Below are 72,089 nucleotides of genomic sequence, written 5' to 3'. Positions count from 1 at the left end.
TGGGTCTTTCATTTCTCCCCTCTGGCAGCTTCCCTGAAACAAGCAACCTCAGAGCAGTGGGCAGCTCAATGTGAGACACGGTTCTCTAACACACGGCTTCCAGTGAACAAAATGGGTGCCCGATCTCCCCTGATCTAGCCTCAGCAGCCACACAGCATTTCTGGAGCCACATACTATTAGTAAGCACAGCCTGAAGCCTCTCCCTACATCCAAGGAGAAGGGCATGAAGCCCCCCAGCCGGTGAGAGGCACATCAAATCATCTTGGCTCTGTGCTTTAAAATCAAGCTCAGTTCCTTATCTAAACAGACATAATAATGTCCACCTTACAAGACTGTGGTGAAGCCTAAATCAGATCATGTATTTAACGTGCTCCAAGCAGTGTCTGGACCACTCGGTAAGTGTCAGCTTGTATTATTAGGAGTGACATTAGCTAAGTGAGTAGTCACCATGCCTTGTCTGCAGCCTTTGCGCTCTAGGAGTGTGTGCCCAGACTCAGGGCGGGTCCTAGGAGCAGCATCTGGAACCCATCCCTTCGCTCAGGTTGGGGAGAGAGATGCGGACATGACAAACAGTAATGGACGTGAAATCTGTCTCGCCACCAACTTCCCCTTCTTTCTACACACCGACATATGGTACTTTGCTGTCAGGAGGAGAGTCTCAAAATGTCGGTGAGTTTCAGTTGACATTTTCAATAGCAAAGTGTGTTTTTATGAAACACTGCTCTATCCACCGCAATCCATGGCTTCTGCTTGTAAGGTCTATTGACCTGGGATTGTGGTCCCATGGGGGCATCTTAAGCTATGCACAAGTGAGGCAGAGAGCCTCTGGGAATAAACCTCTGGCTTCATTTACTTAGCTGGTGTTCCCAGATTCCACCTGTGGGCCACGGTCAGGAAGAATTTGCTCCTTTGCTAGAAGCCTGGCACAGTGGGCCCCGTGTCCAGCAATGCTTGTTTGAAGGCAGGAAGCTCCTCAGTGGGTTGTCTCCCTGGGAAGACACCAAATATGAGTCCTAGGTTTGAAAGGACACAGATGGCTGCCTTGGGGGATGTACATTATTACCAGTGTTGTTTAGCATTCTGATATAGCCACCACATTCAATTATTGGTTGTATTTTTCTAACTGTAGTCACACATCCTCAGCAGAGGTATTAATCTCATGGGGCTTAAAGAGATTCAGAATGAGTTTGAGGTCAGCAGAGGGGTCAGCTGAGGGGGGTGTCTACCTATTAACCTTCCATTTTGGTAACCAAACAGCCATATCCAGCACATAAAGTAGGACCAGGAACCTGCCACTATTAATAATGTCACCCACACAAGGTGACTGAGGTTCATCTGAGCTATTTCAATAACAATATCACTGCTGCTCAAGCTGTAGAAGCAGACAGATAAGGCATGGGAAATAGGGGCCTGTTAGGGTTCAGAAGTGGAAAGGAGATGTGAGAAAGGTTGAGGTCACTACAGGTGATGGCAAGAGTTGTGGGGAAAGAGGCTCTTAGCAAAGCCTCTTGCATTTACACTACTCATTCATTCATTCATTCAGGCATGCATAGTCCATTCATTCAGCCTCCTGTATTTGGCTCTTAGGATGTTTCATCCCATTTCTAGGGATTATGTGTAGATAGAAAATAAATAGCACAGCAATATCTGCAAGGCTAGTCAGTCAACACCACAAATGGTAAGGACATAATGGAAACCAGCCAGGTGTCCACTGTGGCACTGGAAATAAGCCCGGGAGTGTCCAGAGGAATGAACCGGGAGCTTCCAGGAGGGTGCTTACGGAGAAATGTTTGTGAGGACAACCAAAGGTGCTCTGCGGATCAAATATTAAAGTTTCTGTCCGTGTCTAAACACACGTCTGCAAGTTCTTCCTCAGTTGAAGTAAACCCTGCCTTTTGGATTCCTTTGAAAATATGGAGGGGAGAGAGAGAGTAAGATAAAGAACAGGAGAAAGGGAGGGGGAGAAAGAGAGAGAAAGGAAGGGGCAGATGGGCAAGGGAAGAAACAGAGGAGGAAGGGAGAAAGAAACATAAGGAGGGAGGGCCTGGATTGACGGCAGAGGGCCGAAGCCAGTCTAGATGTTGAAACTGGTGACCAAATCTCAACTAGGAAACCTGGAGAGTAGCTACCCTAGGCCAGAACAACTCCATTTGACGCAATCCTAAATCTCCGTAGAAGACCTCTGTGAGTGACTTAGTCACACACTTCTACGAAGACTTGCTTTTCTGCACCTAGGATTTATTATAAGCAGGACTCATTGTAATAACAGAAAGGACTTTTCCTTGACTCCTAGTATGCTCCAGGTCTCAGCTCTCCATCACCACCTCTAATCTTTGCTTTTCACATGATGACATGGAAACTCAGAAGCACTGAGTAGCTTCCTAAGGGACCAGAAATCAATGTTCTGTCAGATGCCAAGGCCTACCAAAGGGCCCAGCACAGAGTGGGATGAAGATATGGCACCCAACCGTGCTTACCAACAACACGTACTTTCAAAGAAGTACCCGGAATTCCTCCTGAGCAGTGAACTACATCTGAAGAAAAGTTCAGAGACTCTTACAGAGCAGGGTCACTCATACTAGGTTCCCCATGTCACCAAGGTTAGGGGCACCAAGACCCCACAGGGAACTGCTTCACCTCTTCCCAGCTCTGTTCTGTCAGCCTCACCAAGCATCCTTTGTTTATCACTTCCAGAGGGTGGCTTTGGCTCCTGTTTCCCCACATAATAAGGTGAGATGGAGTGAGGAAAAAAATCTTGCCCAAATAAAGAGTCAGCTTGGCTTCTTAGGCTAAAGTTACTACTTGTAGGACAATGTTTGGAAGGAAGGTCCTTGCTCACGGAAGCCAGGGTGCTATGACAGTACCTCAGCCCCTGGCCTGCAGTGAGGGGACTCTCACTCCATCTTACAGATGCCAAACCACCCCAACTTCATGTAATTGAGGAACTCCGCAGCATCGAGGACCACTACAGCAAGATCCCTGGAGAGCCCTCCAGAACACATCCTTTTATTACCTGTGTTTGTGTCCCCACAGGACTTGGAGGCACACACACTGTAAAAGATGACCGTCTCTGATGCATTGTTCTCACCCTTTCTGTAAATAAAAAACACATGCCGGGCCAGCTGTTTGATGGCTTCTGTCCTGGCTCTTCATTTTCTTCCACGACACAGAAGAAAGGAGGAGGGTAGGGGAAAGGAAGTCAACTTTTGTCCAAGTACAGTCTCATCGGTTAACACCTGAGGGGAAAATGACTGGGAAGAACTTAATTCAAAAAATCCTTTAGGCACACAGGAGCTTCTATCCAGTAAGAGCCAGACAGCTGTGTGTGTGTGACAGAGAGAGAGAGAGAGAAAAAGACATCAATAAATAATCAGCCGGCTTAGACTTTTAAACGGGAATCCAAGCTTCACCATCCAAAGGTAAATTGCATCTTTCCCACTAGCCTGCAAGCAGGGTTTCATGCTTGCATAGGCTGAGATACTCTGCTGATTGCTAATATAGCCTGACTTCTTCCCCCTCCCCCTCTCTCTCTGTACTTATATGCATCTCATGTATGTCCTATTTCATGCTGTGTATATGGACCGTCTTTATACTATGAAATGCCAGGAAACATCTTTGTTCCCGGCTTAGCACACATGGTCCTTGCACACACATCATTCTACAGCTAGAGCAAAGTGTGCTCTAGAGCAGGGAGAAGGCGCTGCTCCGGTCCTGTGCTCTGCACCAGGATCCTGCATGTCTTCCCCCGCGTTCAGGGTGTATCGTTCCTCCTCCAGGAGTGATGTCATACTTCACATCTGATTGGGGCCTTTTTCTGACAGTGCCACAGTAACCTAGGAGACTTGATTTCCCTGCCAGGGGTGTGGATTTGTCTTCGTGACAGGGGAGCAAGTGGCTTCCTGCATGGGATTTAAGTCCTGCCTCGGTTCCCAGGCTAGGGTACCACACTGCCCTGGGTTGCCATGGGCCAGGAGACCCCAGGGCATCCATCACCTGTCTTCAAGTGTTTTATGGGGCTGTCTGTGAACCAAAGAGCCAGCAAGGGGGGTTTATGGAGCTGGTCTCTTTACACCTTGAGCACTGTATCTTATTGCTTGTCATTTTCTCCCAGACTGTTGACACCTCATCCCTTTGAAAGCAAGCTGACTTATGTGTTTTCTTTGGTGGGCTGGGCAAAGGATTCTTAAGCAAAAGGCTCTTTCTCTGCCTCAGAGCAAAGACAGCCATGTTGGACCTCTTTCCTGGGTCTCCTGGTGGTGAGGCGAGTAACCGGTCCCTTGAATGCCAGTCCCAACCCCAGACCCCAGAGCAGGAAGAAGACACCAAATGGGTGAGATGGTACTCTGAGGTCAACATGCATGCCTATGCTGCAGGGTAGCTCAGCGATCTCAGCCCTGGGAGCTTGCTAAGAAGAGCTCTGCCAGGCTCAGCTCAGTGGCTAGTCAATTGAGCTGTATAGCAGATTAATGTATGTTCTATTACCAGGAGTCAGTGCCCCCCCAAAAGGTAAAGCATTAATGTCTATTAATATTAATTATATGCTGAAATAACAATAAATTGGATGTGTTAGGTTAAACAAAACATAGGACTTGAGTAAATGTTAACCTGTTTCACTTCATCCTTTAAAACACATCTACTAGAAATGTTAAAATCATGTACATGGTCTGATTAGATTTCTGTTGCATACTTCAGTATCATTCCAGCCCTCTCATTTGTGAGGGAGGGCATACTCCACCAAGTATGTCGTGTCAAAGTAGTATTTACAATGGAATATAAACATACAAAGCATATGTATACAATATAGCACAGTTTGAACAGATAGGGAAACAGTTATTTTCTACTAATCAGTTTAACAATAAAATCGCCCAATACACCAGAAAGAACTGTGTTCCCCCCTCTGACCACATGACCTATCCCTGATCAGATACCATGTGGATTTCCACTGCCTCTATGGAACTTTCATTTTTTATTTTGATAGATTATGGAAAGCTCAGAAAACAACCACCCAGCAGACACTGCGCTCACTTCACTGACGTTGCTTGTTGTTATCAAATCTGTTTACTTCTCCTAAGGAGAATTAGGAAGCCTTGCTGAGGAAGCTGGAGCTGCCTTTTAGTGGTGGGCAAGCTCGTCCCCAATTCCAGTGCCTGGCTATATTTCTGCTTCAAGGCAACAGTGTAATCTCAAGACACAGCAGTAACATCAGCCGCTTAGCTGGCTCCAGGCCTCAGTGGGTGCTGCAGAGGTACTTAAAGGGAACACACAGGCAGGGAAGAATTGACAGATTGCAAAAGAAGCTGTGGTCTAACCTGACCTAATTGTTGTATAAAGTCTGACACCCACCCCTCCCCATTCATGGAAAGGCTGTGGGAAATCAGTCACAAGGGAGTCCAGAGAGACTGACAGATCCAAATGAGCTTACCACCCCAATAGTATCAGAGCCTGGATGGGCACCTGGGTCTCCCAGTTAGTGCGGAATTCAAGGCAGGCTTGCCTGTGTCCTGGAGAGTCATCTGAGCTATAACCCCGTCTGCACTAGTCGATGCAGGATGGCCAGTAGAGGTGGGAGGGGGCAAGCTAGGCAAGGGCTCTAGCACTGAGCTCCGGCCCAGCCCATTTTTTACTCTTTCCAAAGTTTCCGTTAAGTTGCCCAGGCTGGCCTTGAACTCACTCTGTAGCCTAGACAGTTCTTCAAATTGCAGACCCCCCCTCCTCGGCCTCCTAAAGAGTCCTAAAGAGCTAGGACTACAGCCCAGCACCCGCAGACCTAGCTGGGGAACAGACCTGGACCCACTTCCCCAGACTGAAGCCAGACTCTTCCTTTCGTATTGCACACCTTTCTTGGCTGCTGAAGGGCTTTCAGCGGCTTTTTTCTTGAGAGAGAGTCATGCTCAGTGTCCATACTCAGCAGGTGGTAAAGGAGATGAGACCCCAGCTAGATCTGAACCCAACTTTGCCTTTCAAACCCTCTCTACTAAGAATTAATCTTTATTCTTTGGAAGATTCTTATTAAGTACTTAATGACAGGATTTTCTCATGTGTTTCTGACCTTACTTGGAATGACAATAATCCCCCCGCCACCACCGGGCAATTTGTTGAGTTTCAGCTAATAATGGGTCCACACTGATGACCGTCCTCAGTGGCCAGGTTAGCAGTGCTGGGAGAGGACCTGGGACAGGTGACATGGGAGGGTAGAAGGAAATCTATCACATTTCTCTTGAAGAAATGGCAGCTTGAGAAACTTGGTCCAAATATGGGTTGAACTAGCCAAGAACTCAAGCTGAGGCATCCTATTTGGTTAAGAGGCTGGCAGACAGTTCCCTGCCTTGCCCATGTCCCATGGTCCTCATGCAGGTGAAACCCTAATGTGGAATGTTGGGCCTCCACCTCTTCCCTAAGTCCGTAAACTCTTGGACAAGGCTGGGCTTCCCCAGTAGTTCACCTGCCTAATTCAGCATTCTGCACAGGAAGTGTTTGAAGTTTTTTTCTGTGGAGTAAATAATAATGACAACAACGTAATGAAGACATACTCTCCTTGCTAGGAAAAAGTCTCCATGCCAAGCAGAGCAGGTGGGTGGTGGTATAGATCTTCCCTGCCCCCAACCCACTGATGTACAGTAATGTTAAAAGGACCACAGTCACCAGTGGTGGGGGGGCACTGCTTGCACAGAGCATGGGCAGTGTGTGTGTGTGTGTGTGTGTGTGTGTGTGTGTGTGTGTGTGTGTGTGGCCGAGGGGAGGGGTGGACAAGGCTGAGGGAAGGAGCACATGAGTTCTGCACAAACCTCTAAACAATCAATGGCACAAATGCCTCTTCTTATAAACACACAGCGAGGCAGATGTTTGCCCAGGACAATCCGGGGCTGTGCAAAAGCTTCGGAGATTCTCATTCCACAAACAAGGGATTTCCTGGGGGAAAGAGTGGCAGGTAATGGGTTCTGCGAATTTCTCCTCCTGATAACTACATCACAGACCCAGTCCAAAGAGACTCTGCCTTCCCACTGAAGCCTTATTTAAATACTGCTGCTGGTTTGGGGCGGCTGTGGCAGCGATATCGGCTGGCCGGCTTCATTTGTTCTCTCAATCCCTTATGAAACATTCGGGGGAAGAACAGACAGCCCACGTCTCCACGGGAGCAGGGACGCCTCACAGGGATTTTTCTTCCCCAAATGTACCTTTCTCAGTTCTGCTTAATGGCCTTCAACTGAGTCAGAGCAATAGAGAAAACAAGAGACCCACCTCCCCACATCTTTAAAACAGAAAAACAAACAACAACAACAATAAAAAAAAATAAACCATTTGAACCATGCAGATGCTCTCTCTGTCTCCATGTTCCACCAGATTCCTCTAAGAACAATCATCGAATGGAAGAGACAGTCACTGGGGCTGCCTCTGGGATGAAGGTCAGGCTACATCCCTCCTTATTACTAGGCTCTCTCCCAGAATCATTTCCAGGTTCTCAGGTTTGGGGAGGTTCAAATGCTGGTCCACATGTGACCCTCAGTGCAAGCATCCAGGCAGTCATTTATACCACCCCCACCCCCGCCCTGGCCTGTCTATCTCTTGGAGTCAACATGTACTTTTTGAGCAGCTGTTATTTACCAGTGCTCAGCTCTGGAAATATAAATAGAGCATCAGGGCTGGGCTGAGGCTCCACTGGGCTCACAGCCTCAGGGGGAAATCACACCGCAAATCGGGGAATCACCCCAATACACGGTTACGCAATGCGATCGAGCCCTGCGGGTTGAAACCAAGAAAATGTTTGTGAAGAACTAAGAGTATTTGTCTCCTCCCTTCTCTTGCTGAAAGAGGGCTGATGTGGAGAGAAATGGCTTCAGCTCAGTGAGAAGCAGAGACCAGGCCTTCCCTCGGAGTTTGCCCAACTTTCTCTGCTCCATGGGGGTCTTTCGTTTTTACATAATACCTGGAAGACTCAGATACCCCTTTTGGATAGTTCTGGTATTTTCTATGAAGCTTGTGTCCAAGTATGGCTGGGGTGGGGAACTAGGGACAGAGAGGCAGCTTCTGGGCATGCGAGCAGCATTTGGTCAGGACTGGGTGAGTATCTGGGAGGCCGGGTGGGGCTGGCCCTGGGTGGGACTGGCCCTGGGAGGGGCTGGCCCTGGGTGGGGCTGGCCCTGGGTGGGACTGGCCCTGGGAGGGGCTGGCCCTGGGTGGGGCTGGCCCTGGGTGGGGCTGGCCCTGGGTGGGGCTGGTGGTTTGGAAGGGAGCGGAGCTAATCCGTTCATGCAGCTTAAGCCAGCCCAGCCTTTGCTCAGCCTTGGTAGTCCTCTGAATCTGGGGTCATTTTTATGAGCAACTGTCTTCTTTTTCCCCCTTTGAAAATATTGTTAGATGAAAATGAAATTTCAGCTGTGTGTGCCTTGGCATTGATTTTTCTATTTGTGATAACACACCCAGGCATACCTCCTTTGATATCAAGAGGATAAAATGTCCCTAACACAGAGCTCTCCATTCTGGGTAATGGATGAAGCCTCTTTATGAGATGTCATTTATTCCACAATAGACAGTAAATAAAAGCCGTTTCAAGCTTGGGTTAAATCAAAGCTCGTTCAGGATTTCAGCAGATTTGCAAGTCACCTCGGGGACCTTCATCAGCGGCACTTGCTCTTCCTTCCTTGCGCTGACTCTCCGAGGCCTCTGCCCCTCTGCCCCGCCTCCTCATCTCCCCAGGCCCTGGCCCCTGGGTGGTTTGCAAAGAAAACTAGCCTGGCCAAGGCCCCAGCTGTGCCTTGAAAACTTTCTTCCTTCTGTTTGGGGAATAAAGACTTTGAAAGGCAGCAAGAAATTGACGGTCTACTAACAAAAGCCAGAACAGGAAGAAAAAAAATAGATCCCAGGAATATGAGCTGCAAACTGAGAATCGGGTGGGGTGGTAGGGGAGCTTCTGCGTGTCAGCAGCTACTTCAAGTCGTAGGAAGACAGCTTCTTTCCACCTACCAGGGACCCTGCATGCATAAGGGAGAGAGGGGAGAGGGACTTGGATCATCTCGAGCTTCCTTGGGCTAACCCAGACCCTTGCCTGGTGAGTCCACCTTAAATAAAAGGATTTTTAAAATCCTCTCATGCTGACCCTGTGACCTGTTCTGGCCAATGGAATATGAGCAGAAAGGGCATAGACCAGGCCGGTAGCTGACCTTCTGTGGACATCTAATAAGCCTCTCAGCAAGAACCCTTAATGTTAACCTTGCATGGTGGCACATGCCTGTAATCTCTACCCTGGGGAGGCTACAGGAGGAGATCAGAAGTTAGAGGTCAGCCTGGGCACATAGTTGAAGGCTAGCCTGGACTACGTGGTGAGACACTATCTCAAAACTAAAACAAAAACAAACAAACAAAACCAAGCCTTTGTTGGTAGAAAGACACAAGGTAACAGAACTGGGTGAGGCTGGTGGAACGAGGTCTTTCAGAGAATCTGGTGTGGCCTCTCCCTTGGGAGGCTTGCTGCTAGCTGGGAAGAATGGTGTCTCTGTTCTGGGCCAAATAAGTGATAGAACAGCAAAAATACAGGAGCTCAAAGGAAAAGATCAGACTGAGCTGGAGGTCCTGGGGAAAAGCTTTGGGGTAAGTGGAGTATTCCCCAGTCAATGGCCTGGAGATGCACTCACTGAGTCTCAGGGTCTGTGTGCCCACTAGGAACTCAGCCTCGGGTACTGAGGAGTTAGAAGGGGTGCCTTCCTCTCCCATGAGGTGAGCTAGGGAAGAGTGCCATCCACACACATAGTGTCGTGCCAGATGGGGCGAACTTCGGCCCAGGTGACTTGCTAAGGCTGACTTAGTGACAGGCGTGGTGAAGAGCTCATCGAGATCAGACCGGAAGTACCTGTGGCTCGGATTGAAACAAGACTGGATAAAGAGGCCATTCCCGAGGCAAAGAGAAAGGTCCTTAGCAGCTCAGGCTGCCCGGTCCTCGGTCCCTTCACCTCCCTGGACTCTCACAGCTACTTGGTGATCTCCGTCTCCCACACCCTTTCAGCAGCCTTGCGTGGGAGGTATGACTGCTGTCCTCACTTATGCAGATCGGGGCCCAAGGTAGCCAGCGACAGGCCAGGACTTGAAAGGTCCGCTCTGAACCCAGGGCTTTGCCTTTATCAGTCTCTGTGCGCGCCCCGCGCCTGTCTATGTCATCCATCACCACCGGACTCCTAGGTGGAGAGCTAGGGAGGACAGAGTCTGGCTTTGGAACCACCAGGGTCTGCAGCTTAGCAGCCACTAGGCTGATTCCTAGGGCAGCTAAAGAGGACTACAGCAGTCAGGGGTTCTGTTGGAATGATAAAGGAAGGGGTGGGGGTGGGGGGCAGACAGGAAGAAACAAAGGCAAGAAGGGGGCTGAGACTGGGCCCCCTCGCTGCGCCGGACACCTCGAACCCTGCTCCTGCCTCTCATTTCCCGAAAGTGGCGCCTGGGTGCTTTCTGTTACAGTTAGCGTCCTGTCAGAGGTTTCATTAGGACCCAGGTTTTGATTTATAACCCTCTCTGCAAAACTGTGCTCCTGGCTGAAAACTGGCATCCGAGGTCTTGGGCCACAAGAACCATTTCTACAGAAGACGTGCAAGGCCTGGTTTGGGGGTGGGGAAGCCTGAAATAAAAGGAGAGCCCGAAGATTTGTAGAAGCCAGCTTCGACAGGGGCGGGGGCGGAGGCGGGAGAGTGTCCAGGGGCTTGGGTTCTTCATCTGAGGCGTTTTTTGTAAAACTTTTCAAGGCCGTTTGTGAAGCGGGCCTTTGGAGAAGCTCCATCTCGCAAGCATTATTATGAATAATAATGAATAGCAATGATGACGCTAATGATCATGGTGCTGCCTCCCTTGTTGGGTGATGTTTCGATTACCACACGACTTCCAGGTGCCTGGGCTCCCTGACACAGCAGTCCCGAGGAGGTCAGGAGGAAATCATTATGTCGGTTTAGTAAACGACAGAACTGAGAGCCCCGTGCTCTGCATTAGGCACCAGCCTCACCTGGGGCCCCGGTTACCTTCTGAACTGGGACTCCAATCAGCTACAAAGCGAAGTCTGTCTGTGCGTGCGTGCAGCTCGGCTTTCCTACTTTTATTTTCGAGGAACACGCATCACTGCAAACAGGTCCCATTTTAAGCCACATGAGGCTCGGAGAAAACAAATGTGGAAATAAAAGTGCTATTTAATATAGGCATCATTATTACGATTGTTATTGCAAAAAGCCTATTTGGAGCTGCCTAAAAACTTTAAAACTGATTAATATTTTTAGAGCATTATAAGGTACATTTTTTTCAAATATAAATTATTTTCTCCCGAATGATTGAATAATCATAATCATTATCATCCCTTCCATTAATTTGTTGCTTTGTACATAATTTTCCACAAATGAGCGTATCTGCTGCTCTGATGCCCCCATTTAGCAGATGAGGAGATGGAGGTTCAATAGCCCTATAGCAAAGTGAACTGCTTGAGACTCATGCTGGAGACCAGCAAGCTTCCTGCCCCATCGCTTTGCTAGCTCATGGTAAATAGTGACTGAGTAGGTAGTTTGGAGGCTCAGCTGTCCTGGGTCAGAAACCTAAAAGGGGCACCATCAAGGAGAGAGCCAAGTAGCAAAGGCACTGTCAGGATAGCGCTCTAAGGACCAGCCCCTTGGGTCTGGACGAGGTGCTCAGCCTTGCCTCTGTTCCTGCCTGCCCTTCTGCTGGAGTCTGTCCCATGAAGTCCTGCCCCAGGAGCCAGGGCGAGTGGAGCTTCATGTCTCCCACTGAGCAAGAGTCCGGCTGTCACTAGGCTGTTATTTATGAGTCTCCCCTGCCCAATGAGTGGCCTCCAAGGGGCCCAGCCTGGGCCTGCTGTCTGGCCACACTTGTCACACGTCATTAGATGTTTGGTTGCTGCTGACCCCTCTGCCATCTGGCTGAATGGCCTCAGGGTGAGGGGAGGCAGGCACGCTCCCTGTGCAGCCTGAGTCTGCCCTGTTGGAAAAATGAAAGGTTTTCAGGGCTGTTTGCTGAGCACAGAGGGGGGACAGAGGGAAAGGATCTCTTAAAAGAAGGCCCTTGTCTTGGCCATCACTGCCATTTGGGGTCATGTGACTCAGTCATAGAGCTGTCCTATGCGTGTCCTTAGCAGCATCTTTGGCTTCTACCTTCCGTATGGCAGCTTCACTCTTGTCCCAGATGTAACAATCAAAAACCATTCCAGACACCACTGAATTGTTCCCAGGGGAAAGGGACAAAATCACTGTTTTTGAGAAACGCTGGCTATCCCTCACTGTGATATGAATCTGATAATGGGGTAGTGGGTAGTGTAAGGTGTGATCATGATCCACCTGCATGTTCCCAAGCATCGGACATTTATTGAGCTGTATAAAGAGATGACAGGGAATTCCTGACCCCTCTGTAATGGAGACGCTGCAGTTCAGAAAGGGATGTGATTGGCTTGAGACTGCTCAGCAGGAAAGTGTCAGAGCTGGGTTGGAAAGCTGAGTGCTGTGTTTGTCACGGCTGTGTCTGGTTCACCTTGTGAGGACTTGGCCAGGCCAGCTGCTTAGCCTCTCTGTTTTCTGACTGCATACTTGGCCTGGAACCAAAGCTCTTTGAATCACATCTCCCCATTGTTTCCACTGTCCCACACCTGCTTCTCTATCCCTGCCTTCCCTGGGGCTCCCTCTCCACACCCTGGAGCAAACCCTTCCCTTCACTCTCATACTTGACCCACAGGACCCAAGAAAGTGGGAGGAGCTTGGTGCCTCTGCTTTGGCTGCCTAAGAAGATCCCTGGGCAGAGAAATGCACAACAATGCCATTCTCTAAGATGTCTGTCACTTACCAGGTTGATAGAGAACTTTGAGGGCACAGTATTTCCCAGCTTACACAAACCAGGAGATCTATTCTCTATAAGAAATGAAATGTTCAAATTTAAAAAAAGTAGAAACATGTCTGCTATTGCTATTTTAACAACTGCCCATGTATCTTTAACTCTAAGCAACCCCAGGTCCTCTTTGGAAATGAATGGCTAATTTCTGAACATCTTTCATGTTCTATAAAACAAACTGGTCCCAAGAGAACCTGTCTCTAGATGTGTCTGTCGTGTGGACTCCAGAGGGAGCATTAAACAGTTTTATGTATCAGCCAGTAAAACCTTCCAACCACACACCGGAATTGTGTGATGCTGGCCTCTTCTAGACCCCCTTCCCAAAACTGTGTGGTCCACTTGCTGTCCACTGTGTCTAGATGTCATGACCTTGCTGGTCTCACTCCAGTGCAAGTTGTAGCCAAGGGTCTGGGTCGGGGTACCCAGACATGTTGCATGGACAGCTTCTCCAACCTTCATCACCCACTAGCAACTCTTGCTTCTCTGATTTTATCAAACATTCTAGTTTCTGCTTGTCCTTGCTTCAGGATACACACACCTCAGCTAACAACTCTGTCCTGGAGAGATACATAAGGCAACAAGAAGTATATGCTGAGACAAGAGGGGGCAACCCTTACTACCAGACAATGCTTGAAGACTGGGGGCTGACAGCCTTCCTACTTTCCCGAAGCCAGATTCTTCTAAACAAGGTTTGGTTGTTGCTACTGTAAATTCCTATTTGAATGGCAATTATTCATCCACAGTCAGATGTAAGGTCGGATGTACTTTGTAATACCCAGGGGAAGGGAGTGCTCAGTGGCTCCCTGGATTGTGTGCAGCAGGATCTGGCAGAAGAGGTTGACTTGCCTAAGGTGAGGCCAGAGGTGGCATTTACCCAGGTGGAGGGGATGGAAAGAAATGCATTCTGGGAAGGAAGCAGGTGCTAATTGGGACTGAAGCATCTCTGGATGTGTTTTGCTGTTAGGTTTCTGGGGTTTTTTTGGGGGGGTTGTTTTATTTTGTTTTGTTTTTTGGTTTTGTTTTCATTGGTGTGTGTGTGTGTGTGTGTGTGTGTGTGTGTGTGTGTGGGTGGGTGTGGGTGGGTGTGAACTCATCTCACTATGTAGCCCCAGTTGGATTGTAACTTGAGTTTCTCTTGACCTGGCCTCCTGAATGAGGGAACTAACGGCCTGTCCAACCATGCTAAGCTTTGTTTGTTAGGTTTGATTGTTGTCTGAGTAGAAGCTCAGTATTTGCTGTCATAAGCCTTGAAAAGTAGGCAAGGCAAGCGAGGCAAAAGTAACGATTTGAAATGTAAAACATTCCTTTAGCCTCTGCCCCACCCTGCCTATGCTTGCCCAGTGACCCCTGAATGGTGCCACAACCCCAGGGACTTCAAATTAGCACAGGGTTTAATTAAGTGGTGCCTTGTGGTTGGCAATGCTAATGCTAAAACAGATACCCTACCTTCTCCTGCAAACGGTACACAGCTCAGCACACGTCCGGTGCTGTCAGCTCCTTAGGTGGAGCCACACCCCTGTGAAATGTGAAGAGACACTGACAGCAGACGGGGTATGGACAGGGGAAAATAATTGAGGCCAGAAAATTGACACCACCTGCCCAAGACTGCAAATCGAGTCACTCGTGGAACTTGGGACTCACACTGTTGTTTGTCACAGATCGCAAGGCTTTGCGAGAGTATCAGGCCCGGGCAGCTGCTACACACCTACCCCCAACAGCCTTCAAGCAAGATCCGCTGCAACATGGCACCTCTGGGCACACATGGCACCTGGATGTAGGGACAGAAGGGCCACACAGGACTGAAATCCCATCAGTAGGAGCCCACCCCATAAAAAACAAGGCAGGGCTGCCAATTTCCATTTTCATTGGCGTAGCTGGTGCTTAGTAATCCAGAAACTTTATTTAAGGGCTGACCTCCGACCCAGCCTGTCACTCCAGTGGCAGGCGCCTGAGAGCCACTGGAGATCAATAGCCAGCATGAAGGTCACTTCCTAGAAAAACTGGGGCTATCAATGTGTCAGTTCCAATGAAAGATTATAACCAACCAGCAGAGAAGTTTATCTGTGGCCAGGAGCTCATCTGAGCAGGGAGTGCTGTGGATTGTATACAGCCCATACACACACACACACAGACACACACACACACACACACACACACACACAGACACACACACACACACACACACACATGTAGACACACACACCAAGTCATATGTCACTAGGCAGGTGTGCACACATGTATGTGTGTGTTTATGAAACATGGCACATTTGTAGAGAATGTGTGTCTGCGTTGTTGTGCATCGTGAATAGACATGTAAGTACACAGGCATTTCTGTGTGTACAGATGTGCAGGGGTTTTCCAGTGTAGATAACATGTTGGAGGAGAACTGCACATGTGCTTTTATGTATATATATATATATGTTCGCATGAATTTACATATATATGTAAGCACACATGTAATTGTTAAGCATGTGCGTACAAGTAAATGCATTAATGTACATGGCTGTTTTACAAATGTCAGTGTAAGTAAGTGTGCATTTGTGTGTGCAAGTTACGCTTAGATTGCAGTGTGTTGTGACAGAATTTTGTATGTGTGCTTTGTGTATATATTCATGTCCATGTCTGTTTGTAGCTGTGTGTTACTCCATGTGTGTGCACATACATGGCTGGTTATGTTAATGGTCAGACGTGGGCACAAAGGAATCAGGTGCATTCTACAGGTGATGGAGGGATGACATCATCTGGCTTTGGTTATTTTTGTTGTTGTTTGTTTGTTTTGTGTTTTTTTGTTTTTGTTTTTGTTTTTGCCTCTCCAGCTCTCCTTCCTCTTGTCTCCCCTTCCTTCTCTGTCCCACGCTGAACGTGCCCTGTCTCTGAACACTCCTTTGGCCTTGTAAACCTCTCTCCCCTTCAGGGTGCCACCATACACTGTTCCCTCCAAGCGGTTTTCTTGGTCTTCCTGTCCTGGCTCATCCCTACCATTTGGTTCTCAAGTTAAACATGACATCCTTAGAAATGCATCCTTAGCCACCCACAGGTATCCTTCCTTGGGCTTTCTCCATGACGACTGTCACAGCCCATGGCACTTTCACTTGAGTTCTTAGCTCCTCACCGGCTATGTTTAGGCCCGACGGCTGAGCCTGCACCGTTTCCAAGATGTCTACCAAGCATCTGCCTCCTACCAGTGTTCACCTTGATCTCTCCTCAGACACAGAGAATTTTACCACTTAGGAGTTTCACACTGGCCTTGTGACTCCCACTTCTCTAGGACTCAGTTTCCCTACTTGTAAAATGGGAATACTTGCCTTAGTAGAGGACCAAACGACATCAGCATGGCCAAAGCCTTCCGGAAGCACAGCGGCCGACATTTCACGTAGCGCCCCTTGTTACTCGGAATGAGATGTGCATCGAAGATAAGCCCAGGGGTCTCAGGCAGAGACTCCAGAATGCTTGTCCCTTTATCACAAGTTCCTAGACAGACGCACAAACACCTTCCCGGGACTTCAGCAGCCCACATATTCTTTCCTTGCTTGAACATCCACGTTTTGGAAGGTATCCTGATCTCTTCCTTTTATGAGCTCATTTGAGGAAGGTGGAGAGTGTGTTTCCTGGGATAGCAAAGACTAGGGAGACAGCTTAGAGGGTGAGCATGTCTGCTACACAAGCATGGGGAGCTGAGTTTGAATCTCCAGCACTTACACAAAGAGCCAGGAATGATGGAATGTGCCTGTAGCCCCAAGTTTGGGAGGTAGTGACGTATCTCAGGAGCTCCCATGGCCAGCCAGCCTAGCCAAACCAGTCAGCTTTGGAATCAGGGACAAACCCAGTTAAAGGGAATAAGAAAAAGAGTGGCAGAGAAAGACACCATACACCCCTCTCTGGTTTCCAACACACGTGCATGGGTGTGCATTACACACATGCATACATACGCTTTGAGTATACACATACATATGTCATACAAGCATAACACACACCACATACATTTTTTAAAAGGAAGAGGTAAAGAATTATACTATGATGAATGTGTCAGGGCTACCAAAACAGGATAGTTGATTCCACACAGTCGCCATAGGAACCTGGAGCCAGGAACCAATTGTTAAACTGCCCCAGACTATGATTGGGAGCTGGATTCTTATCCCCCCACCACTACTACTGAGTGAAGAGGCCTCATGGCATCTCCCTGATCCCTGGGCTCTGTTATGGTTTGAAATGGAAATGCCCTGCACAGGTTCACATGAGACTGCTTTATCCTCATCTGGTAGAACTATGGAGGATGTTTTGGAGGCTTTGAGGAAGTGGGTTACTGGGAGTGTGTCTTTGAGGACAGTTATCCCTAATTATTTCTTGTATCTTACCCTCAGCTTCCTTGTCCGCCATGGCCTGAACCCTGTTGCTCAACCGTGCCCTCACAAGTCGTGAGAGACTGAACCTTCTGAAACCCAAGCTACCAATACCATCTTTCTTACTTTAACTTGTCTGCATGGAGAAACTGGGTCACAATAACAGAAAGGCTAACCAAAACTGGCCTCAACTTCCTTGAGCACAACATTAAGGAATTTCAAAGATGACAGATGCCTCTGGCCCCTTCCTGCTTGGCATATATAAAGTTCTGAATCACAGCTCTTCTCTGAACCTCAGTTTTGCCGACTGTTAAGTGGGTCTTGATGCTTGGAAATAAGAGAAAGGACAAAGGAAAATGCTAGTTTCATGTTTTCCCATTCTTTAGTCTTACGACTAAACTTTCTGTGGTTCCAGTCATTGGCTTGTTTATTCAACAAACCTGCAGTGAGTAGCTACAATATCACAGTGTGAGACTCCCTGGACTGAGCTGAGGGCTTCCAGGAACAAAACACAGCCCTCGCTTAAGGTCTCATGCACGAGACAGGTAGGGAGAGAGTTGATGCTTCAACAGAGGGATGGGCTCTAGTCACGCTCAGTATGGGCAACAGCATCTGAAGGGTCACCCTTAAATGTAGGGTTAAGAGTTGGCCTGCATGTCCCCAAGTACCATCATGATTGTGTGACACTCTTGTTAAGGGCCTGTGGAATCCTGGCCTTTGAGAAGAACCCATCACTACCACTGAAACAGAGATTCAGCGTGGGCGTGGTGGGGAAACCCGGGACTCTAAGAAGGGAGGAAGGCCTGCCCCAGGTCCACAGCCCAGGGTTCCTGGCTGGTGAGCTACAGCTGCTCTCTGTATTACACATTGGGTTCCAAAGCTAATTCCAAGGAAATTCCCGTTTCTAGTCTGCCTTGGTAAGATGCCAGGACTCCCGAGTCTCCCAGTGATCTGAACTTGTCTGTCACAGTTGGTGGAAGTGGACTTTGTCCCGTCCTAATATGCTCTACCCACCAGTCCAAGCCTCTGTCAACAGCATCTTAATTCCTCACTTGATTATCCCCCAACTCCGATTATTCCCCTCATACAATGCTATAAATGAATGCAACTGCCCCCTCCGTTCCTACTTGGATGGTAGATCCTAGGAGCAGTCAGGAGAGAAATGTTCTAATTCCTTGTACAATATGAATGACTGACAGCCAGCTTGTAAACTTCCACAATCCCTTTCCTTAACTGTTATAGTTTCAGTTGTTTTTTGTTTGTTTGTTTGTTTGTTTGTTTTCTGGGTTCGGTGGCGTAGGAGCCTTTGACCTTAACAAAGTTATTTAGCCTTCTTGAGCATCAGATAGGCAAAATAAAGGCCACCATTTAACCCCAGAGTATCAGGTGAGAATTAGCTGGCCGAACAACACAGCACTGGCTGATTCCAGATGCTTCAGAAATGTTACTTTCTCTGAAAGATGAAAGGCCAAGTGTGAAGTGTGAAAGTCGCCCTGCTGGAAGATGCCTCTGGGACTTGTGACTATCAGAAAACATATTTCCCATTGTCTTAGGAAGTGAGACTCTGCTCAGTAGCAAAATTACTGTTATGAAGTAGCAATGAAAATAAATTTATGGTTAGGGGTTCCTAAGACCATTAGAGATATGTGTTTTCCAATAGTCATGACCCATAGGTTGAGAACCACTGGTCCATCGAGTTGGGTCATGCCAGAAGCTCAGCAGCTCCTGGTGGGGCTGCAAAGTCCCTGTAGGTCAGTACCACCTCACTTAGCACCAAATGCCCCCAAGCAGACAACCAGGCCCTGGGGAGAGGCAGTGAGAAGAACCTAATAGGCAGGTTCATATGGACTGGTGGCCACATGGGATGCATCACAGGACGTCACTGTCCTGAGCAATACATCAGTAAATGTGGCCCCCTCACTATGGCTTTCTAGATCCCAGTGGCTAGAGGGGAACTTTAGGCATGGGGTTCCGAAGAGGTGTGGAGTGCTTGATGTCCCTAGCCATCTTGGGCTCTCTAGACATGGCCTCCAAGAGCCAGGCTTTGGCTTTGTGGGCCATGAGTTGGACCACCCATCACAGCTGGCTCAGGTCATTTGGCCAGGCTCTAAACCTGAGAAGAGGAATGATGGGGGGTGAGGGGGGCTCACTCTAGGAAGGCTCTTCTTAGCCAAGACCAGGACTGTGACTCTCTGACAATTAGCCAGGGAGTTCCTTCTCCCTGTCCCCTCTGAAGGGGGCTGACTTTTGAAAGCCGCCCTGCTGGAAGATGCCATAAAACAATGACTCCTTTGCTCAGTCCAAGTTCTCTTTTGTGGTTTGGCACTGGCTTTTGCAGAGAGGGGACCATTGTGCTTCTTGTCGAAACCTAGGCAGCCTGGGTATGGGAGTGCAGGCCTGTAAACCCATCCTGTAAGGGACAGAGGCAAGAGTACCATTAGTTTTGAGCTAGCCTGGACTATATAGCAAGATCTCAACCACAAAGCTTTTCTTCCTGCGGGTGGTTATCAAGGGCCAGCATATGTTATTCTCCTAAGTGCAGAGGACCAGGGATGGGCAAACCAGAAGCCTTGCCCTCAGACATCAGTGTCCAGAGGGGGCACACAGGCATACAGCCCCAGGTACCCCTTGCTGTAGAGACACTGTAAGAGCGGAGGGTTGTAGACAAAGCTCCATCTCAGGCTGACCGCTATTCAGGAAGACATTTCCTTCTATTACAATGACACTGTGAAGAGTTCATAATACATGATCTGGATTCAGAATTGTTTCTTTAAGCTAGCGTCCAAAAATAGTGTCAGAGGGAATGGGCTGTTTAAAAACCATGATACATGCTTCTTACTCGGGTCTCTCTGGAAGGACTGGCCACAAGTGCTACATTCTGCCTGGAAGATGAATGAAGGAGATCAGGCCTCCCCCTCTGGGCTCTGAGCTGGAGTGAGAGAACATTGGCCTTAAGAGCACCGCAGCTGCTCCAAACTTAGTTCCTGTAACTTAGCTCTGAGCTCCTCCCCTACCCCTTTCCTTTCTCTCGGAGGAACTGAGTGGTGTAACAGGATGTGTTACAGACGGTGTGAGCTGCAGCATTGGGAGGGAAGTTCAAAAGGGCTCGCATAACCCAGGGAAAGGTGTTTCGAGAAAGCACCGGCTCTGCTCAGCTCGGCGTTCCTAGCGTTTCTAGACCTCTGTACAACCAGAACAGGACTGTTGAGAAGTTTCACTTAGAACAGTGCCCGGTGAGTGGACAGTGCCGTTGGCCTGGTATTGTTGGAACTGTCTACGAGGGCTGCACACAGGTAGGTCAGAGTGAGTGGGGGAAGAGCACTGAGGACACAATTGCCCACACACTTAAATTACGACAGTGGTGAGTGATGAAGAGGAAGAAAACCAGGTGTCGTGAGCTAGATCAATGGGGGATCTGATGTTAGTTATCCCTGAGATCAGGGAAGACTTCTTGGAGGAAGCAACTTAAGCTGATGTCCCAAGGAAGAGTAGATATAAGCCAAACCCAAGGTGGAGCAGGAGCTTTCCAAGCAGAGGTGTCTGGGAAATCAGATAGTCAGTGGAGCCTGTACCCTCCTCTGCTACAGTATCCAGGTGGAAAGATCAGCAAATCCCGTCTTTCATCCTTATGTCTCTATTAGAAGCCCTGGTCCATTCAGCAGTGTGGAGGCCATCCCTTTCCAGACATGGCTGAGGTTCCTGTAGCTGTCTGGGTTCCCCTGCACTCTGGGGCAGACAATACTCGCAAGCATGGAACTCTGCTGTCAATGCCCTTTTCCCAGTACTGCTGTAGGTGGGTAAGCAGTGGCCACAGCTTTGACATCTCCTTCACGGCCTGGGTAGGTGAGCCCCTGACCAGCTTTGCTCAGGACAGTCTAAGTTCACTCACATGACTTGAACATGGTGCTCCTCTTTCAAATGTGTCCCCATTGGGGCGAGAAAGTGAATGTGTGCTACGATTCAGGGTTGCAAAGGAATGTTCAGGCGGATGTATGGAGCGGTGCCTCTAGGTAGACTGGTGTTCTATTTCATAAGCCCTAGTTCCTTGCAATTTTTCAGACTCCCAAAAAGCTGCCAGCAGATCCATTTCTTTTCCAGAGTTATTCCAGTCCTCTGAGAACACCCTTCTCTTATTTTCATGGTGCAACACTTCCATCTAGTACAGGGACAGTATTCAGACGTACCCCTTGGCAGTAGGCTGGGTTGCAGAAAGACCAGGATCTTGGGTACCCTAGGAAGTCAATAAACCTTGTTCTTCCAACCTGCTTCATTGAACCCAGGCAAGTCCCTCACTGCCAAGACTTGACGTCCCCTTGGCCCAGTGAAGCTAATAAACATGTGCCCTCTTCCCTGTGTCATAAGGGTGAGATGCTCTGTGCACAGAGAAAGAGGCAGTCCTGAGTGCACGGGACAGGACTGCTGGCCACATGGAGCTGGAAACAGCCACAGTGGTGTACAGGGCAAAATAATCAGGCTAATATAAAGAATTTTCTAACTACCAGGACAGTTCCCTGGAAGGCTGTTCTCTGAGCAGAAGCTCACACCTTCCTGCTGCCCTGACAGGAACAGTGACTACCAGGGCCAGAATTAAGCCACTGTGTCAGCAAGGATGGAGAAAAACCATGTGTGCGGATGGGCCTGAGCTGGCTGAGACCAGGGCTGCAGCAGGCGTCTAGGACGCAGAATCCTGGTTGTCTCTAACAATTTTTCCTTTTTTTTTTTTTCTTTCTCCTTTTGGAGGCTGGAGATCCCGTGCCAAGCTCTCCAAGCAGCCCCGGCTTTCCATGCAATAAAGCAGCAGTAAGAACGGCTTAGAGTAATTAAGTGGCTGACGCACAGAAGAAGCCGTTACAAAGAATTGACTAAATTGCCCATTCATTAGCAGCTCGGCATGGAAGGAGAATTACAAATAGACGGCGGAGCCCGCAGTAATTCAATCTAACCTTGTACTTACAGAAAACAATGAGATAATGAACAGAAAAATTACCAGGCACATATTGTATTTTGTTAAAGGGGCGGGTGGGGGCGGGGGAGGTGGGGGAGCGCAGGGACGGCCTGGCGCATGCCATGCTAATGGCCTCGCTCAAGCTGAGCAAACGCTCTTCCAACACAATCATAGTTCTCAGTCTAAGGGCCTCTGGGGAGCTGAGATGAGGCAAGATCGCGAACAAAAAAATGTAATTTATAAGGCGTCTGCGGACTGGAATTTATCATCGGATCCGCTCGCCGCCGCTCAATTGATATGTAGTTGGTTTCAAACAACACCCCCCGGGCGCCCAGAGGGAACATTTTTTAGATTTTACGCTTGGATATATCTGTTTAACTCGCCATTTACCAAAACAACGGCTGATGACAGCACAAACCAGTCACTCTGGAGAAAACGGCGCACACACACTCTCTCTCACACACACACACAAACACACGCGCACACCCGGTACCCAGGCATCAGAGAACCGCCGCCATCATCTCTGCAGCGCACAGGCCTGTTCAGCCCAGGAGGCTCTGGGAAGGAAGAATGGAGGGGCAAATGGCCAGAGGGGCGAGCCTATGTGGCCTCACAGAGAGAACGATGTGCTTAAAGCTGGGTTTACAGCTCCTCCTTAGGTTATCACACCCCCTCAGAGCAGCTCGGCATGGCCTGGTGCCGTGCCCACTCTTCCTTCTCTGGAACCAGATCCCCCCTCACGTGGCAACTCTAAGAGGCTGGACTTCACTAGGTGGGGAAGAGTTGGGGGCTTCTATGCAGTGAAGGAAGGGGCTAAGTGAGCCGACAGTGAAATTCATGTTGTCCCTTCCCGGGGTTGAAGGGCCTGCCTGCAGACTTGGAACCTGACAACAGACTGCTTTTTGGGGGTTGTGGGATGAGTGGATTCCTTGTCACCTCGAGCACTCTGAACTCACAGGATAGGTGCACAAGTCATTCCATTTTAAGAACGTTTTCAAGGCCTGTCGTCAAATGCATCTCTGCTTTTTAAATAAAAAATAATTCACTGGACGCTTGTAAGTGATAAGACAGGTTTTTTTTTCAAGATGCCTGCAGCAGGAGGAGACTGGATCCAGGCCTACGGTTCGGTGGAAGCCTGCAGCCAGGAGCAAGGAGGTTATGAAGAGAGCTTGACTGGACAGCAAAGGCAGGGGGAGTAACCACAAACTGCCTGAGCCTGATTCTGTGTTACGAATGGGCTCGCAGACCAAGGTCAACAGTTAGGAGAAAGGGTTCAGAGGAGCTAATGAAAGTGTGGTTCAGAGGAACCATGGGTCTATGTGGGGTATGCCTGTACCTTTGAGAAAGTCCCCAACGCGGTGCTTAGCGATGAGGAAGGAACAGATGGGACAGGTCCTGCTGAAGTAGCCAGGGGCAGTGAAAACCTATTCCTAGACCTTTCACTAAGCAAACCAATGCCTCTGAAGCACTGTCCCCAAATGATGCTTCTGACACTGAGCCACTGGTCTGAGCTCCTCTTAGGGCAGGGGGCTAATAGCCATGAACGACTGGCCAGTAGGGGGCACTTTAGCCCAATGGGAAGGACAGAAAGGTGAAAGTCCAGAGAGCCTGATCCCACACACCAACTGACTGTAGTACTTCAGGACACCATCGCTTCCAATTTCTGGGTCCCAGTTTGCTTAGAAAACATCCTTCAAGCTGCCTACCCTATGCCCTTTGTACAGAGATGCTATGAGACATCCTGGAAGTAACCAAAATACAGAAAATCAACACAAACACTGAACGCATAAAAAAATCTGCCCACTGGTTCTCAGACACAGCATCAGGACCAGAGACAGCAGCATCCAGGGACTTAGGTGCGCTAATTCTCAGGCACATCCTGAACCTGCTGAATCAAAAACTCAGAATGGAAACCATCAAGCCATTTAACAAGCACACCAGATTCTGATACCTGCAAGTATGAGAATATGTATTCTAAAATATACAGACTTGGTAACAGCAGAGGGCAAAAGGCAGCTCGGAAAAACTTTTGAAATGATTAAATGTTTTCTAGTCAATCAAAAACCTGCTCCAGCAATTAAACTTGGACTGCTAATCAAATACACTCTCATTCCAGTGGTGTTGTACACTTTTCAAAGCTCTTTCAAAACACCCACTTTTTTGTGCCTCTTTAATTTCACCTTGTGAAGTAGGAAGAATGAATACTGTTGCTCTAAGAAACAATACGAGCCACTCAGGGACAGTCCAAGAGCGAGGCCAAGGCAGATGGACTCCGGCTCTGCAATCCTACACTGCCCTGCAGACACAAGTCTTGGACCTTTAAATCCAGAAGGGACCTTCTACTTGCTGTATCTTCACTATAGGAACCTTGAGTGTTCTTTCCCTCTCTTGCACATGCTCCCATTTATGACCACCATCTCACTCTCTGCGTGGTCCCTTATCCATGTGGAACACCAAAGAGCGGGGGAAGCAAATGGCCTTTGCCCCTGTACCTCAAGAAGACCCCAAACCCAGCAAGCACTAATGATATTTTTTACTCCATTTTAGAGACGAGGAAGCCAAGGACCAGGTGTCTGTCAAAGACATAATATGGTTACACAGCTAATTGCAGCTGGAACCAACACCAGAAGCTCTCAGAAAGTATCCTAGGGATGGATAACATGCGAGGTTGAATCATAGTCTTCAAGCACCTAGAGGCTTTGGTCATTGGCCCAGTCTCTAGATATATGCTCACACATCTGTGTGCTGTGCTACATGGAGACCTAGGACCAACTAGTCCATGGACCAATTTGCTACAGAACATCTCCCTGAGCATTCTGGAGGGGTAGGCCACCTTCTTGAACACCTTCTGGGTGGTAAATCTCATTGCAGTGCTCAGCACTTGAGATGTGCTGCCCCATGTACTGATAAATCTCCCTGAAGGGGCTGTATGGGAATCCGACGTCATCCCTCCATCTTTCATCCCCATTCTGATGGGATTCCTTCTCCAGAAGTTCAATGGAGGTGTCAACTTAGCTCATCACTGTCTGCATTTTGAGGATGCAGTGACCCTGAGAGGAGCCAACATAAGTCATCACTGGCTGAATACCTGCTCATATTTCAAGAGGGAATTCAGGGAACTTCAGCATGGACTAAGTTAATGGATGTGGAAAGAGTATTGACTGAGGTGAGTGGAACCTTCCTGTGACTTTCATCTCAGGACTTGTTTGCCCGTCTGTAGGGAGACTCATGTGCTTTTCCTAACGCTAGCAAGGAACATGGTCTCAGGAACCTACAAGATCAGCAATAGGATTCTAAGAAGTCACCTAGGAAGGTTCATCCTTAGCAAGTGCTTTATTTTCTTAATCCTTTATTGATGTTAAAGACCCTTTGCAGCCAACAGATTGGGAGCACATATAGATTATACTGTGGGCTGGAATTAGTTTGGGCCATCTATGAATGTCCATGCTTAGATCATCCAATCTAGAGACAGCCCCAGTCAGCTCAGGCCTGACTTGGAAAAGAGTCCACACAGAAGAGATAACAAATGCTTTTAATGTGAAAATCTGTGAGTTCCCCTTCATAAGGAGGTCGAAACAACTTCTCATCAGATGATAAGTGTCTCCTGCTGACTTGAGGCAGCTTCCTTGAACTTCTTCCATTTCCTCACCTGGCCACCCTAAGCTTCAGAGATCTGAAGACAGGAGGAGAAGAGCTCAGAGCCCTCTCTCCTGTGTGACCTGCATGACCAGCCCGTGGCTCCGTTGGGATGGCCAGAGTGGTGTCACAGAAGGGCATCTTGGGATGAAGATACATGCCAGCCAGCCTGACTACACCATCCTCAGAGTGAAATGGCCTGGAGTTAGCCTGATCACAGAGCAATGCCTTGTGGGCCGGCCATTCCTGGCACAGTGGCCCCCTCAAATGAGTCTTCCCAAGGACTGGTATTAGTTAATGTATTTTAATTGAAATAGAATTATATCATTTTCCCTATCCCTTTTCTCCCTCCAGCCCCTCCCAGAACCTCCCCCACAAGCCCCTCCCAAGAGACTGATATTTCAACTCTGATAATTTTAAATAATCATTGACAAAAGTCTTATAAAATTTCACACCTTTTCTGGTCATGCCAATGATATTTGCTTAGAACAATTTAACCCTTTATTTCTGCAATTACCATCAGTGTGATCGAGCATTAATATGACAGGCCAGGGGAAAAAATGACACAGAGGTGCTTGAGGCCGTGCACCCTGTCCTGGTAGTTCGGACTTCTAACAGCTCAGCATTGTTGGCTCTGAGCAGAGCAAAACATTTTTTAATTTGTCACATCTGTTGATTTTTGCTGGCATGTGAGAAAGTACAGTGGCATGTAGAGGGTTGAAACTGGAAAGAATCCTTTGACTGTGAGAACTGTGGGCCCAGGCAACAGCATTTCTTGCCCACCCGGTTTACTCAGTTGCTAACACAGTGCAAGTTCAGTAACGAGTTGATAAACAAATGAATACAATAACTTTGTTCCTAATGTTAGCTCTACTGCTTAATATCTGTCTCGCTTTGGACAAGCTTTGAGTCACGGTTTCCAAATCTGCAAAATGGGAATAAGAACATGTTATAGTGTTATTTTCAGAGCTCTTGCAAAGATTAAGTCAATCCAAGTAAAACAATGTTGCCGAAGTGCCCTTGGGTGCTAGAGAGGTATCCAGGGCAAGTGATTTTCATTTTCAGTAAGATTTTGATCATTATTCTGTACATATGGTTTCTGTGAATGGCTCCTTGCAAGTCTGGTACCAGTGACATTGGACTGTTAACACAGTGGGATAAGGAAACCAAGGGAACAGGTCAGTGGGTCCCCTGGGCACAGTGTGTGTGGTGTGAAAACAAAGGGAACAGGTCAGTGGGTCCCCTGGGCACAGTGTGTGTGGTGTGAAAACCAAGGGAACAGGTCAATAGGTCCCCTGGGCACAGTGTGTATGGTATGAAAATGAAGATAACAGGTCAGTAGGTCCCCTGGGCACAGTGTGTGTGGTGTGAAAACCAAGGGAACAGGTCAGTGGGTCCCCTGAGCACAGTGTGTGTGTGGTGTGATCCCGCAGTTGCCATGTGCCCTAGAACCTCTTCCAACCCTAAACACCATCTTCATCTGCCCCTCTTCCCATCCTCAGTCTCACCCCCTCCTGCCTGTTCTCTCTGGGCATGAGGAATGTCACAAAAAAGTAGGTAGTCTGTCCTAGAATTCTGTCTTGGGATGACTAAGCCAGAGGAGTCTTTCTGTGTAGCAAGAGGTGATTTGGGCTCTGGCCAGGGACAGAATGTCTGTGGGAGGCTTCATGTATCATCAGTTCCTCCTGCAGAATTTCCAGGAGTAGAAGATTTGTGTTTCAAAGGAAATGAAATGCTTAGTCACACACACAAAAATGGAGGCTAACAGTACAACTTCCAGGAAGAATTAACTGACAGATGACCTTGGGGTCAAAAGTTGGGTCAGGCTCAGGAAGGAGGGGGGGGTCTCTGTATCTTCTCAAAGCCCCTGTTTATAGAGAGTCCTTGGTGGCACCACACAGGGTCAGATCCTAAGGACCCAGCCTGACTAGTCCTCCTGGGTTCGAAGGCAAGCTCAGATGTCCTTTTCCAGCTCATGTGGCTTCCCTGCTCACCTCTAAGAAGCCAGGTTCCAGGTCCAATGCTGATAGCTGGGGAAACTTAAAACAGGAACTGTCTGATTAGTGCTGATTGGTACTTTCTCCAAAAAGATGCATGTAATTGCTGCAACTTGTACCAATATCCTCACCAGAATCAAAATCATTACCTTTGCTGCCAGCATCACCATAACTATCACCACCATTATCACCATAATTACCATTACCACCATAAATACTACCACCATCACTATCAACAAAACTATAACCACCACCATCACCCTCACCATAACTACAGCCACTACCACCATAATCACCATAATCATCCTCATCATAACTACAGTCACTACCACCATTACCATAACCATCATCATAACTACCACCACCATCACCATTATCATAATTACAATCACAACCATCATCCTAGCCACCATAACTGCCATCACCACCTTAACTACCATCACCATCATCCTCACCATAACTACTATCACCGATATAACTACCACCACCATCATCCTCACCATAACTACAGCCACTACCATCATATTACCAAAACCATCACCACTACTACCCCATCACTATCACAGTTACCACCACCATCATCCTCACCATAATTACAACCGCTGCCACCATAATTGCTACCACTATCACCATAACTACACTACCATCACTATAACTACCATAACTGGGATCATAACTACCAATACTGCCAAACCACCACCACTATAACTATCACCACCACCAACATCATGAAGCTACACCACTACCACCATAATTACTAGCATCGATACAACTATACCATCATAATAATTACCACACCATCACCTCCATCCAAACTACCATCACTGTTGCATTCACTAGGGTCACCAAAAGCACAATAATCATTACCAATACGATACTACCACTAAAATTACCACCACTACCATCATCACAACTTTGCAATAGCTAACACCATAAATAGCCAAAAACTACCACCACCATCACCCCTATCATCACTGCCATATATATCACCACCACCACCACCACTACCACCACCACCACCACCACCACCACCTTCACAAGGACTGCCACTGTGATCACCACCACTACCAACACCCATACTATCACTATACCACCACCACCATACTACCACCATGCCATCCACCAACAATGCAGTCAGTCACTGCCACCAGACTCAGGCTGGGCTGGAATTGGGTTTACTTGTTTATCACCTCTGTCATCTGGGATGTTTTTATGTCTCAGATTCAGGATCGCAATAACAACGATTCATGTTGTGAGGATCAGAAGGGATGAAATAAACATTTGGTAGCATAGGACAGCCACCATAAACATGTAGCTACTAAATTAAGCTCCAGTAGTCAGGCATTTCAAGGTATGGAGGGACAGTCTTACTCCAGAGTTTTAGGGCACCTTGCCCTCTAGAGAGAAGACTGCTATCTTAGTGACCTTGCAGGGACCCTGCCCTTCCAGTCTGTGGGGACACTTCTTTCTTCTCGAAGTTCTGTTTCCTCTGCTCCTGGGAAACAAGCTATTAGGGAAGTGGGCAATTTGCTGGAGGGCTTCAATCCTTCTTGCCTCACTTGTTGGAGCAAATACACACAGCACGACGGCTCGATCTATGCTGCCAGATTCCCAGAGCCCAGGGCATGCTGAGCAGAGAGATGCCAAGTCAAAGCCTCATCCAGCCCCTCCAACTCCTGCTCTGTCTTGGAAATGTGTTGCTTGACATTGACCTGGAATGACCAGGCCCAGTCAAGTGTCATCGCTGGTGGCATCCCACGCCTAGCTTCCAAGCTCTCTCGCATTCCTCATCCTTAGTCTATACATGCACTGCTGTGTCCACTGCGTCCCTGGAGCTCAGGGTGCCCTCCCTATCTCTATGTCCTCTCTCATTCTGAGGCATGCCTAATGGTACCTCTGTCCTTCTGCCCACTCTTTGTCCTTTGGGAGGGCACAGTCCTTGGCAGACAGTCGATTGTGACCCGCCAGAGGCGTCACTCTGCAGGCGTGCCAAACATATCTCCTCTCCCTCCCGGCATGCCAGGCTCCTTTGACAAGGAAGGGTAAAGACCCTCCAGGGTGCTCAGGGACATCAATATGTTGTGTATTTAATGTGCTGGCTCTGTTACAGCAAATTAAAGTGAGGGAGCCTGGTGAAAGGAACGCAGCCCGCTGCTCCTGTCCCTGGTTGCACAGGAGGCTGTGGAAATGGCCCTCCAGTGTGGAGGACAACTGCGCATTACCCCCCCTGCAGGAGCAGAGGAGGCATTAGACAAGCCCCGAGTCTTAATGGGACGCATCCGGCAAACATCTGAGCTTGGGCCTTCAATCACAAACGCTGCAGGATTTAAAAATGAATAAACTTCACATTGTCTTTCTCTTATTTATCCTTTATGCAAATTGTCCCTGGGAGGACCCATTACTCTCACTGCATGGGGACAGCGGAGGCCGGCTCCGAGGCTTGGAGGACCACTTGCAAGCAGTTCCTAGAATGTCAGGCCCATCCTGGTGCTTCACAAAGCGGGAGAAAGAGATTGTAAATGGGAAATAAACAGACGGAGTGTGGGCTCCTGCAGAAAGCAAAGGCGTGTGTGCACAGCCATAGGCCACAGGCTCAGGAGCCGCACGCACAAGCTCCGTTCAGAGCCGTGAGGGGGCCTTGACGCTGGGAGAGACGGTGGTGTGTCATCGCCCACTGCTCTCCTCCACTGCTGATCAGGGGAGCAAAGTTATCTGTGAGACTGAGGGAAGATAAATATCAATGGGGGACAGCCACAAGTAGACGTTCCCAGCATCTCTGGTTACAGACTTGTCAGCTATGAGCAGTGGCTGGTTGAGTGCTGCTCAAGCTCCTCTGGGCCTTGCTGGCTTCCTGGGAGCTCCATGGTTCATGGAGGAATCCCAGAGAGGTGGCTCTGGTAGCCAAGGTCATGAATCTGGATGAGGGAGTCACCCCAAGAGTCGGGCCAGGACATCAGCACAGGCCGAACTCTAGAAAGTCAAGCCCAGCACATAGCAAAACAGAAAGAGCATTGAAAAGAAGCCCATGCTGCACACCACCCCTTCCACAGGAGCCTTCATCTGCTCGCTCACCTCCCACAAAAGGACCACGAGCTCACCTCCCACAAAAGGACCACAAGACTAGAATAGACCGCAGCTTGTGCGTGGCCCCGGAGCGTACCCAGGGAACACTGTGTTTTAGGGCCTCTGCAGCATTCACTTCGCCCTGCCTTGAGGCTGGTCAACTAGGCAGATGCCAGGTGAGCGCCAGGCTAGGAGGGCCGCCCTAGGAAACGTGACATAAATTGGAGGGCTCATGACATAGTTCCCTAAACGTACACACACTGGCAAAGGGAAGCTGGTCCCCCACTGCGCTGAGACCACACGAGTGTCCTCCCTACATCTCCTGGGGCCCATGCCTTGCGGAATATTTGTGTTCCTCCATGCAGACCCTGCAGTGGGCATTTTTGTTCTTTTTACTGAGCATAGAGCACAAATGGCAGAATCCACTGCTCCTCCTCCATTTCCAGCCTTCCCCCACCCCACCCCAACTGCTGTTACACTCTTCCCACTCGGCAGGGCAGCCACCACATTTCTAGGCTCAGAAATGTAAATGGCCTGGAGCATCATCCTCCATTTCTCCTGCTTCCGAGATTCCTCCCTCAGCTGCTGGCTGCCACCTTGCAACAGGCCCAGGTCTCACATCCATCCCTGTCATCCTCACCTGGGCTGCACCTCCTATCAGGCAGGGCCTGGATCTGGAGCCCCCTTCAGGCAGAGCTACCCAGTGCAGATGTGGCTTTGACCACCTGTTCATCTCAGAGCAGGCCTGACTTTCTGATTGCTCACATGTGGACCGTGGCTCTGCCTCATCCTTAAGGGTCTCTGTGGTCCACTCTCGAAGCTGACTTATCCTGGACCTAAAACTAAACACTCATTTACTAAATTATAAAATCCCTTTCTTTCCACCCAAAACATTCACTGAACCAAGTGCCAGCCTTCCGCCTGTCTCCGGGGAAACTCGGATGAAGCGGTCATAGGCTGTCCTCAAGGACAGCAGTGTTTAAGTGGCATCCACTGGAAAATCACCCATCAAGACATCATGTCAGCTGGGCATGATGGTTCACACCTGTAATCCCTGTACTCAGGAAGCTGAGAGATGAGGATTGCCCTGAGTTCAAGGTCCTCCCATATATATGGAATGTTCCAGGCCAGTCTGGGCTATAATGTGTGAGAGTTTACCTCAAAGTCCAAACAAACCAACAAAAAGACATTCTGTGATCTTCAGTCTCTCAAGACAGAGGCGGGTGAGAAAGACAGATATGCCTTCCAGGCAAATATGTCTTGAGATGGTATCTTTGATGATACTAATGTATCTTTATTTCATAAGAAGAATAATGGTAGGACTGTCTTTGATGGAAGTCAACACACTGAGATGAACATTAGCACAGACAAGTCAGAGGGCAGTGACAGAATTTAAAGGCGTTGACCTACCTCGTGACAGGCCCCTCAGAAAACTCAACACCTATGATCCCGCTTGAATAGTAGAGAATTCCAGGATGTAAGGCTGAAATGACCGTCAATACGGGACCACTGGGTGACCCCTGACAGGCCAGGGCCCGACAGGCCAGCGCTGTGATCAAGATCCTGAGCTGGTAGCACCCTTCTGCCATGTTGGCTGTGTGACTTCTGGGAAGTGACTTACCATCCCTGTCCATGAAAACAGCAAGCACACCTAACTTCTGGCAATGTTACAAGGCTTAAGTGTTAGAAGTTGAACAGTGGGGATGCAGGGCCGACTGGTGTGGCTGCTGCCACTTAGATGTGTGGATTAATTTTATGCTCACAGCAACCTCTCAAGGTACACACACCATATACCCATTTCCTAGAGGAAGGTAAAGGAGAGACATCATTATTTGATCCAGGAAACTGGTTTCCTAGGCCACCCTAGCTTACTATGTAGGCATCTACTGATGTTCCAATGCAGGCACCATATTCTAAGAAGTCTGGTTGACTGTTTGCTTTCTTTTTTTAATAATTTAATTTAAAATATTTTTCATACAATATATTTTGATCATGTTTTTACTGTTCTCTCAACTCCTAAATCCTACCAACTACTTACCTACCAAACCTCATGTTTTCTCTCTCTCTCTCTCTCTCTCTCTCTCTCTCTCTCTCTCTCTCTCTCTCTCTCTCCTTTCCCTTCAAAAAATGGTTTAAGAAGCTATTTGCAATTAATACTTGCTAGCAAACAAAAAAAATCATTTTTCTCCAATGGAATATCTGTGTGTGCCTGTATGTCCGTGTGTGTGTGTGTGTGTGTGTGTGTGTGTGTACACTATTGGCTTTCTTAATTAAGAAAAAGCATTGATTGAAACAATTTGAAAACATTTTTTAGAATGAAAATGAACAGCTGTGGTCTGAGCCAAGCCCACATTTAGGGGTGAGGAATCAGGCCAGGCAATGGGGAGTGGCTCACCCAGGTGCCCCATTTAGAGCAAGGCTGCAGTCTAGGCCTCCCTATCGCTACTCTGGTCTTTTCTCTGCACTTTCTCAGCCCTGGCCAAACATCCCCAGACAGAGGAAGCCTCCCTACAGGGACAAGGTAACATGGTATCATAGCTGGTGTTTAGATGAAACCTCCCTTCATGGACAGGGTAACATGGTGGACATTGTAGCTGGCACTTAGATGAAACCTCCCTGCATGGACAGGGTAATCTGGTGGGTATCATAGCTGGTACTTAGATGAAACCTCCCTGCATGGACAGGGTAGCATGGTGGTTATCGTGGCTGGTGTTTAGATGAAACTCCCCTGCATGAACAGGGTAACATGGTGGTTATTGTAGCTGGTGTTTAGATGAAACCTCCCTGCATGGACAGAGTGACTGGACGGGCATCATAATGAGTGCTGCAGGTTAGAAACCTTCTGCTTGGATCCGAGAAGAGAAGAAAAAGGGGGTTGGTGGGAGCCCAACCTTCACTTCTTCACCAGTTCCACCTGTGCAAGTGCTGGGGGCAATTTGCATAGGGACAATCTAATTACCCAAATTGGAGCAGGGCCAGGACCTCATTGACAAGCCTGGGGAAATGTTGAAGGATTCTTCAGCCCCAGCCCTCCTAGTCAGTACCCAGTAGCCAAGGAAATGAGACTGTACCCTTGGAGAACACCCCCCACTCCCGCCACCAGTCTCCCTTCCTGAAGCCTCAGACCTGGAAGGGCACAGCCCTGATGGAACGGCATGGCCCTGGTGGAAGGTCACGGCCCTGGTGGAAGGTCACAGCCCTGGTGGAAGGTCACAGCCCTGGTGGTGCTGCTGTAGGTGAGTGAGTGGGGTTTCTACGCCCTCACACCCTTGCCTGTGGTGTTACCAACAGTACTGGAATTTTTACATTGGCACATTGTGTTTAGCTTTATAAGTTTTTGTTAACTGGGATGGCTGCTTGTCCTGATCCCACTGGTGTTTGACTAAAAGACCATACCAAGACCACACACCAACAAACACCAGTCCTGGAAGGCAAGAAAAAAGCCCTCTATGAAGTAAAGCTCCGGAAGAGGGGCCACACTCAACCTTAGATGCGTTCCTTGGCCTTGGTGTCACAATTAAGAAAGTTGATGGCCAGATCCAGAAGCCTCAGTTCACTCCAGCTTTCCAGTCCTCCATGACCTCCTAAGAATTCCCCCATGGGACCCACAGGTGTCCTCACAGTATATGAGAAAAGCAGCTGCAGACACACCCCGTCAGCACGTGAACTGGACGGTCCAAGAGTACCGGAGTGTCCAGTCATTCGGCAGCAACACAGAGGGAGGTGTTCATCCGGCCTTCCTTCCATCTCTCTGGCTGGTCCATCTACTCATCACATCAGGGAAGAACAGAACAGGCAGGAATTTCACTGCCAGAGTTGGCCAAGTGCAAGCACAAAGGTAGTTAAGGCCCACCTGGGCTCTTGGTGCTCCCGGTGAATGGGGTCAAGGTGGCTTCCTACAGCTGCTATCAGTGCAACATTCCTGCAGGTGCTGTCCTGGGGTAACCCAGCCCTTAGTTACTCCTCGGCTGGAAAAGGATGCTTTGTTTAAGAGCTCCAGTTCGATGTGCAAAGCCAGCACAGGCTCTTATGGGAAACAGTGGGGGACGGCTCCACGCATGGAGAAGTAAGTGCCTTTGCTCAGGGCAAAATCTGCTGTTTGGTGAACTGCTCTGGCTTCCCTTTGTGTCAGTATGATTTGAGGGAACCATTAAGCTTTAACAATGCAGAAAATAAATCCCCATTAAAATATATGCACCTGAAAGAGCTGAGTTCTCAGCCAGACTGCAGAGGAGCATAGGCAGCCTCCCTGTCTCCGCCTGTCACTGCCCCACTGTCCTTCAAGGCCAAGTTAGGACACCTCTTACTCCAGGAAGCCTGCCCTGATTCTTCCTGGTGAGGAGTGGTCTGACTCCCTTCCAGCCACCCACAGCCACTTATTCATCAAGCACCTATGTTTGGATTTTACCTGGAGGTAATGAGGTTGGCTTCCGATGTGGGCTCTACTCAGAGTCCTTTGGCTTTGTCTCAACTTTGTCCTCTCATTTTACACTCTGCCCCTTTCTAGACACAGGAGGGGCTCCTGATGTGTTGAGTGAACGCACGCACTTACTTGCAGACTCGAATATCCTATACTTCTCTGTCACAGCAAAATTGAAATCCACTGAACTCAAGAGTGTAGTAGGGTTGCCAGCTCACAAAAAAAAAAAAAAAAAAAAAAAAAAAAAAAAAAAACCACAGAGACCTATTCTCAATCACGAAAGCTCAGCCTTAGCCTAGGTCTGTTTCCAAGTAGCCCTCACAACTCAGATCAACCCACCTCCATCATCCGTGTGCTGCCTGCATGTGGCTCTCAGCCCTCATCTCTCCTCCTGCCTGTCCCACTCCCTGTGTGTCTGGCTGGCGACTCCTCCTTTCTTCCTCCCAGAAATTCCAGCATGGATGGTAGAGATGATATTCAGGCCCCTCTTCTTACTGAGGCGGTATTGAAGATCGATAGTTGATGGGAGGCAGGATCATTCTACTTGGAGGAAGTGGCCGCTGTTAGGTTTCACATGCTCCAGAGGACATACGGACAATGCTAACTGGACTCGGTGGGTTATTTAAAAAAAATAAATAATAAAGATATAAAGTTGGAAAGAGGGTGTTGGGGCAACATAGGGGGAACTGGAAGTGGGAAATCAAGGGTCGATTGATCATATTTCATGCCATACATATGTGAAATTCTCAAATATGAAGAAAATTTTGAGAGAAGAAAGGGGAGGGGATAACAATGGTGGGAAGAGTTCTCTAATTTAATCTAATTTTTGGAGATAGAGTTTCTCTATATAGCCTTGGCTGTCTTGAAATTAGCACTGTAGACCAGGCTAGCTTCAAACTCACAGAGATCTGCCTGCCTCTGCCTCCTGAGTGCTGGGATTAAAGACATGCACCACCACTGGCCAACATAATCAGATCTTAACACTACAAAACTTGAAATAATTCAGCAGAATACAAGAAGAACATTTGAAGTTTTAAAGGGAGAAAGGCCTTCTCAAGTTATAAACACCCATAAAACAAAAGAACTATAAATCTGAATGCATAAAATTAAAACATTAGAAGATGAAGAACAAACCAAGAAAAAATATTTGCAATAAAAAGTACAAGGATCTAACAACCTAAATATACAAATGGTGTCTACAAATCAATAAGAGAAAAACCTAACTACCCAATACAAAACTGTCGAGGAAACATAAACAGAAAATGAAATATGTCTGGGTTTCCATAATCAGAAAAAGAACTCTGACTTAGAAAAATGCCTGTTTCTCAACTATTAAACATCATCAGATTGGCTATTTTAAAAACTTAGACAACACACTGGAACTAATAATTTGGGCAAAAGACTCAGTCTCAAATGTTATTGGTGGATATGGACTACCATTTTGGAAACTGCAAATATATATCAATTTTTCAATATGTCAAATATAATCTTTGAGAAATATATGTAAATAATATGCTTTTTGAAACTGTGTACCTAAAAATTATATATATACAGACATAGTTACATATGAGGACAAGAACACAGTAGGATATAAAGACAGTCGCTTAAAATATCTTAAATTTCTTATAGAAATTTCTTTTTCAGTCACAGGGTGTCCATGCTACAAAATGTTCTACAGCTACAAAAAATGATGAAGACAATGTGACAATACTACATACTTAAGATGAAACTAAAGAGAAATCTTTACATGACATCTACTATCTGTCAGCAAATAGTCTAGAAGTTTTATATGTTTCTATGCAGTTTTATGTTTTGAGTGTATTTCTACATACTCAACTGATTTGTGATAATCCTATAACATGCCAGGCATCACTACTATTCTCCCCATCTTACAGATGAGGAAAGCAAGTCCCCTCAGAGTTAAGTCATTTATCCATTATGAATATGCATTTCTTTCAGTGACATTTCTCTCCCTGTTTCAAAGTGAATATTTACATGTAATATATTTTATAGTTCTATATTTTTCTTCATTATATATGATTCACCGAGTTCTTAATATTGGTTTATGTATTTTTATGATTTTGGTATTTGCAACTGAGTCTTCGTTCTCCACCAAAATAATCAATCTTTTTAATTCTTTGACCATTGTATCCTTTCTGATTTAAGATCCAACTCCAATAACCGCACTCCCTGAATCAATTCCTAATGTCTGTTGTTTATTGTGGGCTTTTATGCTGGCCTGTCTTGTCATCTTGTGTATCTGGTTATTTTTTTTGTGAGTGTCAAACTTCGTGAAAACTGATTTGGTCCTAGATGATACTGTCTTCTTCTGTCGAGGGTTTGGGTTTGTTTTGGCCTGACAGCTAGAGAAGAGGCACTAGCAATTCAAAGCATCTTAGTTCAACCAAGAAGAGCAGTAACCATTTTCAGAGTGGCTGGAACTAGAGCCTGAGCCTTGCCACTGGTCCTCAATAAGCCCATTAAAGAGACCGAAACAGAGAAAGGAGAGTCATTCAATATGGTCACATTGGGAAAATGAACCAACAGGCCTGGTGGGTCCCCCATAATACACATGCATATTCCAAGTCTGTCTTTGGGTCCTAACATGAGGTTTAGGTTTACATAGATAACTAAGCAGGTCCTCTGGAGTCTGCTCCTGCCAATCATGAACCATCATAGCCTCACTCTAGTCTCTCTGAGGAGGGTGACAAGTTGTGAAAACTGTGTTGGTTGGAAGTGTCTTCGTGCCCATCCATCAGATACTGTATATGTGTAGACATGTTTCTGTGTATGTGTTTATGTATAAATATATGTAAGTATGTGTACATGCATGCATGTGGAGGCCAAAGGACCACCTCAGATGTCATTTGGTTCTTTTTTTTTAATTATTTATTTTATATGTGTGGTTGCTTTGCCTGTATGTCTGTCTGTGCATCACTTTTGTGCTATGGAGGCTAGAAGAGAGAACTAAATCCCCTGGAACCTGAGTTAGATGGTTGTAACCTGCCATATGGGTGCTGGGAATCGAACCCAGGTCCTCTGGAAGAGCAGCCAGTGCTCCTCTTAACTGTTGGTCATCTCTCAAGACCTCTTGTTCTAGAGACAGGGTCTCCTGATGGCCTGAAGCTCACTGAGTGGATGAAGCTAGCTGACTGATGAGCCTTGTCTCTACCCATGCAGCGCTGAGATGACAAGCTCAGGCCACCATGCCCAGCCTTTTTTATGTGGGTTCTGGGGGTGAAAGTCAGGTAGGTCTTTGTGTTTGCAGGGCAAATACTTTGCCAACTGAACTACCTCCTTTGCCCCACCAGATATTGTTTTAAGTATGTGTGTTGGGGGAAGGAGGTAAGGAAAGAATCCAGCCTCTAAAACTTCCCAAGTTAGATGATTTAATAGAGCAACTGAATATAAGACATCATCTGGAGGGTGTGGATAAGCTCAAAGAACAACTAGGAAACAGGGAAGGGACCTAGAAATCAAGACTATCAATACAGATGGAGAGAGGGGATGAAATGATCAGTGCACAGGAGCCAGAGACCAAATTTATCAGGAAGCCAGTGACTACAGGAGCTTGGCCAAAGAGGAAGGAATCTGAGACCCAGTGCACTGGCGAGTGGCCACAGCAGGCATCTTTAGGACGACACCCAAGAACCTGTTACCAAGGTTGCTTGTGCGGTAACAGGAAGATAGGATATAGGATGTGCACATGTCCCATATTAACAATCCACACACACCAGTGACAAGCCAAATCAGACCCTCCAGTGACCTTCCTAAGCCACAACCCATTGTCCTGGAGGCACTGATCACCTCACGAGTGAATAGTCCAGGGTGGTCCATAGAAACCACCCTATAACAACCATCTCCAGTGATTTAGGCATGGCTGGTCTAGGAAGAAGGCACTTGGGAAATGGTGGGACAGATGCAAGCCACTTCAGAATGACTACATGTCCGTTCTTGCCATGTGAGACCATTTCCCCCTGGAAAGGTTAGACCTGGCAGCTCCCCTGCCTCTAATCTTTCTGCACAGTTCCACCCACACACACACACACACACACACAAATGTCCTAACAATTTGTTCTAATAATGCAGTTGCATCTGAGAACTGAAGACTTCTTTGATTTCTATTAAATCCTCGGACTGTCTTGCCCAGAACATGGCATGAGGAGGGCCCCAGTGAAAGTTGGCAAAATTGACTGTCCTGAGACTCCCAGAGAAAGAGAGAATCTGAGCTGGCTGAGATGACCAAGAAGGGCTTCCCAGAGGGGCAATCACCCTAGACAAGCTGAGAAAATGCATTTCAGGCTGGGGAAGGGGGAAACACCAAGGTACTAAAGGCAGGCAGGCTCATTTCTATTAGTGAGCAAGCGTGGCAATGAATATAAAGTGCTTTGGTGTCTTTTTCCCCCTGTAAGACATATTCCCTAAACCCACACTGGGTAGGTCATGTATGCCCCCTATCTGGGGCCATCTCTTCCCCGGATGTTAATGAGTGCTTCTAGCATTGATCGCGGGGAGAGACCCCCACAGCTTTATAAAACATGCAGATGACTGATTTTTAACGAATGCAAAATGTCAAACAAAAGCGGCCTCACAGGCCAGTTACTCATGCATAGTAAAGTTCTTAGTGGGGGGAAAAAAAAGGATCAAATAAGTAGGGAAAAAAAGACCTTGGCTGGGACCATTCCTAATAGGCAATGGACAATTGGGAACAGCAGGGGTCTGCAGGGACGCGGGAGCAAATAGCAAATACATTTGGAAGATCTCAGAGACAGCAAGATCAAGGCGACATCAAATGGCCCCCTGGTTTTAGTTTCTATTAGGGTAGAGAGCTGGGCTCCAGCCCTTCCCCGTAGAAAGGCACAGCTCTAAGCTTTCAATTGTGTGTCTGTTTGTTTGTTGGATGGGTGGGTGGGCTGTGTCAGATGATAAACGCAGAATCAGATACAAGCTCGGGGAAAAAGGAAGTGGTTTTAGAAGTGGTCATTATTAAATAGGACTTCTGTACGACCCTTCTCAAACCGAACGCCGTAGACTCACACCTTGTCCTGCAATGTGGACAGGACTTAACTTGCCTACGTCTTGTATCTCATGCAAACTCAAATTTAGGGTTTTCCTAGTACTTTCCAAGGCAACAGTCATATGCAAAGTCACTGCCTTTGTTCATGTAGGTGTGTGTGCTGAAGAGAATAGTTTGTTGAAGGGGAACAGCTTCTGTAGCCTTGTTTTGGACACATTGTCCTTTTTAAGGAGCAGTCTTAAATCCTGAGCGCCACCCTGGCCTCATCTGCTGGACCCGCTTTCCACTTGGATGGTGCCAGCGGCATGATCTCCAGAGCACTGGGAGGGCCTCTACCCTCCATCCACAGCCAGCGCGTGCTGGCTTAATGATGCTTGGAATCCTTTGTCAGGGAGCACTGTTGTTCTTTCCATACTGAGAAATGAGCCTTAAGTTGCACGCTCTCCAGAGAGGGGAGCAGCCCAGCCTCACAGTGGATTGGAGGTGTCCCGTGGGTATCTGAGTCCCAGGAGCCCCCTTCCTTAGAGCAGTGGACCTCTCCCACTTCACTGAGATAGGAGCAGCAGGAAAGGCCATTTGGCTGCTCTGCTGGGTTCTACAAGGGCTGCCACCGTGGGCAAAGCCTGCCAAGTGTGGCAAGTTGTCTTCCGGTGTCCTGCCAACATGTGGTTCTTTCTCATCACACCACACACACACACACACACACACACACACACACACACACACACACACACGTTTTTTTGTTTTTGTCTTTGAACATGAAACGGTGTTTAGAATGCTCTTTATGAGACAGACATGTCTACAGTCTTCCTGTCAGGAGTTCCAACTGCAGATGGCAAACCACTGTGTTACTTACTGGGCATGGGCCTAGGCCACAGAGAACTGCCATGGCTGAGGTTATGCCCCCTCATGGGGGGTTGCAGCAAGCGGCTGGCTAATATGAAAATGTAAAAACCCCTGTGTAGGGTGACTGAATGGGCCATCTCTGTCGGATAAGCTAAGACCTTACTTTTTGCTTTCCCATCTGACAAACCATGGCTTCCTCTGCTTCCCTCGCCTCCCCAGCCTCTGTCAGGAGCACCCTCTAGTCAGCCCTTGCATGCCATCCTTTACTCCAAGGATTGATCTGCCACCCACACAGCTCCAGGCCCCAGAATTAGATCATAACGTGGGGCTGTGGAGACCTGAGAACATCACCGTGTGACTGACTGGCAAAGAGGATGCCACAGCACCCAGCTAGTGGTGCGTGGCTAGTCCTGCTGTTCTGTACCAGTGCAGTATCTAGGATTCTGATGGAAGACGACAGGTAGGCGGAAGTAAGTAACATGTGATGCTGAGGGGTACAAATATGAGTGACTTAAATCTATAACAATGGGAAGCCGTTGCCAAGTGCCACTGACCTATTAAGGAAAGGTAATGTCAGGCTCGGGGTGATTAACACCAAGCAAAGTGTGGAACTAGAGAGCTTCCTCGTGGCGTGAGAGCATCATGAGCATCAGCAGGTGCACAATGTGCAAATTCAGCCTCATAACTGGATGCCCAGATAGGACCAGGCTGCTGGGTTCACAAGCCCCACCCCTAACTAGGGAGCTATGGACAGGTGATGGCTTCTTGGGGAGGAGGGAGCGTCAGTTTCCTTAGAGGATGTGACTCCTGATAGGGTGACCATGCTCTGGTGAATGGCCCCACATCCAGGAATGTAAGAATAACACAAACTGGAATGGAATGGGGGGGGTGGGTAGATAGGAAGATGGGGAAGCTCGGGGAGGAGCTAAAAGGAGGCATTGGGGTGAATATTATCAAAATACACTGTATGAAATTCTCCAATAATTAATAAAAATATATTTTTCAAAAAAGAAAAGAAGCAGCTTTAAGACAGAGTCGGCTCCCCTGGGCAGATGTCTGGAAGGGTCCAGGGGGCTGACTTTAGTTTGAGGTTAAACACAATCTGGTTTTCACAGTCATACTTCAGAGAGAAATGAGAGTTTGTCTCTGCGGCCAGTGGTCAAGGCAGGGTGGTGACAGGACTGTGGTCCTGACCCTGGGAAGAGCAAGCACATCTGGACTCTGGGTGACCCGAGAAATGGCCAAGAAGCCGGGTACAAATGCTATTAGCACTTGCCCAGTGGTGAAAGAAAAATGCTTCTAAAATGGATGAGGTGCCGCTAAGTAAATGAGTCACTTAAAGATGTCCTCTTGGGACAGCTGAGAGAAATTAACAGACAGATTAAAGCAACATTTGTATATTAGCACACTCATAAAATGGAATGGTAATGGGAGAGCACACAATTATTATAAAACACGACCAGGCCTGGCCAGTTCCTGCAGCACACCTCCCCTACCTGTCCTCTAAGGCAGTACTCAACTCTGACAAACACCCATCAAGTCCCACACTGGGACCTCGAATCAGGAAGACCACGTGCTAAATGAATGGTTGTCACCAGCGATGATGGGTCAGAGGACAGGATAACTAAGTCTTCTCTCTCTGCCCTAGAAAGACAAAATGCTCATTTCACATGACCCAAACCCTTAGGAAATAACCAATTTCTTGAAGTATTAATAGCAGAAGTGGCAGTTATGCGGTCAACTCCAAGTTCAGTGAGACCTTATCTTAAAAAGTAAGATGGAAATCAGTAGAGGAAGACACCTGACGCCAACTTCTGCCCACATACATACATACACATGGGGGGGGGGGGAGAGAGAAAGAGAGAGAGAGGGAGAGGGAGGGAGAGAGAGGGAGAGGAGAGGGAGGGAGGGAGAGAGAGAGAGAGAGAGAGAGAGAGAGAGAGAGAGAGAGAGAGAGAGAGAGAGAGAGAGAGAGAGAGAACAAATCATAAATTACAAAAACTGAACTTTGTAATGTTTAACCCGCTCTCCCACCCGGCCTCTGCCCTCATTCCAAAGGTGGTGTGAAGAGTTACCAGGTCAGAAGTTTGCATGATTTGGTCAAGCACACCCAGAAAGATGTAGGTTCTGCGGCAAAGCCAGGCCTCACCCCTACCCTGCAGTCTCTCTCTCTGGCCCTCCCAGCACCTCCTCCCATCCCCCATCCTCTGTCCAGCTGTCTGCCCTGTCAGTTAAAGGCCATCATCAATCAACTAACACCAGGAATTCCTTCCAGTGGCCTGAGCCCCTTCCCTATGGGCAGTTGGCATTTTCCTTAGAACTGGTGTATTGATAAGTGCTCTGGGCTCTACGTGTAGTTCGGTGCCCAGCTCCCTCCCACACCGAGGAAGTCTCCTCTGGTAACTCTTGAGTGAAGCAGGAACTATCTGAGTGGAAGGGACTCACATCCTCCCCTGCGGGTCATTCCCTTCTCCCACTTGCCCTCCAGTCTCAAATTTCTGTGTCCTAGAACGCCCATGTCCCTGCTCTTCTGCAGATCTCTCCACCTTCCTTTCACTCATGTTTCTCTTGTCCCTGGTGGCTCCAGCCTTGGATCCCATGTTCTCCCTCATTCTGCAAAAGCATTCCTCTGGGCTTTGTGCCCTCCTCCAGCAGCTGCCCATCCCTCTCTTCTGTTCATGGGAAGACACTGAATGCTGGAGATGGCATCTGAATTGTTTAGGGAGCATGATGGTTATTCTTGACTGTTCACTTGATTGGCTTGAGAAATACCTAGACGATGAGTGACACTTGTCTCTGGGTTAGTCTATGAGGCCATTTCTGGAAACAATTAGATCATGAGGCTACCAACGCTTTAATCCATTGGAGGGTTTAAAAGTTGAACAGTGTGAAAGGTGGCACAAGAAAGGGAGGTGAGCTCTTGCTGAAGAGAGTGGATCACTGGACATATCTGTGAAGGGCATGTCTTGCTCTGGCTCCTTCCTGCTCTTCTCTTGCTTCCTGTCCACCATGAGGTGAATTTCCTCTTCTGTCACATGCTTCCACCGCCACGATGTCTTCTTGTTCAAGTGAAGGCAGCTGTGTACTGGGCCCTTGGAAGCCATGAGCTGAAGCAATTCCTTCCTTAAGTTATGTTTGATCACAGACATGCAAAGGTAACTAGTTCAGAACACAGGCTCCTGGCTGCCCTGTGGTTACATGGAATCTGTGTTTATAACGGGCTCCCAGGACACTTAGACAAGTGATAGATTGGGGAAGCCTCAATCCCCAGACCTCCACACAAACCCTAATTTCCGTAAGAAGTACTTACTGAATGATCAGAGAGGAAGGTCTTCACCTGTGTCAGACAGGACAACAAAGTAGAACCAGGTCTCAGAGACCCAAAATGCTGGGTGAGGAGACAGGACTCAGCAAGAAAGCAAAAGTAGGAAAAGCAGACTTGAGAGATAATTGGAAAGTCCCCAGTATTTAAAGATCTCACACAGACATGGCCAATCAGACTGAAGCAATTCTCCAATTCAGTTTTCCTCTTCCCAGGTGACTCTAGGTTGTGTCGTCAACAATAAAAACTGATGAGGACATCACACTTGTAATTGCTTGTTAAGGCGATGTTGTATATTTTGTTTGTGTTCTGACAAATAAAGCTTGCCTGGAGATCAGAGGGCAGAGCTAGCCACTAGTTAACCATAGAGGCCAGGTGGTGGTGGCTCACACTTTAATCCCAGCACACTCAGCGGGTGGTGGAGACAGGATCTGGAGTGGGGGGGGGCATTCGGTCTGAGGATTCGTAGAGGTAAGAAGTCTGTAGTGGCTGCTGCTCTGTTTCTCTGATCTTTCAGGTTATTACCCACCCACCCCCATCCCCCACCAATATCTGACTCCTGGTTTTAGTTGATAAGACTAATTAGGATGTGCTTCATCATGCCAACTTCCATTCTAGTCTGTGAGCTCAATAAATGCAGATAGATTTTGTATGTATGTATTTTAGCATGCATCCACAGTATTAGAAGAAAGGGGTGAATCTACATTTGTGTGTGTGTGCACTTGTGAGTGTATGTGTGTGTGCATGCATATGTGTATGTGTATGTGTGTGTGTGTGTGCATGTGTCTGTATGTGTGTTAGTGTGGGCACTGTACAATACAACATCAACTTCTCGTAGGTTCTTGCCTCTTTCAGTTTTTTTCTACCTCTTTATTCTCCTTCTGTTCTCAGTAGACTATTCTGTCTGGAGTGAGCATTCACTCCACATTGGATGACAATTTGTTGATTCCAAAAGAATCTGCAACATGGCAGCAATGATCCCACCTACACTGGTATGACTCTATGTGATTTTAAGTGCCTTTGCATGAAGGATAGTTAATTGTTCATTTTTAGTACATTGTACATCTGAAAGCTTTTCAAATGCACATTAGAACTAAGTTGGTAGACTGCTTTTGTTTCTTGTAGAGAACTTGGAAGATGTCGTTCTTAATAGAGAGCAGCAGGTCTCCCTAAGAGTAGATGGCTGTATTTGAAGCACTATGTGACAAACAGGGAACAGAGGAGAGACAGGTGACATGGGACCTCAGCTCTGCCACCTGTGACTGGCTCCCTTCACATTGCAGACTGTTAAACTCTCTCCACCTAAAAAGTGCCATGGCATAACAACCTCACTCTTGGTTGACTATGGAAGTTGGGGAGGTATCTGGACCTTGGTTGCCACATAGAAAGCATTCTGGGGCTGTAGACTTCACCCCTCCCTTCTCTCTCTGCCTTCCCCTCATCTCCTTCCTTGGGGGAAGTCTTTCTAGAAGAGTGAGATTATAAAATCGGACAATGATCTAGCATGTACTCCTCTGTTGCTAGAGTTTTCCTGGTCCTGCCTGGCCCACGGTCAGGACAAATCTCTCTCACCCACCAGTCCCCCAGCGGCTCAGACCCAACCAAGTAAACACACAGAGACTTATATTACTTATAAACTGTATGGCCATGGCGGGCTTCTTGCTAACTGTTCTTATATCTTAAATTAACCCATTTCTATTAATCTATAAGTTGCCATGTGGCTCATGGCTTACCGGTATCTTAACATCTGCTTCTCATCGTGGCAGCAGCTGGCAGCGTCTCTCTGCCTCAGCCTTCCACTTCCCAGAATTCTCCTCTCTCCTTGTCCTGCCTATACTTCCTGCCTGGCTACTGGCCAATCAGCACTTTATTTATCAATCAATCATCCACAGCACTCCCCCACCTTCTACTCTTGAAAAAGTTTAAAGAAACACTGCGGCTGTGGGCCCACAAGATGACTCAGCAGGTAGAGGCGCTTGCTGCCAAGGCTGACCACCTGAATTCAATTCTCGGAGTCCACATAATGGAAGGAGAGAATCAACTTCCTCAAGCTGTGCTCTGGCCTCCATGTGCGTGTCACAGCATGTCTCACAGCACGTGCGTATGCTCGAGAACACACACACACAGGCAGGCATGCACGCACACTAGTTCTCTCTTTCCCCCTAAATTAATTAGTTAATTTATTAAACAAACAAATACACCAAGACCACCTCCCTCTAACCTTCCCCCAGTGCACAGTCTCACGTCCCCTCTCCCCTGCTTATTGGTCCCATTTGGACTCTTGGACACCCCCTCTGCTGTCTTTTCCAAAACACCTCTTTCAAAAGGCAAGGTTTTTATTTTGTGATAGAGTATCACCATGTAGACCAAAGTGGCTTTGAGAACAAGTCTGGGAACCACATACGCCACAATCCCAGGCCTGGTTGATGCTTGTAGAGGGGAAATGTAACGTTTAATCAGCCAAAAAATGCAGGAAAATTTGAACTCTGTTTCCTCTTCCCTTCCTTCTCCAGCAGAAATTAAACGACCTTTGCACACCACATGGTCTTCAGGAGAGGATGCTAATGACGTCCCCGATGCCTCTTCATCTGATCAAACTTTATTGTCTGTGTCAGACTGCCAATTAAGGTATGGCTCTCCTATTGCACAGACTTCCCGAGCTACCCCAAAGGTTAATTGAATCATGTACATGTGATGCTCCAGTGGACATGGGGCCGTAGAACTCCTTTCAGACAGTGGGTCTGTTGGGAGCACAGATAAAAAGACCAGAGTGATGGTTATGCAGTTAAGGCAGAGGCCCCCTGGTCAGGAGGGAGTGCTCAGGGCCAGCTTCTTCCACTGGTCCTCAGCTCATGGCACCTCTTTTAAGTTCTGTGGAACCACCTCTTTTTCTGTTCTTCCCTGATGCTATTTGCTGATAAATTACCAAAAACAGGTCCAGAGACTGAGTCTGCCTCAGATGGCCAGCCTTGGCTTGACCCCAAAGCAAGACTGTGACAAAGACTTTCTGTTTCCACTGTACTTCAAGTGTGTGTGGTGGGGGATGACACTGGGAGGTGCATGGGACGGTTACTAAGAGATGTGATGAGGTTCTAGGCCTTTCCCAGTTAGACTCATCATCCAGACACAGAAAAAACGTCTGTTTCCAGGATGGCTATGTAACTGGAATCATGAAATCATGGACTGTTTGACCTGGGCAGATTCCCCCAAGTCCCTTAGATCATGGTGGTGGCATGGTTTAGAAAGAAAGTGTCACAAAACAAAAAACAAAAACAAAAACAAAAAACAACGCAGCACTCACTTTAAAGAGAATATGATACAGTTTATTCTGGAGACATTTTGAGAGATCACAGGCCAGGACAAAGACCAGAGCACCCCAAATTCCATGTTTCAATGTGGATGCAGTTTCCTGAAGTTTCATAGTTCCACAGAATGAAGTCATATCAATCATAAATCAAAGCAAGTTTAAATACACTGGCAGCTGCATCCGAGATATGGTTACAGGAAGATGAGGGAGCTTTCCTGCAGGCCTCGACTACTGTCTGATGACATTCTTAGCTTTGGACTGGTGGAAGCTAGTGGTCTGGGAAGTTAAGAGATTTCAGAAGGTTTTTATTAGCCACAAGATGTTAGTTCTGACACAGAGATGGAATGGCAATTGGGGGCTAGCTACTCTAAGATAAGGTCATTAGCCTCTAGCCTCTAGCCCTGCATCATTTTACCCTCTCCAGAGGGCAGGTCCAGCCAGTCCATCATTCTTTCCAGCTTCTTTCCAGGGATTTTCATTCACATAACCATGGCTTTCCTGAGCACACAAGGACAATGAATTGAAGAAACTATCATAGACTCTTGGTCTTCTGACGAAGGACGTTGTGGAGTTGAGACTAGAGTCATCCTAGCCTGTCTGTGGTACGCTCTGTGCTCATGTACCACCAGAACATCAACTCCTAAATAAACCCACTGACTTGCTGGAAGAATGTCACCTACTCATTATGTTGGGGCTGGGGGGTCTTTATCTGGAAGCATCTCTATTTTGAAGTAATATCTTTGATAAAAATGTGCTTTTCTTCCGCTGCCCAAATTTTGTTTCTGAAGATTCTTCCATATGAATGAAACCCACTGGTCAACAGATGTGGCTCTTCTTTTCAGTCAGATGAACCTTAAACTGTAGCTTCCTTCAAAAATGCAGTTGACTGGACATTCCCAGAGGGTGGCCGGGATGATTTTGACAAGTAATCACAATGCAGGAGGCTCAGAGGTATGGACCTTGGAGATGGACTGTCCTTGCCTGACTAACAACCAGCAAAGTCCCTGGTCCTTGATAAAGAAGTGGTCAGTGCATGCAAATAAAATGAATGGATGGGGCTGCTGAGGCGGCTCAACAGTTAAAGATGCTGCCATGCCTGACATGAGACCCGGAACTGAAGTCTCAGAACCCACATGGTAGAAGAAAACTGACTCTCAAAAGCTGACCTCCTATGAGCTATATGCATGCTATACATGTTATATGCATGCATGTACATATATACACAAAATCCATCAATCAATCAATGTTAAAAAAGAAGAATAGATGATGGATATATGGTTATGTTCACTCAACCTCTACCCTCTAGGGATCCAAATGTGATCGTTTACTCTTTTCTGTTGTGAAATTATGATATAGAAAGCTGGCCTAGACCACTTGACTCATCTCTTTATAAAGCTCCCCTTTATGCTAAGACCAAGTCTTTCAAAGGCTTATTAAGTTGGGGGTCTCAGTTCTGTATAAAGAACCAATTCAGAGTGAGTATTTCCCATTCTCCTGAGATGACCCATGTTACTCGATTATTTATAAACAGTACTGGGTATAGCCAAAGTTCCACTAGCCATTCATCTTGTTGCACGTCTTATCTTCTGAGACTCGCAAGCATTCAATGGGGTTTCCCTTAAGCACTTGGCATGCAGGAAGTAATCAGTAAAAAGTAGATGTCATTATTGTTATTAAGCTTTTTATCTCAACTGCCCCATTAGCAAAAAGAGACCTTTGTCTCAAAATAACTACTTGACAGTCCAGTGGTTAAGAGCACTGACTGATCTTCCAGAGGACTTGGGTTCAAATCCCAGCACTCACGTGGAAGCTCACAACCATCTGTAATTCCAGTTCTGGAGGATGCAACACTCTCTTCTGGTCTCTTCAGACAATGCACGCACATGGTGCACATGCAAGCAAAACATTCATACACATCAAACAAAATAAATAAATCTTAAAAAATAACTGTGTGAGGCTTTATTTATTAAATAAGCCAGCCTGAGCTATATGTCTCTGCTCCTTATCACATAGTGTGAGTGTTGCAGAAGTGGAGAGAAGACTTCTCATCAGCCCAAACTGATCATATCCAGATGTTCCTGGAGTACTGTCTATCACTTGAGGGTGATGGCCTTGGGCTTGGTGATCACCTGGAAGAGGAGCAGCAGAGGCTTCTATGTGGCCAGGAAATGTTAAGGGATGATTGGTGGCCTTTGGGAGGGTCTGTCACTGCAGCTGGTGCTGCTCTGGTTAATACATAGTGATTCACCTTTGAACCTTCACTTCTCTATAAATCTAGGCAAAGATCCTCAACTCTGTCTGGGGCCAGACAAGTCACACACATCTCTCCGTCTCCACTACATGGCAGCTCACTAATATAGCAGATAGCCACAGGTTTTTTTCTGCCGAGAGGTGACTTCCTCTACTCAAAGAAATGGAAAAACACTGCTTGATTACTTCCCTGTCCGACCTTCAGCAGTCAGGACATAGGGGTGCCCCCACCGGAAACCTCCAGAATTCCTCAGTCTGCACCATCTCCCCCTCCCTTGTTGGAACTTCCTGTTGTGTTAGCCACTCCTTCAGAACTGACCACAACTTCACATTCTCATCTCTGTTTCCTAAAGTCAGATTGTGGGTCAACGTCATGAACCAAGGATGGTTTCGTACATGGAGCCTCCCTCCACGGAGCTGCCCAAATAATTGAGAAGTACCTGTCTATCAGTTGGCTGGCCGATTTACAGAATAACACGCTACTGTTTAGACAGCTTCAGTTTGTTTTGGTGTATGTATGTGTATGTGTGTGAGTTTTGTGTGAATGTATGCCATGTACTTGCAGATACCTGCAGAGATCAGAAGAAAGGGCCTTATCTCCTGGCCCTCCTCAACTTACAGGCAATTGTGAGCCATATAATGTGGATGCTAGGAGTTGAACTCCAGTCCCCTGAACCATCTCTCCAGTCTTTATTGTTTAGATTTTAGATTATTTAATGAATTGCATTGAATTTACAATGTATAGGATTGCATTGCCTCTCCTCCAAAGGAAGATATTTTTGAGATTTAAAGTTACAAACTAGGACTGTCCCAGATAAGCTAGAAGGTGTAGTCTCCCTGAAGATGAGCCAAGCACAGTTAGGTACTCACAACTACTTAGGCCCTGAACTAACCACATCCAGGTAAGAGTAAATATCATTATTCTTATTTGGCACCTGGGAGAAACCCGGCCTTTGAGAGGTTAATTAACTTGCCCTTCCAATCACACCACAGTTGCCTGGGTTCAGAGCTGGGAATCAGACCTGGGTCTTCAATGTCAAGCTGCTACCTTTGCACGGACCTCTCAACCATGGAGCCCTCGGGACATCTCCTCCAGCCCATCCTTTGCTTCTCTGCCTCCCATTCCATTTAAAACTATGTTAATGATAATTTTAAGACATACAAAAAGGTACAGAGCTCACAAAGCCCTGCACGGTGTGACCCAGCTCAAGAGATAAAAGACTGCAAGTTCATCTGGATATTGCTTTCCGGTGTCCCCAAGAAGGCAGGAACCACCCTGAACATGGTTTCACGATGAGACATAAGCCTTTGTACCACAGATGCTCACAGAGGAACCACTGCCAAGAGCTACAGGCTTCTAAACTTTTATAAATGGCAGAATGCTAAACTGGATGTGATGGTGCATATCTGTAATCCCAGCACCCTGGAGGAAGGAGGGTCAGGAGCTGAGCCAGCCTGAGCTACATAGTGACCTCCAAGGCCGAGGGCGCTAAGGAGATCTGGTCCTAAAACGTGCTTTTCTGGATGCTCAGGATCATCTTGTGCCACTCCCCACTGTCACTCAGGAGCCAGTTAGGGTGGGTTCTCTCATCTGTACTGCTGTGTAGTGCTGTGCTGCTCAGTCTCTCTGGAAGAATAAGAGTCGTTTTAGCTGCTGTAGGCGGTGTCCTGAGCCTCTTGTCCACTGGTTGTGGTGATGTACTGTATCCTCCAATATACTGTGTCCCCTAATAAAATTTACCTGAAAGATCAGAGGAATAGGAAAAGCCACAAGCTAACCTCATCTCACCAACACCTCAGTCTCCAAAGAGACCTACTTCCTGTCTACCCAAGCCTATATGCCTTTCTGTTCTGCTATATCATTTGCTCTCTCTGTCCAGCTACATCACTTCCTCTTCCTGCCCAGCTCTGTCACTTCCTGTCTGTCTGTACAGACCTCCAGACCTCTATGGTTGGTGATGGGATTAAAGGTATGTGTCACCACGTCTGGCTCTGTTCCCAGTGTGGCTTTGAACTCACAGAGATCCAGACAGATTCCTGCCTCCCGAATGATAGGATTAAAGGTGTGTGCTACCATTGCCTGACTTCTATGTTTACTACAGCAGCTGGCTTTTTCCAGATAAATTTTATTGGGGGACACAGTATATTGGGGGACACAGTACATCACCACAACTGGTCCTCCTGCACAATCTACAAATGCCTCTGTAGGGTGCAAACCCAGGCAATGAGTTGTTGGGTATCTCCATCTTTACTGAACTTTTCCAGATCCTTCTCCAGAGTGGCTTTGGCAGTTTTCCTTCTCATCAGCAGTGTTTCTGAGTTATCACTGTTTGATATCTTCACCCAGCACTGACCCAAGCAGACTTCCTTGAGATGATAACTACTTTGAACTCTCATCAGACTATGGCTTTATTTCCAGTCCTCTGTATCTCTCTGATCCCCATAGATGCAGTTTTCTCTTCCTGTGCTGAGGGATGTGTGGACCCTCTCCTTCCAGAAGCAACCACTGTCTCCTTTCATCTCTTCACTCTGCTGTCACTCCAGGCTCATCTCATAAGAAGGTACCTTTGCTAGAGAAAGTCATTCTTTCTTAGCAACTCACAGCAACTCCCAGGATTCCTTTGGATTTAAGGGTTATACTGCTAACTGCTCTGGGAAAGGTGACAACTGGCATAGATAACAGACCCAGGGATGCTACAAATGGCCTATGGTCTTACACGGTCCTTGCCTCTAAACTTCCACTTCTTGGGATGGAGAGATGGCTCAGGGACTGGGAGTTTGCACCAGTTTTGGTTCCCAGCACCCATGTTAGATGGCTCATAACCATCCATAACTCCAGTTCCCAGAGACCCAGTGGGTCTGACTGCTGTGGGCACCTACACGTGCATCTGCACACACTCTCACACATACACACAACTTAAAAATCTGCAAAATCCAATTAAAAAATGGGGTATGGATCTAAACAGAGAATTCCCAAAAGAAGAATCTCAAATGGCCAAAAGACATTTAAGGACTTGGTCAACATCCTTAGCCATCAGGGAAATGCAAATCAAAATGACTCTGAGATACCATCTTACACGTGTCGGAATGGCTAAGATCAAAAACACTGATGACAGCTTATGTTGGAAAAGATATGGAGTAAGGGGAACACTCCTCCACTGCTGGTGGGAATGCAAACTTGTACAGCCACTTTGGAAATCAGTATGGTGGTTTATCAGAAAATCAGGAATCAAGCTACCTCAAGAACCAGCAATACCACTCTTGGGCATATACCCAAAGGATGTTCAATCATCTCACAAGGGCACTTGCTCAACTATGTTCATAGCAGCATTATTCATAATAGCCAGAACCTAGAAACAACCTAGATGCCCCTCAACTGAAGAATGGATAAGAAAAATGTGGTACATTTACATAATGGAGTATTATTCAAACAGTAAAAAACAATGACATCATGAAATTTGCAGGCAAATGGACAGAACCAGAAAAAGTCATTCCGAGTGAGGTAACCCAGACCCAGAAAGACAAACATGGTATGTACTCACTCATAAGTGAATATTAGATGTAAAACAAAAGATAACCAGGCTATAATCCACAGCCCCAGAGAAGCTAGGTAGCAAGGAGGACCCTAAGAGAGACACGCATGGATTGCCCTAAGAAGGGGAAATAGATAAGATATCCTGGGTAAACTGGGGGCAGGTGGGGGAAGGGGAAGGCTTGGGGGATGAGAACATGAGGGATCAGGATGGTTGAGTTGGGGGAGGGACAGAGAAGGAGAGCAATGAAAGAGATATTTTGATAGATGGAGCCATTATGGGGTTAGGGAGAAATGTTGTACTAGGGAAATTCCCAGGAATCCACAAGGATGACCCCAGCTAAGACTCCTAGCAATAGTGGAGAGGGTACCTGAACTGACCTTCTCCTGTAATCAGATTGGTGACTACCCTAATTGTCATCATAGAACCTTCATTCAGTAACTGATAGAAGCAGATGCAGAGATGCACAGACAAGCACTGGGCTGAGCTCCTGGGGTACAGTTGATGAGAGGGAGGAGGGATTCTATGAACAAGGAGGGTCAAGATTATGATGGGGAAACCCACAGAGACAGCTGACCTGAGCTAGTGGGTGCTCACTGACTCTGGACTGACAGCTTGGGAGCCTGCATGGGACCAAACTAGGCCCTCTGAATGTGGGTGACAGTTGTGTGGCTTGGTCTGTTTGTGGGGCCCCTAGCAGTGGGACTAGGATTTATCCCTGGTGCATGAACTGGATTTTTGGAGCCCATTCCCTATGGTGGGATACCTTGCTCAGACTTGATGCAGGGGGAAGGGGCTTGGTCCTGCCTCAATTTGATATGCCATGCTTTGTTGACTCCCCATGGTAGGCCTTACACCATTGGAGGTCGGGTGGGGGTGATGTGGGAGGAGGAGAGGGAGGAGGAACTGTGGTTGATAAGTGAAATGAAAAATAAAATAAAACAAGGGAAAAAAAGCAAAAGAGTACATGAATTTGATGGCAGGAGACAATCCTGGAAGAGTTGAGAGGAGAAGCTGGGGTGAACATGACCAAGATACACGGTATAAAATTCTCTAAGAATTAATAACAATATTTTTAAAGGGCTACAGAGATCCCTCAGCTGTTACAGAGCTGATGCTTAATGCTGTTGCAGAGGACCCAGGTTCTGTTCCCAGCACCCACAGGGTGACTTGCAACTGTCTGTAACTCCAGTTCCAGGAGATCTGATTCTTTCTCGGACTTCCTTGAGCACCAGGCACACATGTGATGCACATACTTACATGCAGACAAAACATTCACACACATAAAATAAAGACTTTTTGAGATTTTTTAAAAAAAAAATCTGGAAAATCTTCACTTCTGTGCCTGGCCTTGGTAACAAGCTTGTAATCCTAGCAACCTCAGAGGCTGAGGCAGGAGGATCACAAGTCCAAGGCCTAGCTTGACAACAGAGTGAGTGCAAGGCCAACCTGGGTAACTTAGGAGGATCTTGGCTCAAAATTAAAAAGTAAAGAGTGTTCAACTACCGCCGAGTGGTGGAACATATGGGAATGTATTTCCAGCACATTTGAGGCACTAGGTTTAAACCAGAGTGCGATTCCCCTCTCTGGTCTTGGGATAGGTATAGTCTTGGGGACATTCCTGCAGTGCTCTGATGTTCCCTAGGAGAGCATTTTTTTTAAGTTTTCATTTTACATATAATCTTAAAATTATATTAACAGAAAAGCATTTTTCTGAGCTATCTTACTTGCTACCATATGATCAAAGCACCTGTTTTTCTGACTTGTAGGCAGTTTGCTACTGAAAGACACCTCTAAAAGGAGCTGGCCCTAATACAGGAAGGCTCTGGTAACATATCCACCTAAAAGTGGCTTTAAAATGTATCAGTAAGCCTGCAGGTATGCAGTTCCAGGACTGGTTCTGAGAGACAATGTTACCCTCAAGGGTCCGGGTTATCTCTATCCTGCACTGTATAAACACAGCATTGTGCCCTCATTGTCCCTTGAGAACATCCCTGTGACCTAGGCTCCTGTCCTCAGACAACCATGTTAGTCATGACACAAAGTAGGTTGTGGCAGTGTTCAATCAGGGTAAAGGGAAATCTTCCCATCATATTTTTCTTTATACAGTAGTCCTCTGTCCACAGTTTTACACCCTGAGGTTTCAGTTACCAATGGCCAAAAGCATTCTAAACTATAAACATTCCAGAAATATCTCATTCATGAGTTTTATGCTGTGCACTCTCTAAGGTCCTGTGCCTGCTCAGGTTGTCAATCATTGCCTAGAACAGTGTACTCTTGCTGTGTATGCTACCCTCCTGTTAGTAACTTTGTAACCATCGCAGCTATCAGTTTGACTGTGTGTAGTCTTACCACATTTGTGTTCAATAACCTTATGCAATGTGTCAGTGACCCCTTCCAAAACACAAAAGTGATGCCACAATTCAGATGTGCCAGAGACAAACTCCAAGCAAAAAGGTAGAACTAGTAAGAAAAAGAAAAAACCGTGTACTTAAGTGGGCAGGATCTACAGTAGAAAAACATCTCTTGGGTAAAGTTGTAAAGAGGAAGAACTGTGTGCTGGATCTGCTGCCACAGCTCAAGCTACTAAAGCTGGGGCCACATCATGTAACAAGTGCTAAACTAAGGCAGGAGCGGCAGTCAGCAGGTACAGCTTCAAGTACCTCTTGGGGACCTGGAAGCAGCCTCACAGAGGGTGGAACACTGTACTGAAGTGGGTCACAAGGCCACTCCCAGCTGCAAGGAAAGTCATACCTCTGTGGAAGAAGTGAGTTCTGTCAGCCTGGAAGTGGGAAGAAGAATGGCTTCTGGGTTATGGAAAGGATGCCTTTGTGCCAAGCGGTCGACCTGCATTGTAGAAGTGAATGTTTTGCAGAAGAAGAAAAAGGGAAATTGTGAAAGAAACCCAATCATCGTCGTTCACTGTATACCACAGGCAGAAACCCAATCATCGTCCACTGTATACCACAGGCAGAAACCCAACCGTCGTCCACTGTATACCACAGGCAGAAACCCAATCGTCGTCCACTGTATACCACAGGAAGAAACCCAATCATCATCCACTGTATACCACAGGCAGAAACCCAATCATCATCCACTGTATACCACAGGAAGAAACCCAATCGCCGTCCACTGTATACCACAGGCAGAAACCCAATCGTCGTCCACTGTATACCACAGGAAGAAACCCAATCATCATCCACTGTATACCACAGGCAGAAACCCAATCGTCGTCCACTGTATACCACAGGCAGAAACCCAATCGTCATCCACTGTATACCACAGGAAGAAACCCAATCGTCATCCACTGTATACCACAGGCAGAAACCCAATCGTCGTCCACTGTATACCACAGGAAGAAACCCAATCGTCGTCCACTGTATACCACAGGAAGAAACCCAATCGTCATCCACTGTATACCACAGGCAGAAACCCAATCGTTGTCCACTGTATACCACAGGAAGAAACCCAATCGCCGTCCACTGTATACCACAGGCAGAAACCCAATCGTTGTCCACTGTATACCACAGGAAGAAACCCAATCGTCATCCACTGTATACCACAGGAAGAAACCCAACCGTCGTCCACTGTATACCACAGGAAGAAACCCAATCGCCGTCCACTGTATACCACAGGAAGAAACCCAATCGCCGTCCACTGTATACCACAGGCAGAAACCCAATCATCGCCGTCCACTGTATACCACAGGAAGAAACCCAATCGCCGTCCACTGTATACCACAGGCAGAAACCCAATCGTCGTCCACTGTATACCACAGGAAGAAACCCAATCATCATCCACTGTATACCACAGGCAGAAACCCAATCGTCATCCACTGTATACCACAGGAAGAAACCCAATCGCCGTCCACTGTATACCACAGGAAGAAACCCAATCGCCGTCCACTGTATACCACAGGAAGAAACCCAATCATCATCCATTGTATACCACAGGAAGAAACCCAATCGCCGTCCACTGTATACCACAGGCAGAAACCCAATCGCCGTCCACTGTATACCACAGGCAGAAACCCAATCATCATCCACTGTATACCACAGGCAGAAACCCAATCGCCGTCCACTGTATACCACAGGCAGAAACCCAATCGCCGTCCACTGTATACCACAGGCAGAAACCCAATCGCCGTCCACTGTATACCACAGGCAGAAACCCAATCGTCATCCACTGTATACCACAGGAAGAAACCCAATCGCCATCCACTGTATACCACAGGAAGAAACCCAATCGTCGTCCACTGTATACCACAGGAAGAAACCCAATCGTCGTCCACTGTATACCACAGGCAGAAACCCAATCGTCATCCACTGTATACCACAGGCAGAAACCCAATCATCATCCACTGTATACCACAGGAAGAAACCCAATCGTCGTCCACTGTATACCACAGGCAGAAACCCAATCGTCATCCACTGTATACCACAGGCAGAAACCCAATCGCCGTCCACTGTATACCACAGGAAGAAACCCAATCGTCGTCCACTGTATACCACAGGCAGAAACCCAATCGTCGTCCACTGTATACCACAGGCAGAAACCCAATCGCCGTCCACTGTATACCACAGGAAGAAACCCAATCTTTGTCCACTGTATACCACAGGAAGAAACCCAATCGTCATCCACTGTATACCACAGGCAGAAACCCAATCGCCGTCCACTGTATACCACAGGAAGAAACCCAATCGTCGTCCACTGTATACCACAGGAAGAAACCCAATCATCATCCACTGTATACCACAGGCAGAAACCCAATCGTCATCCACTGTATACCACAGGAAGAAACCCAATCGCCGTCCACTGTATACCACAGGCAGAAACCCAATCGTCGTCCACTGTATACCACAGGCAGAAACCCAATCGTCATCCACTGTATACCACAGGAAGAAACCCAATCGCCATCCACTGTATACCACAGGAAGAAACCCAATCGTCGTCCACTGTATACCACAGGCAGAAACCCAATCGTCGTCCACTGTATACCACAGGCAGAAACCCAATCGCCGTCCACTGTATACCACAGGAAGAAACCCAATCGTCATCCACTGTATACCACAGGCAGAAACCCAATCGTCATCCACTGTATACCACAGGCAGAAACCCAATCGCCGTCCACTGTATACCACAGGCAGAAACCCAATCGCCGTCCACTGTATACCACAGGAAGAAACCCAATCGTCGTCCACTGTATACCACAGGCAGAAACCCAATCATCGCCGTCCACTGTATACCACAGGCAGAAACCCAATCGTCATCCACTGTATACCACAGGAAGAAACCCAATCGTCGTCCACTGTATACCACAGGAAGAAACCCAATCGTCGTCCACTGTATACCACAGGCAGAAACCCAATCGTCGTCCACTGTATACCACAGGCAGAAACCCAATCGTCATCCACTGTATACCACAGGAAGAAACCCAATCGTCATCCACTGTATACCACAGGAAGAAACCCAATCGTTGTCCACTGTATACCACAGGAAGAAACCCAATCGTCGTCCACTGTATACCACAGGAAGAAACCCAATCGTCATCCACTGTATACCACAGGAAGAAACCCAATCGCCGTCCACTGTATACCACAGGCAGAAACCCAATCATCGTCATCCACTGTATACCACAGGAAGAAACCCAATCGCCGTCCACTGTATACCACAGGAAGAAACCCAATCGCCGTCCACTGTATACCACAGGCAGAAACCCAATCGTCATCCACTGTATACCACAGGAAGAAACCCAATCGCCGTCCACTGTATACCACAGGAAGAAACCCAATCGCCGTCTACTGTATACCACAGGAAGAAACCCAATCGTCATCCACTGTATACCACAGGAAGAAACCCAATCGCCGTCCACTGTATACCACAGGCAGAAACCCAATCATCGCCGTCCACTGTATACCACAGGAAGAAACCCAATCGCCGTCCACTGTATACCACAGGCAGAAACCCAATCGTCGTCCACTGTATACCACAGGCAGAAACCCAATCGCCGTCCACTGTATACCACAGGAAGAAACCCAATCGTCGCCGTCCACTGTATACCACAGGAAGAAACCCAATTGTTATCCACTGTATACCACAGGCAGAAACCCAATCGTCATCCACTGTATACCACAGGAAGAAACCCAATCATCATCCACTGTATACCACAGGAAGAAACCCAATCATCATCCACTGTATACCACAGGCAGAAACCCAATCGTCGTCCACTGTATACCACAGGAAGAAACCCAATCGCCGTCCACTGTATACCACAGGCAGAAACCCAATCGTCGTCCACTGTATACCACAGGAAGAAACCCAATCTTTGTCCACTGTATACCACAGGCAGAAACCCAATCGTCATCCACTGTATACCACAGGAAGAAACCCAATCATCATCCACTGTATACCACAGGAAGAAACCCAATCGCCGTCCACTGTATACCACAGGAAGAAACCCAATCATCATCCACTGTATACCACAGGAAGAAACCCAATCGTTGTCCACTGTATACCACAGGCAGGCAAAGGTGGGGCACTGTGCCTTCTTCAAAGAAATGTCATCTGCCTCTTCCCATGCCCACCCCCAATACTCACCGACTCAGCATTAGGCATACTTTAAGACCGTGTGTGTGTGTGTGTGTGTGTGTGTGTGTGTGTGTGTGTGTGTCCACTTCCAGATACTTCCTGTGTGCCTCAGCTCAGCTCAGTTCTCTGGCCTCTTCCACCCTGGTTCCATGCACATCCTTCCAGCAGATCTAATTATTTTCTTTCTGTTGCTTTCTATTTCTGCTGAGTATGTCTTCCTGAGTGCTTCGTATTTTGCTCTTCCATACATCATAATCCATATTTCACAATAGCAGCAGGGCTAAATGTCACAAAGCATCCGTAACTCTGGATTCAGGCAGAATTGTGTTGAAGTTCCACCTCCAATATTATAGACACCAATTGAGGTGGCATTAGAAGCAATTTTATATCATTAAATCCAACAATTTAGATGAGATAGAAAAAAAGGGCCTCATGTCTACTAAAGAAATTAGTTAATACCTTTAAATACCAATCACGGCTTTCCCACCAAATAATACCAAGAAGAAATAACACTGTTCTCCCCACAGAGTCTCTTAGAAAATGGGAAGGAAATATATTTACCAAACCAACCATGAAGACACCCTCACCTTGTCACCAAAACCAAATATATTGCAAGAAAAGGAAACTATGGGTTACCCTTTCTTTTTCATATATAATCACAAAATTTGCTGACATAGTATTAGTAAGTCCCATCCAGTAACACAAAAATAGAAACACACCATACTAAATGACACTCATATCAGAAGTCTAATGCTCTCTTAACAGTCAAGAATCAATAGATAAAACTTTCATACTGGTGAAATAAACAAAATGCTTATGTTTATATAAATAGACACAGAAAATATACTGACAAAATTCAACACACAGTCATGATTTTTTTTTCAAACTCTTCTCAGCAAACCAGAAAACTGATGAAGGGTACCTGGGAAGAATGTAGGGTAAGGATCACAGTGAGGGGTGAAATATTATAGGCTTTTCTCTTAATATTAGAAACACCACAATGATCTTCCTTATCAGTCTGTGCAACATCATATTTAGAGGTCTTTGCTATTGCAATAAGGCAAGAAAAAGAAATAAACAGCTTTCAGTTTAGAAATAAACAAGAATGTTCTTATTTGTAGAAGGCATGACCATATTTTGAGAAATATAAAAGAAAGACACATATTCATCAAAAGACCCTGTACACACTATAAAACTAATTATTTTCAAAACTGAAAAAAAGCATAAAAGTCCATCAAAAGGTAAATGGATAGGCAAATATTCAACTAAGGAAGAAACAAGCAGCTGATACTTGTAAGAACATGGATAGGTAGGTACATAGATATAAATACATATGTATATGCACAATGTACTTTACCTTAGATATAAATACATATGTATATGCACAATGTACTTTACCTTTTGTGAAATGCTAAGAGATACAAATATAACTAATTATGAATAAAGACTTTTTTCCCTGAGGATGGAGTGGAGACAGGGAAAATCTTTAGGACTCAGATAAGACTCATGTCTTGCAGTTAGATGGATGTATTCATTTGTCAAAACTTATCACATACTGTACACTTAAATATTTGTGTTCGGTTTTTGCAAAATGCACTCCAGTAAATTTTATGTATAAGCAAAAGTATAGCTAGAGTTTTCCTGCCTGGCCCACAGTCAGGACAAATCTCTGTCACCCGCCAGTCCCACAGCCGTCAGACCTAACCAAGTAAACACAGAGACTTATATTGGTTACAAATTGTATGGCCATGGCAGGTTTCTTGCTAACTGTTCTTACAGCTTAAATTAATCCATTTCCATTAATCTATACCTTGCCACATGGCTGGTGGCTTACCGGCATCTTCACATGCTGTTTGTCATCGTGGCAGCTGGCAGTGTCTGACTCAGCCTTCCACTTCCCAGCTTCCTTGTCCCACCTATACTTCCTGCCTAGCCACTGGCCAATCAGTGATTTATTTATTGACCAATCAGCAACACACTTGACATATAGACCATCCCACAGCACTTCCCCTTTTCTTCTTTTTTTTTTCCAAAAAGGAAGGTTTTAACCTTAACAAAGTAAAATTACATATAATTTGGGAATTTGGGCATAGCTTCTCTTACTACTTCCTGCTGGAGGGGGGCGCTGTATCTTATGAGGACACAAAGAAAATTTTAGGATTATGGAAGAGTCCATGAGGGTGTATCGTCTGAGCCAGTTGCCTTCAAACCATTCTGGATGTTGGATCATCTGGGCCATGGTGTCATCGGAGACCTTTCAGGGGGTCTTGGCTGGTCAAACCTGATGTATCTTAATCTGGAACAAATCCATAGCCTTTGGCTTTCTGTGGGAACAAAAGCAGAGTCTCCTTTCCAAAGCAACACATCCTTACATCCAAATTTTGAAGTTAAGGTATCTTTAAAGTATACTTATTGGTTTAACTCAGCTTCCTTTGCAATCAAATATCTCTCTGCAGTTAAGAATCCCAAAGACAACACAATCCAGATTCTCTGTGTAATATTCATCTTTACGTGGCTTATTTTCTATATTAATTTTACTGTCTCTTTAAAGACTTTATTTTTTAAAATTATGTATTTGTTTATATAACTGTATATATCACCTTTTTTGTCTCTTTCAAGCCTACGTATATTTTACACACATGGTAAACTATTACATTTGAATCTGTCTTATTGTGAATCTATTGCTTTAAACTGCAGCAGCTGTGGCTGCTGGCTCTGCCCACCTCAGCTTCCCAACATGGCAGTGGTATGGTTTCTGCCAGCTCTGGGAGCTATCGTGGGTCTATGCTTTTATCCAAGCAGCGTGTAGCCCAGAAACCTCTTTTTTTTTGTTTTGTTTTGTACTAGCAAAGGCTAAATCCACCATGCAGCTTAATGTGCCACTTGCAGAGGCCTCATTCCCGCCATACTGCAAGTCGAACCCACCAGTAGCTCAAATCAGCAGCTGCCGCTCATTTGAGAGAGACAATTAGGAAGCTGTTTTTAGCTCTGTTTTAGAATCTTTTTTCTCAGTTTTTAGGTGGAAACTCTTGCCACCACGTTGGACGCCATTTGTAGATGTAACCAACCATCTTATTAAATAAGAAACACAGAGAAGAAAGCCAAGAGGTCAGAGCTAAGAGCCTCACCCTTCCTGCTTCAGGGATCCTCTTCAGTCAAGAGAGCTCTCCCAAAAAGGGACCTACTTCCTGTGTGTATGTCTTTATATAGTCTAGCTGTTCTGCCTTCTCATTGGTCATAAACCCAAACATGTGACTGCCTCGTCACTGCCTGTATGTACCGCCCTCCAGGTCCTTAAGGGGTGCGCCACCGCCACCACGCACTTGCTATGGCTCTAATAGCTCTGACCCCCAGGCAACTTTATTTATTAACATACAATTAAAATCACATTTCAGTATAAGTAAAATACCACCACACAAAAGTCTGTCCTTTTCATTTACAGAGTGGCCTGGATTAGCTCACTATCTTCATAATCTCAACTTCATGAAATGATAAGTAGTTATTTGCTTTGCAGGTTTCGTTTTGATAATCTAAGTGTGATAGTGATCTACTCAAGTCTGGTTCTTAGAACAGAGTGTACAAGTGCTTAGTAAAAGAAAAAATGATTACTAAGTGCAATCCAAAGACTACAGAGACAAGAATGCCTAGTGTTAGGACTTTAGATGTTAGGACAATAGACTGAGAAAACACTTAAGGACAAGAACTCTGGGTCAGAGCTTCTTAAGTTGGCCATTTCTTCTTATCTCTGTAGGCTAGCCTTGTGCTGGGAACTTAGATTATATCTTACATGATAAAGTAACTTTCTCAGATCCATGTTTGTAAATATGTAAATCCTAAACCATAGGACTCGAGGTACAGAAAAGGGATTTGCTCAAGCCACCAAACCTAAACTACAATGACCTAGAATGATCTAATGCAGTAGCTCTCAAACTGCTGAATGCTGTGTCCATTTAATACAATTCCTCATGTTGCAGTGACCCCCAACCATGAAATTATTTTCGTTGCTCCTTCATAACTGTAATTTTGCTACTGTTATGAATTGTAATGTAAATATCAGATATACAGGATGGTCTTAGGCGACCCCTGTGAAAGGGTCTTTCAACTCCCAAAGGGGTCTCAAAAGGACTGGTTGAGAAACGCTCATCTAGTGTATCATCCTGCATGGGCTGGAGAGTGTTCGAGAGCAGTGCTCTGCTTTTGTGAGCATCAGAGCAATCACTGTGTGCAGAACTTTCCTCAAGAGCTCACAGAGAAAGTTACTGAAAGAGCGAGGCTCAGCCTTGGGTGTTCTTCCTGTATTTCTAGACTTCCTCCCAGTGTTGCCCTGGATCTTCAGGAGGGCTTAAGAGTACAAGATGATCTCTTACGTGCATTTGTGGTCCTTCAAGGCCATCTATTCATCTTGCACACTCTCTCCAGGACAAACAGCTAGGAATGATGAAGGTCAGTGAACAGGTAGCTCAGCCCTCTGACCTGGGAGGACATCTCAACTCCAGGCTGCTCAGGAGGAGCAGGAGGGGTGGAGTAATTAATTTCTATGCATATCATTGCCAAGATCACTTACTGATTCAAGGAAGGAGATTAGAGATGTCACCCTGTAAATTGAGTCAGAGACTTCACCCCGGTGCTTGGCTGGCAGGTTTACACTGTGCCTGACATGGTAACAAGTGCAGGGCACAAACCAGCAGCATCTCCCCTGGGTGATGGACAGGGGGAATTGGCCCAATAAATTGTTCCCTGTAAAAAGCCGTGTTTCTCTCATTAAAAGGCAGTGAAATCTCTATTGCTTTTCATTAGCTCTGGCCTTGGTAGACAGGAGGGTGTAATTGACAGTGTGGTTACAGGAGGTGGACCCTGAGGTCAAGAAGACAAAGGAGCCAAAAGAGATTCTTATTTATTAAGGTGGAGGTGGCAGGCGGCTGCTTAATAAGTTTTGGATGTGGGGGCCAGGAAGTTGGAGACAACTCAGGTCCTCTGAGGGCTAGTCCAAGGGCACTCACTCCACCCAGGGAGGAGAGGGTTGGCGGAGATATCACATCCCCACTAAGCAGAGGCACACTCAGGAGTGGTGGCCAGGTGGGTCAAGAGCACTCAACCAGAGTCACAGGGTGCCCAGGCTCACAGACTAGTTATCAAGCAGTCTGGCAAATACCCTAATTCTTCCTGAGTTTTCATTTCTCCATCCAGAAAAGGGAGGGGGAAGCAAAAGCTCCTGTTTGGAAGGGCACTTGCAGGACAAGTTTGAGTCTCAGGGACACCTCTCCCTACCTGCCCCTCAACATTTAAACTAAGTTTTAATATAAAAATTCACATCATGACAAATGACAAAGCCCTGATCCCTGGACTCTCTCAATCTCCACCATCTCCATTTGAACCCAGGCATACTTATTTACCCAGCATATATATATATACATACATATATATATGTATGTATATATATATATATACATATGCATATATATGTCATCTTGATGCTCCCATTTCCCCAGAAGCAGCATCTAGGACATCCAGGCTGGCTCCTGTGTCTTCTAACAAGTTCTCTGGGAGCCTTTCCAGAACATAAAATGTTTTGGGCTAATTGAGTGCAGCCATACTTCCAGCCCTGGCTCTCTAGGAAGCCGCCACTGAATATTAAGACATTCGGCACAGACCAGTCATTTCAGACAATTCAAGGGTCTGCCTTGGACAATGAAGACCTGAAACTACATGGTGAGCCAGCCCCATACCATGGGACAGGCAGAAAGGGTGCTGTTCCTTACAGCATGTCTAGGGAGAAGAGCTGCAAGCATACCACACCCAAGGATCTGGGACATACTGGGCTGGTGGGTGGCACATGCAAAAGCCACCTTAAGACAAGAGGCTGTGGACTCTCCCAGAAAGGAGAAGGTGGGGTCACCTGACCACTTTGCAGCATTCTGTACTCCCCTGGGGGAGGTATGCGTCAACAAGGGGGATGACATGAGGTCTTTCTCAATTCCGCCCCAGAAGACTGTGGAGGGTTAAGGTGAGTGGAGTAGGGAGCAAGGATGTCTAGGGCGGGTGGAAGGGCACAAAGGGCTCCCGGGGGACCTCCAAGACTACCACCTAAGAACGTCAGCCCTTAGAGCAAGTCAGGGTTGAAAGTTTCTAGATAGGTGAAAGTAAATCCTCCTGATTTGGGCCTGGAGCAAGAACCAATCCTTCCACTGCCCCTTCCCATTATGGATGAGAAAGCCCATAGCCCATAGGCCAGAGGGAATGTGTGTGTGGCAGGGGAAGGGGGGTGTTGGAGAAACTGAACTCCACCTGCACCTCCAATCCACACCGCTAGAGCTCCCTGGGCTGTGGAAGGGGAAAGATTTGGACTATTTTAAGATGATTTTACCAGACATTTTAATTACTAGCATGAGATCATCCCTCGGATTGAGTGGAACTAGAGACCATTGTTTGTTTAAGAACCAATGGGTGAGCCGTGGGGTCTCTGAGATTCCACCTAGGGGGTGATGGCTTTGAGCCCCCACAGAGCAGATGTGTACCTATTAGGAGGTAAAGGCAGTGTGGAGAATGCAATTACTTTTTACCTTGAAATCTGGTGAGCTTGTTTCCTGGGGATTCCATAACAGAATGCCCCAGGCTGAATGACTTAAGCAATAAAAAGTTACTATCTCACCACTCTGAGGTCTGAGAATCCCAAATCAAGGTGCTGACTGACAAGGTGTGGTTCCTCAGGAGGCTCTAGGGCAGGGTGTATGCCAGGCTTCTCTCCTGGGTTCTTACAGCTTCGGGTATTCCTCGGCTAGCAAGAGGCCGTCTTCTCTCTGGTCTTTTCCTTCCATCTCACTCCCAGAGTGTGTCCTCTCTGGGTTCAAATTTCTTCTTATAAAGATACGACACACGGGTCAGGGCGCACCCTAAGAACCTCCGAAACTTGACCACCTACAAAGACTATTTCCAAATAACATCGTATTCATGGGTACTGGAGCTGGGGTTTCAGCATCTTTGGAGAGTGCATGATTAAATGTACTTGATCAACAAACCCTCCTTGCCTGAGAACCTGCTACATGTCCTATGCTGTGATGGGCACTTGAGATGCTGAAGATGTGACCCAGAGTGAGCTTGGTTGTGGGGACCACAGCAGGAGAGAAATTGCATTTGGCACATGGGCTTCTGTATCCATGAGGGACTCCTCTCTCTTTGGGGGAAGTGAGAAATTGAATCTTGAACATCAAATTGACTGAAGCTTGGCAGAAATATGAATGGGTAGACAGGTCAGGATGACAAGAACCTAACTGTCCTGGTTTTCACAGGGCAAGGAGGGTTCTGAGAATGTGGGAGTTTCCAGTGTTCAAACTGGGAAATGTCCAGGCAAAGGAAGAGCCGGTTACCGTAAACTAGGAGACACCAAATGTCCACACACCACGAAGCCACTGTGGATCTGACCGACAGGGAAGATGAGGTACAAAGCCTATACCGAGTCTTTCAGCACAGTGGCAGAGGTGCGCGCTGGTGGCTTGCTTGTCTTCCAAGACTTGAAGTGGTCTGTAAAGCTGCAACAGGGCCTGTGATGATGGCAAGGTTGGAATGAATGGGAGTGAGGCTTCTCCAGAAGAGGAGAGGGAACATCGTGCGCAGAAGACCATGCCCGGTGGGCGTGGGGTGGGGGGCTTTGGTTGAACAGCAACGTGCAGTTTCTAGTGCAGGAAGCAGGAAGACAGAACTGTGCTCATGAGGGGCCACGTCGGGAAGGCAGGTGGTAAAACCACACCAGGCAGGAGAGTCCTGGAATCCAGGCTTACGCATGGGAGCCTGCAGGAAATGGTGGGCCCCTGGGCTTCTAAACTGCAGATCCCTGGGAAATGTCCCTCTCCACTCCTATAGAAAACCAGGAATAAGGTTGTGAGCCCCTGAGAAAGGACCTTTTCTTTCCCCTTGCTGACTTTTTTCATCTTTCTCTCCATGCATCTGGCAATTAGAACATTCCAGGCCATGTACTGAGGGCCAGGAGCATGGACCATTTGTGAAAAAGACCTGTAGTTTAAAGGGACAATACAAAATTAATTAAGCGAGTGTGATGTCACAATAAGATGAGTGTAGCGAGGATGAGGGCCGAGGGTCCCATCGGCAGTATAACGACATGATAAAACTTGGCCCAGAAAGCCGGAAAGTAGGGTCTGCCCAGCATGGCTCCAGCAGAGAAAAAGACCAAAAATAAACCTGAGAACTGATGAGCAGGTCAGAGAGGGTGGAAGTCAGGCCTCACCTGTTCCGGTAAGGAATTTACTACAACCCCAGGGCTCTCAAGGCTGAATACCCCACAATTCACTGGGCTTTTTTCCTCAGCAATTAACTTGTCTCCCTCCCACTTGGCTGTCCAGATAATTGGGGGAGCCGAAGAAATTGGATCGAATACCATTTCCCCATAATAAAGAGCTTGGTTCTGCTCACCAGCGCCCTGGTTTTCTTAATTTCCCCTACCCCTCCTCTGTGAGCCTTCACCAAGAGGCTCACGACGACCAGTCCAGCTGCCTGGCACTCCATGCCTTGTTGTCCTCAGAAGAAATACGGGCAAAAAGGGAGCCTTAAAATTAAATAGCATGGAGTGTCCAATAATTAATTTGATTTTTATACCCATTGTTTATTTAATACAACTTTAAGACTACATTAAGAAGGCACAACTGAGCAGTGTAGCATGAAAATGAGCTGGAAGCTTTCCAGATGGAGGCCAGGAACTAGCAAATTGGTCAGATGTGTGGGATGGTTCCAACTAAGATGCAATCAAGAAGCCACATCCCCACATGGCTCAGCAGCAAGAGATAGGCCCGAAGTATTTGAGCTCCGAATCCCCGGTCTATAGAATAGCCCATGGCCCCTCAACTGGCTGGACAATGTTGGAAGTGAGAGCAGTATCAGCCATAAGCCTCTAGGAGGCTGGGCTATGGTATCCAGTAGTGATGCAGGGTGGCAGAACCCATGTAGCCTCCCCATCCAAAGGCTACTTGCCACAGAATACTTGCTGCCATCTGGAAGGATCTTCAGAAACCGCTCTGGGCAGCCTCTGCCTCTCCAGAGGTGAACTGGATCTTCTAGACAGCATCATCTCCCTGAGGAAGCAGGGCCTGTGCCAGGTCTGTCTGTTGCTCTCTCTCTCTCCATTCAGTCTCTGAGGCTTCCTTGGGTCTGACCATCCTGTGTTGGTCCTGACCATCCCACCTGCAACTTAACCTGCCTCTCTCTTGTCCCCAGGACTTCCTGGGAAACAGCCCACAGGCCTCATCAGCATAACACCCATTGCCCCTGACATCCAGTCATTACCTTCATCCTAAGCCTTGATGTCCAATCTCCCTCCTTGTACCTTGGCTTCCTGGCCTATTCTGCATGTTGGCAACCAGGTAAGCTGAGTGAGTCCAGTCCATTGTATGTTCATGTGATTCAAAGGCCTCAGCTCTACCCCATGCCTAGCTCACTCTCACTTGGCCTCCTATACCTCACTCTCAATGGGTCTTTCTCCATTCCTTTCTTTCCTGGCTCATTCTTGATATGGCTGGTATCTTCCCAGACCAGCATGGTGTTCAAGAGCCTCTGGCTGAATCACTGGGCCAAAGCTTGGGCTTGCTGCCCTTTTGCTGGGCTGAGTTTCCAGTGTTTCAGCCCTCATGTGAGCCATACCCTACATCCCAACCCTCCCCTGGCTGTCCTGGTGAGAGCAGCACAGCACTCCTCAACACCTACTCCTAATACCGCCTTCTTCTGGCGGGTGTGGCTGGAATGCCGACAGAGGCCTTGAGGCCCAGGCTCTGCCAGTTAAAATGAACAGGACAATAATATTTAATCAAAACAGTCTTTTGTAATGGGCAATTTCCATGTCATTGATCAATAAGAATATAGTATTGAGCTGAGCTGATGGAAAAATGTTGCAGAAAACAACTGGCCCATTGATCTTCCCCGTGTTATGATTAGAGAACGATAGGAGCCTACATTTTCTCAGGGACTAGATTCTGTGGTAAGGACTCGCTGGCAGGAGATGAGTGAGTGTGGGCAAGAGCGAATCCTGGGGGCTTTATCTTGCCAATTAGAGACAGGGTATTCAGTCTAGGTTTGTTTGTTTGTTTTTGTTGTTGTTTTTGTTTTTTCATATATGAAATGGGACTAATATTATTGACTCCTACAAGGATGTGAAATTAAAGAAAGTTTTATACAAATCTACGTATTAACTCATCAATCATTTAAATACATATTGAGTACCTTCTGTATCTCAGGCAAGGCATTGGGCACAGAGGTTATGAAGATGAATAAGACACAGTAGCTCAAAAACTTGCAATACACAGAAGGCGATGACGCTCAAAGGATTATTGGTGCTCAGTGTGATGACAGAAACATGCAAAGGGCATTATGGGAGTATACAGGAGGCTGTGGGGAACAGAGATGATGCAAGGCCTTTCAGAGAGGAAAAGCATGGGCAGCTGGGAAAGGAACAGCTTGGAGAGGGAGAGAGAGAGAGAAAGAGAGAGAGAACAGAGTTCTTAGAACATGAGATTAAAAGCAAAAAACCAATGAGAAATGTCTAAACATGTGTGGAGTCCTCTGTGGCTTGAGGCAATCAGGCTCAGTTGACAAAGTGTTTGTCTCAAAAGCATGAGGACGAGTCAGAAACCCAGAACTCACATAAAAGCCAACCTTGTAAGCCCACTGCTTGGGAGGCAGAGACAAGAGGGTCCCTAAGGCTTGCTGGCCAGCCAGCCTAACCATAAGAGAGCTACAGACCAATGAGACCCTGTCTCAAAGCAGATGGATAGCATTTCTGAGGATGGGTATCCCAAGCGCACACACATGCACACATACACCCATCCCCACATAAGTGTATGCACCTACACATACATGTTTAAAAACAAACAAACAAAAAACAACTATGATCAGGGCTGGAGAGATGGCTCAGCAGTTAAGAGCACTTGTTGCTCTTACAGAGGACCCAAGTTCAGCTGGCAGCACCCACATAGTGACTCACAACCACTGTAACTCCAGTCCCAGGGGATCTGCCACCTTCTAGCCTCTGTGGACACCAGTAATGCACATGGTGCATGATGGGAGAATGTCTTTTTGTATGCTATGAAAATATGTTGCTCTGATTGGTTGATAAATAAAGCTATTTGGCCAGTGGTGAGGTAGAATAGGGTTAGGCAGGACATTCTACCTAGAGAGGAGGAAGAAGAAAGGCAGAACAGAGAGGACGATGCCAGCCACCACCACGAGAAGCAAGGTGTAAAGATACCGGTCAGCCACGAGCCACATGGCAAAGTATAGATTTATACAATGGGTTAATTTAAGATGTAAGATCTAGCTAGTGAGAAGCCTGAGCCCATAGGCCATATAGTTCAAAATTCATATAAAGCCTCTGTGTGTTCATTTGCTGCAGGAGCCGGTGGGCAAAGGAAAACTTTCAACTACAGGTACACATACATGCAGGTATAAAAATAAATGCATATATATGTACTTAAAATATATGTGTGAGTATTTGAAGTGTGTTCTCTAGAGTTCATGTGCTGCTAGGAGCTTGGGTGGTATGGTAACGAGATGGTGGAACCTTGAACTGCTATATCCTAGGCCAAGATGAACAGATAATGAGGATACACATGTCAGAAAGGACTGTCGGTAGCCTTGCGGAACCAAGTGAGTTCTGATGAGAATGGGTTGTTACAAAGTGAGTTTGGCGCCTCACCCTCCGGCTTCCTCTCTTACCATATGATCTCCTCTGTGCACTCTCACATTGTGATGTCATCTGCCATGAGATGCTCACCAAAGCCAAACTTTTCAATACTCAGAGCTTTTAAATATCCAGAGCAATTAGCTAAATAAGTCTCTTTTCTTTATAAAGTATCCAGTCTTGGGTATTTTGTTATGACAACATAAAATGGACTGAAGTCAACTCTAAGTCACATATGAAGAAGCTGGAAATTAACTCCATGGGACATGGAAAATTCTTACATATTCTTTGAG

Source organism: Peromyscus californicus, unplaced genomic scaffold, assembly GCF_007827085.1.
Source record: "Peromyscus californicus insignis strain IS unplaced genomic scaffold, ASM782708v3 Scaffold_17__1_contigs__length_78620276, whole genome shotgun sequence".
NCBI classification, from domain to species: Eukaryota; Metazoa; Chordata; class Mammalia; order Rodentia; family Cricetidae; genus Peromyscus; species Peromyscus californicus.
Note: the sequence above shows the minus strand (reverse complement) of the source record.